General features: G+C 39.4%; 1 pseudogene; it reads left to right on the top strand.

Annotated features, from left to right (window-relative positions):
- Positions 1-45668: 45668 nt before the first annotated feature.
- On the top strand, positions 45669-54779 carry LOC137963284 (pectin acetylesterase 12-like; annotated as a pseudogene).
- Positions 54780-72089: the final 17310 nt, after the last annotated feature.

The following is a 72089-nucleotide window of genomic DNA, read 5'->3' as shown; positions in this document are numbered from 1 at the left end:
ATCAGGGAAGGATCCGTTAAGACTTCTTTTTCAGCTCAAGACTGACAGGTAGAAGTCCCTGATTCCGATTTCATCAAAATCGTTAAGGTTTCCTTTCAAGCTCTAGACTCGCAGATAGAAATCGTTGATTCCCCTATCTTCAAAGAAGACTGGGTTGTGATTTCCTTCTCATGCCTGGCATGACCGGTAGAAATCCCAGGTCGACCTGTGTTTATGAAAACACTAAACTCATCCGTCTGCTGATTAGCTGATGTTGTGGCTTCCTTTTCTCGCGATGGAGATCCGGTAGAAGTCCAGCAGGAGTTTGGCATATCATGCCGTTTGGTGAGTTCTTTTAACTCTTCGGTTAATTCCTTAACCTTGAGTTGTAAGAGTTCTCCACTTAACCCGTAATGGGCACAATTCTCATGTATGTCACCTCGTTCACAGAGAACTAAAAGACTGCCGAATAGTGACTGTATGGTTGAGAGCAATACCGTGAGAGTGGCAATTGCTGCTACTAGGTCCGTCAAGGTGTTGCTGAGGGGAACCATTTTACATGTCTTTAACACAAGAAAATTCTTCGAGTAGTAAGAGTATCAGGTTAATTATAAAGTTCTCTATAAATGCATGATGTAGTAGCAGAGAAATTTTTTTACGAAAATAGTGGATATAAATCACCACGCTTGCTGCCGAATATAAGAAATTGATTAGGCAAAGGTTGTGCCTGAAGAGTCACTCATATTTTTTGTGTTTTCTGAGGAGGAAGACTCAGTTTCGAGATGAAGTTCATATACTTCATCTTCTAGCTGGATGTCATCATAATGGATGATTTCCAATCCACTTTCTTCGGCTAGTAACATGTAGGTTTTGTACTTCCATGCGTTCTCAGTGTTTGGACAATTTTTTCAAAATGTCCTTCTTTCTAGCATATCCAGCATTTGCATTTGCTTGGGGGTTTCCCGTTTGGGCAATATGCATTTGACCCTTTACTGGATGTGGTAGGGCCAGAATTTGTTCTTTTTCTAAAGTATCTCTTGATGGGAGCATACCTAGTTTTAGAAATTTTTTGTATCCTAAATTTTTTTTGTTGAAATTTCTTAGGATATTTTCGTTGCTTATGGGAGGTGGTTTTACAACCATAAGCTCCTACATTTTTTTTCTGGTTTGAACAACATAATGTTTGTTTATTTGCGTTACGACTTTTCTTTTGTAGTTTTTGGGCTTCACAAAGATTTACCAACATGTCTTGTACAAATCTATGTCTTCTTCCTACAGTGTCAAATTTTAGGAAATTATCCATGGTTAAAGTACCAAATTCTCGATTATTTTGCCAATATTTTGTAATGTAGTCTTTTTCAGCTATATGTGCAAAAGGTTCTGACAATTTTGCATAAAAGATAGACAGATAAGGTTTCTGTTCTTCTTTTTACAGTTTATAGAAGTAACTTGCAAATTCGCAATAATACTTAACATAAAATCAAATGTTACCGATTTGTAACTTGTTTAATTTTTTAAGAGTTTCTAAACATTTTTGTTGTTTAGTACTCTCATTATAAGCTTCTAGGGTCAGGTGTATTCCTAGAAAATTTTTTGATATCTTAGCCACCAATCCCTTCAAGATATTGGCTATATATATTGAGGTATTAGCTCATTTTTGGTCTTCAGGAAGGTTGTCCCACCAATGAGCTACATTACCCTATAAAGCATGGGAAAGAAATTAAATGTTGAATCTTTGTCCCAAGATTCATGCATATTTTCAGCATTGCTCATGCTTCTTTCCCATTATTTTAGGACTTTTTCTCCATCCTTGGGGCAATCCAAGTTGAGATAAAATCCAAAAGGTTTTATGCTATCTATGGATGTGTGTCCCATAGTAGCATTTGAAGGATCGACATTTGTGTATTTTGTTGAATACCTTTGTCCTCCCAGGGATATTTTGGAGTGGGAGAAACTTTCTCGTTCTTGCTGGTGAACCGCAGTACGGTTTCAGAAGTTATCTTGAAAGCTATCTTCCATGTGGGTGTCTCGTACCCTTGATGTTTCTGCTTCAAAATGGTTGCTACTACGAAGCATTCTAAATCTTTTACCAAGATCATCTGCCTTTTTGTCTTTAGCAGAGTAGTCTGTTTTCTTGGTATTTTCTTCTACAACTCCATCAGATTCCCAGGTCTCTGGTTCACTGTCGTGTTGCTCTTGTTGTTTACTAGAGGAAGGTTTTTCCTCTTGAACATAATAAATCGGTTGACAACCGAAAGTATTATATTCTGCGTAAACTTCATCATCAGTGGAGGATGATTCTTTGGAAGCGATCCTAAAAGCATGTGGTGCTGGATCTTTTTTTCTAGGTGCTATGCAAAGTGTTGCAAAGTACACCAGGTTTTTAAGTCATCCAGTGATGTCAGGAAGGCCTAATAGTAATGGTGTTTCCATATCCATTAAATAGAAAAACTCTATCACAAAGCTATTTCTTGAAGCTTCCTTTGAAGACTTCTGATCATATACTGTAGTAGAATTTCTCTACTGGTTAATCTCCACCATTCAATCAGATTTGCTCGATAAGCTATATCAGATTCATTCATTGGTCTGAGATTTTCTATGGCTTGCCAATTTTGGTCTTTCATTGAGCGTACCAGACGAAATTGATCTAGTAGTCTTTCTCTACAGTTCATTTTACAAAGCTAAAAGGTTTAGCTTTTGTTTGATTTTCTTGATCTTGCATCTAAGGTTGTAGATGCGATCAGTATATCTTTCCTGAAAATAGTAATACCATACCATTGCTAGGATTGTATTATTTTCTGGTTGAAGAGTATTTCTTTGGAATAAAGCCAGGTCAAGACTTTCTTGTTTTAATTTTAAACGATCTAAAAGTTTCTTTTTATAGATCAGTCTGGTGTCCAAGGTGTAAAAGGTGTTTTGTACCTTGATGGACCTGGAGAACCTAGACATTCTTTTGAACCTAGATGTTCTTTTAAGACTTCTGTTAAAAGTTCTTGCATTTTATTTTTGTTTAGATTATCTAAATTTTGTTTTAGTTCTGTTAATTCGTTGAAGAAAACAGGACTTCCATGGTCAATCTTTTCTAGAATATTTTCTAGGATGTTTTGACACTTTATTATTTCTCTATGTTTATGTTCATCATAGAGGAAATCTATTTTTTGTTGGAGATTCTCAACAGTTTTTTCTAACCTATTAAGGGTCTTACCATAAGACTCTAAGGTTTGATTGGAATTGGTGACGATGTCACTATTTCCTATCAGTGGGCCTAAGGCTTTATATGGGTTATGTGCCATCATCAATGTGAAGAGGAACATACGCATTGGGCCTTGGATTTCCTATTCCTTCGAAATGGGGACTGTTTGAGGTTCTACTTGTTAAGGTAGAGGGCCTATCCTGTTCAATGGAAAAGCTGGATCTCGTGTTTGTGACCACTAGTTTTCCTTCTATCTCCTTTATGGTTTTTCGAGAGAGGGGAAGGTGTCTGGGTGCCAAAGGTTGGACTACCCATTCTATTGGCCATGTTAACTCTCTGGGGTCGAGTTCTTCTATGGTCAAGTTCTCAGAATAACCAATGTTTTTGGCTAATTCTGTGAGTTTCTTTGAATCTTTAACTAGAACCTTTCCTGTGTTGATTCCTCGGGCTACTATGCATACATGTATGCGCATAACTCTTCTTCCTGGTTGAATTCCATTTTTCGACCAGTTGTCTATATAGATTTTTAGGGACAAGGTATCTTGGATGTGCTTGTCTTCTAAATCTATTTGTAGATTGGGGCATGTTGTAAAGGATACTGGGCCTAATCCTAAGTTAGCTCTAATTCCTTCGAGTAGGGCTTTTTCAAAATTATTCTTCACAGAGTTTTCTTCTATAGCTGCTATGAAGGGTAAATTTTGATTGATTCGTATTAAGGGGTCTAATCTTATACGAACTAGTCCATAATGGACATATTTGAATATTTTTAGCTTGGCTAAGTCAAATTCACTTAATAATCTGTAGCAAAAGATACCTGGGTTGGTATCCTGTATTTTTACAGAAAGTTCCTTCGGAAAGACGAAAGAATTCTTTTGGAACTCAATCCAATCTTTGTTGTAGACTTCAGTTATCCTAGGGATACTTATTGTCCACTTTTGTCCATCCTGCATAAGATTAGGATGTTCATCGTATTCACCCTGTGTTTCATGATGTACATGAACACTCTTTTGGAGAGAAGTACATTCTATTCCTATTTGTTCAGACATTTAGGGATTTTAGATGAGTTGAGATCTCTTCTACTTTTTGGAACAAGATTTCAATCAGTCATTCCAATTGATTCAAAGTGTTGAAAGGAGAGATGTGTTGTATAACTATTTCTCTCAATTCCTCATTTTGAGTTAAGGCACAGATGTCTCGTATAAGACGATCTCTATCTGTTCCTTGATGAGCTTTTATAGAAGCTATTTTACAAATAACTTCCTATAATTCCCTTCTACATGGTTTGTTGTTAACCATTTTAGTTTTCACTTCTCAGATAGGTTGTAAGATCCTAGAGTGATTTATCTCTTGATCTACATAGCTTTGCAGATCTTTAAGGAAACGTATTGTTTCTTCATTATTTCCTATTTTAAGTACCTCAAGATGGGCATTAATTCTTCTCTTGAGTTTTTGTACTTGTTCATTGACGTCACTTTCTATTCCTACGCATAGGAAAGCAACGTTTTCTGCGGTGTATTTTTTCCAACATCTTTTCATAAAGAAGTTGTGATGCATATCACCAACTAAATCCATTATATTATTTAATATTGGATTATTCTTATCATGTCATCCATGTGGATAGCCTATTATTGGACAAACTTAGAATTCTTCTATAAAACCTTTACTTAACAAAATTTCTGCAAAACCTGTCTTATGAGTGCAAAATTTGGGGATAACCCCTGCTCTTATCCACCTTTGGAAAGGGACAAATTAATCGCATGTGGGTAGGAGCCACTGAGAAAATTCTTCGGAAGGAAGACGAAGCCCCGTCTGGGACTACTGAAACGGATTTATGTAAGAAATCGGAAGATAAGCGTTGTTGCTTCGTTGAGGCTCTATCCCACTGACGAGCCAAAGATTATGCGAGTGATCAACTGTGGGTTGCGTCTCAATTTTTCTGTTTGATGCTCCTTCGCACACCAGTCCCATTCCCTTGGGAAATTCCAATCTTTATTTCGCTGTTATTCACGCAATAACATTATTATTTTAATATTTTCTTTAATTTACTTTATTTTATTTCAGTTTTAGGTCATAGGGGTATTTTTGGAATTATTTATTAATAGGGATATTTTTGGAATATTTTATTCATAGGGTTATTTTTGTAATATTTTATTAAACCCTAACAGGGTGAACCCTATTTAAGGCGTAACAGTAATGAGAAAAGAAAGCATTAAAGTATTAAGAATTAGGTTAAATCTAGCATAAAGAGGCTTAGAGTTCTCCTCAACGAGCTCTAGGGTTTTCAAGCTTCCCTTAGGCTTGATCTTCGGTTTTGTCTTCCCCATGTCTTCCTACTACCCCTACGGTAATGCTTGGAATACCCGTAACCCGTGGCAGACCCCAGATCCTCCCAAAGAATCCACGTGTCAGATCCGGGACCGTAACAACTGGTATCAGAGCGGGAACACAATGGGTTATTCTATATCCCAAGAAAGATGGATGGCTATGGGTAAGGAATTGGAAGAAATACGAGTACGGTTAGATGCTTCCATTGAAATTTATGCAAGTGAAGAACTCATTGCTTCAGCAGAAATGGTCACACGACCTCAAATATCCGACCATGAAATATGCGCAAAAGAGGTAGTTGAAAATATCTCGGACGGGCACAACGGCCACCCAGAAAATTCGAAGATTTTATCTTCTTTTCCAGCCGAGGTCCCAGAAGAGCCAGACGTCCCTATAGAAGAGGCAGACGCCAAGAAGGACCTTGGAAATCAAAAATCGGAGGGGTATATGACCACAAACCAGTCGGTAAGGGTTGATTTGGGTTCATCCTCAACAAACCCCTCCTCACGGCCAGCAGAAGCAATTCGTCCGACAAGGAGGCATTTCCGAGAGCACTTGGTTGCGGAAAATAACCAAGAGGCGAAGCCCCAAAGGGCTGCCCTTTGCCATCGGACACGGAGGAGGATCCGTCGGCGCCGTCGGACATAACTCCGGTGGGATTGGATTTCCGGCCAACACATTCCACTCGCAATCTACTTCTCGATAGACCAACGCAAACCCAAATTCCAATTTGGGGGGGGAGTAAGCGTCTCGGCAAATTTTTTTTGAAGGAACTTTGTTTTTATGTTGATGCGCACAATACTTGTGTGTATGGTCATTGCCCAATTGAAATTGTGGGGCTGTTTATTCTTTCTGTTGATGAGACCACCAGCAGGGTGGATTTCCCATATCGGTTTGTGCTTACTGGGATGCTCCTGTATGATAAGCAAGGTGAATTAGAGACTGCAGATGTTGCTATTCTAGACGTTGAGGGTGTGGTTGGGTATGTGTCTCAGAAATTGGAATCGAGTTTTCCCTCTTCTTTTCAATTGTGGCCCCTGACTAATTTGCCTGCTGGAATTCGTTGGAGAGATTTGAATGAGGTTGATCTTAGGATCAAAGCAGTTTTCACAATTTTGTTTGTGAATTGCATAGTCTTGCTTCCCTTTGCTTATTATCTGGACCAGGTTGCTTCATTAGGCAGTGGTATTAGAACACGTTCTCTATTTGTTTTGTAATCTGTGGGGAAGAAAGGGAAGATGTATGAGGCATTGCAGCTGTTTGATGAATTGCCCAAGAAAAATGTCATGTACTGGTATGCAATGAATCGGGGACACTGTATTCATGGGGGTCCTGCAAATGGTCTTATTTTAGTTTCAGAAATGGTGGGACTAGGTTCCAGCACCAAACCCGGTGCCAAGCCAGCTTCAAAAAATAAAAGGTTGACGGCTGAAGTTACACTACTACTCCAAAAAAATTGCAAGTTTCAGACAAAGTCAAACAAGATCCGCCTTTTAGATTATCTCGAATCACGAACCAACGGCAAGGTGCTAAATTTATTTCTTTTGATCCTCCAAAGGGTGAATGGAGATTTTTTGTTTGCCATTTCTGTAGATTTGGACTGCATGACGAGCAGGTTGAGGTTGATATTATCATGGATGATACTCTGGTTCAGGAGCCACAGGGAACCACTGGGGTGGAAGAATTGGACGTTGATGATGAACCTCATGGGTCTTTTGCTTCTTCTTCTATGTATTTGTTGCACCAGGTCACGGGGTGGGAGTTGATCCAGGTTCTGTTTTCAGCATGGGAAATCAGTAGCCAATCTCAACCACAGCATGTAGATGCCGATGTGGATGAGGGGAGGGATATGATTGATGATGTCAAGGATGGTCCAAGGGACTTGCATCCTGAGGCCTACCCTCTTGTTCGCAGAGCTGAGTTCATTTATTGGGTGCAGGAGAGTGTTTGCCACCGTGTGCAAGAGGAGTATCGAGGGAGGTTCGAGAAAGGTGCTGTACTGGAGGTTATTTGTGCTAGTTTTGCCGCCGCGTGGTTCTTCCAGAAATCGTTTTGTGCTGCTGCTGCGGTTCTGCAGCCACCAGTGCTGCCACCAGTGGCACTGCTGCAACCAGTGCTGTTTATTCATAAAGTAGTTGCAGCAGTGACATATGGCGCTCGCGCTGATGAGGCCAAGATGTTTCTGCTCTCTCCCTTTCCTGCTGCAATTGCAGTGATGGTATGGGCACCCCAGCAGCAACCACACACTGCAACATATTATGCAGCTCTATATGGTGTACAGAAACAGGTCCATGGTTTGGACATGGGATTGGATAAGAAATTGAGTGCTTCAGGCACACCTGCCCTGCAAAGTGGCCAGCAAGTATACATGGCTATGCCATTTAGCACTGTGAATTGTGCTGTTGGCACAATGCGAAGTCATGATGTGCCGGAAAGTTACCACAGGTATCGGCTACCTAAAGATACCATCCTGGTGCAGCTGACAGGACGTGCTGGAAATTCTGTTGGAATTTCCATGACTCAGTTGCTTGTTGGAATTTCTATTGGAATTTCTGGAGTGTCACGGAGGGAGCTGCATGCCATTGATAATGGGATCAACGCAGTTGTTCCTTTTCTATTTGGGAAAGAGCTTAATTATCACCGAGGGATTATGTGGGCTCCAAGTGGCATGTTGGTGGAGATTATGAAGCATTTACCTCAACATCCATACATAGTGTGTTTGAGGGATACTTACGAGGATGATACTGCAGTGCATCTTGTGCTGGAATTGTGTGCAGGAGGTAACTTGTTTGATCGTATGGTTGCTCGGGGACATTTTACAGAAAGGACTGCTGCTGGGCTTACCAGAACCATTGTGGCAGTAGTGCAGATGTGTCCTACGCATGAGCTCATGCACTAAGATCTCAAGCCTGAGAACTTCTACTACTGGGCACCTGTATCTACTGCTAAGGATGCATTTGTGTTGTATGGTTCTGCTATTAGTGCAGTAACTACTGCTGGGTCTGCTGCTATTCCAATCAGCATTGGAATCGTGTTAGATTTCTTGTGGTATGAACCTTCTAGTGAGAGAATCGACGATATGGCAGTAGTGCAAAGGGCAAGAGATTTTCAACTCGGCGGGTTTCTGGAACCAAACAGATTTGGTCACTACCCCAGCTCGATGGAACTATTGGTAGGAGAGCGGCTCCAACAACTCTTCTGGGTGAAATCAGATTGGAATAAAGATGAAAGAATGGCAGGTGCTTGGGTGCACACTTCTGGAAAATGGAGTGGTAATCCCACTCACAAAGGCATCCAAACCTCTCCAGCCTACGGAATTTTTGCTCTCTCTTCACAGTTTCCTCAGCTCTCTACCAAAGACAAGACCTTGGACTTTCAATTTTCTGTTAAACATGAGCAGCAGCTTGATTCTGTCCCCATGAAGAGGAGCACCCTCCAGCAACTCAGGCAGGATATGACGTTGGCTTCACTACTTATTGATCAAATTACCTACCTTGATGATTGGGCTGTACGGGATAGAGAGCATTCACTGTCTTTGGCTGGGGCTACTGCAGCATTGGTAGCATGTCCTCTCCACCTTCCTGTCACGGATGGGGCGAGGGCAGATGTACAGCTGGTGAAGGATTCAATTAGTTCAGTTGTTCATGTTGTGCTAGCCATGGGTTTCTCAATGTATCATTTATTGTCAAGGGCAGAGGAGCTGAATTTTCTGGTGTCAGTACTTGCTACTGTAGCACTGGAGAGTGTCCTGCTTGACGCATGTGGAGACGTCGGCATACAGATAGTACTTCCGAGCTTGAGGACAAGCTCGTCTTCCAAGGGGGTGTAATGTTATGCACGCAATAACATTATTATTTTAATATTTTCTTTAATTTACTTTATTTTATTTCAGTTTTAGGTCACAGGGGTATTTTTGGAATTATTTATTAATAGGGATATTTTTGGAATATTTTATTCATAGGGTTATTTTTGTAATATTTTATTAAACCCTAACAGGGTGAACCCTATTTAAGGGGTAACAGTAATGAGAAAAGAAAGCATTAAAGTATTAAGAATTAGGTTAAATCTAGCGTAAAGGGGCTTAGAGTTCTCCTCAACGAGCTCTAGGGTTTTCAAGCTTTCCTTAGGCTTGATCTTCGTTTTTGTCTTCCCCATGTCTTCCTACTACCCCTACGGTAATGCTTGGAATACCCGTAACCCGTGGCAAACCCCAGATCCTCCCAAAGAATCCACGTGTCAGATCCGGGACCGTAACATTCGCTTCTTGCTATTTGCCATAAATCTTGTAAGAAAAATTCCGCAGAGATTCTTTCGACGAGTTGGTGCTTAAAGTGGTTGGATGCTTACTGTTATGGACTCCATAGCATCAAGAGTGGTGAACCAGAGAAGAGGATAGATGGAGTAAACTTGTATTTCAATATCTTAGGGGTTTAATTGTAATTTGAAGTTCAATAAGGGTCTAATTGTAATTATGGACCTTTGACGTTTTCCTTGATCTATTTAGGGCGTCAAGTGAATGAAGGGAAACAAGCATTGATCAATTAGCATAGACGAGATCGGGTACTCTCTCTAAGGAGGCCTAAGGGTGGAGCTCCTTCAAAAGCTCACGTTCCTACATCATTGGGCGTTCTAAGACCCTCAAATCTTTCCCTTCTTCATCAGCCAATCTGGATGCCAAAGGAGATCGCCGGGTGACTCGATCCATGGCGAGAGAACCTAACATCGTAGTATCAGACAGGACCACCATTGGCAATTCCTCTTCCCCTGCAAAAATTCAAAATTTTTTGGAAGAGAACCATGCTGATCTACAATCTGAAATCAATGGCCTTGACGGAAATTTCCAGATGTTGATGTCTAGAGTGGAGGAGGGCTTCGGTCAGCTTTCCGCCCAGATGGCTTCTTCCTCACGCACAACAGAACATCTCCACCCTCAGCCCCCGCCCCCACCTCCTCCCCTACGCCAAACACCTCCACCTCGTGGGGGCATCAATCCAGTACCCCTATAGTGCCCAGGTACACAAAGCTTGATTTTCCAACGTATGATGGGTCTTCCAACCCTTTAATGTGGTTACACAGGTGTGATCATTTTTTTTCCAATCAAGGAACTCTGCTCGAGGGCAAGGTTCAATTAGGTGCCTTCCACATGCTCGATGAAGCGCATATGTGGTTTCATCAATTCAAAAACGAGTTTGTGGTCTATGATTGGGAATTTTTCAAGGAAAATTGCATGCTACGGTCTGCTTGGAACTATCGAACAATATCAGAAATTGTTCCAGGAAAAACTTGCCCGTGCAAGTCATTTGGTGTGCCTTGAACTTTATGTCAGTTTGTTCGCTGCTGGCCTTGTGGAACCACTTCGCCTAGAAGTAGAATTGGAATCCCCCACCTCCCTAGCCCACGCCATGAATTTGGCAAGAGCATTGGACACCAAACAACGCCTCTTCCAAGATTCATTAACCAAACGTCCCCCATGGCAACCTCAGCCACAACCCACTGGCCCTTTTTCCACTACCCTATGGCCTCAACCCCACAACCCCTCTACCACACCACCACCTCCTGGATTTATCAAACGTCTTACAAAAGCAGAAATTGATCAGAGAAGGTCTCAGTGACTATGTTTCAATTGAAATGAAAAATTCATAAGGGGACATCAATGCAAAAGACTCTCTTGGGTAGAAATCGAAGACCCAACAGAGGATGACTTTCCGGAGGATGTGGACCAAACTGAGGAGGAGGAACCAGAAATCTCTCTCCACGCAATGACAGACATACACAACACAAATACCATGCAGGTCCACACCACCATGAATCATCTTATTCTACAAGCACTGGTGGACTCAGGTAGCACCCATAATTTTATAAGCAACCAGGCAGCACAACAGTTGGGTTTATCACTTCAGCATAAGTCAGGAATATCAGTCTCAGTGGCTAAGGGTGACAAGGTCACCACTGTCGGCTTCTGTTCAGTAGTGCCCTTTACTATTGAGGGTCACTCCTTTGTGGCGGATTTTTTGGTCATACCACTGGCTGGTTTTGACCTGGTATTGGGCATTAAATGGTTGCAACGATTGGGTCTGATCTTATGGGATTTCCAATCCCTTACCATGAGTTTTACACAGCACAGCCATTAGATCACCCTCTAGGGCACTAGCGCCCAATGCCCATGCACCCTCCAGAAAATTTCTGTGGGTCCTTCAGAGTGGGATAACTTAGCTTCATTGTTGGCCGAATATGCTGATTTATTTCAAGAACTTGCAGACCTACCGCCTATACGAGCTTGTGAGCACAGAATTCTTTTGATGATGGGCACAGAACCAGTGGTCGTGCATCCCTACCACAATCCACATGTGCAAAAAGATGAGATAGAAAGGCAATGTCAACAAATGCTCCAACAGGGTATTATTCAGCCTAGCCATTCCCCCTTCTCGTCCCCGGTATTGCTGGTGAAAAAATCAGATAAATCTTGGCACTTTTGTGTGGATTACTGTGAACTCAATGCTCGCACCATCAAAGATAAATTTCCAATTCCTGTGGTATATGAATTATTGGACGAGCTACACGGATCTCAATTATTTACCAAGCTAGACTTGAAATCTGGGTACCATCAGATTCGGGTTTATTCAGAGGATGTCAAAAAAAACTGCCTTCCGCACCCACCATGGTCACTACGAGTTCCTGGTGATGCCATTTGGGCTATCCAATGCCCCGTCCACCTTTCAAACGCTGATGAACGAGGTATTTCACCCTTTCTTGTGCAAGCATGTCTTAATTTTTTTTTATGATATATTGGTCTATAGCAAAATTTGGGAAGCACATTTGCAGCAATTGAGACATGTTTTCACAATTCTCCGAGCATACCATTTATTTCTCAATAGAGCCAAATGTGACTTCGCCACTTCCGAAGTAGCTTATTTGGGGCAAGTGATCTCTGCCTCTGGGGTGAAACCAGACTTCAGCAAGATACAGGCTGTTATGGAATGGCCCACACCTCATTCTGTCATAGCTTTGAAAGGGTTCCTTGGTCTCGCAGGGTATTATAGAAAATTTATAAAAGAATATGGTCAGCTGGCAGCACCGTTGCACAATTTATTGAAGAAGCATGCCTTTCAGTGGTCTCAGTTGGCGGACTCATCATTTCACCATTTGAAACAAGCATTAGCGCCAGCTCCAGTTCTTCAATTGTCAAACTTTGCCAAATATTTCATAATAGAGTGTGATGCATTCGGGGGAGGCATAGGTGCTGTCTTGCAACAACAGGGACACCCCATTGCTTATTTCTGCCGCCACCTCGCTCCTCACCATCACAAGTTAGTCACTTACGAAAGGGAACTCATCGGTTTGGCAAAAACCATGCAACATTGGAGGCCGTATCTGTGGGGCCGACCTTTTATGATCAGAAACTAACCATTGTAGCCTCAAATACTTATTGGAGTAGCGCCTTACTACATCCCCACAACAACATTGGCTCAGCAAATTAATGGGATTTGATTTTCAGGTGGAATACAAACCGGGTTCTCTCAACTGTGGGGCAGATGCCTTGTCACGCAGAGAACTAGGGGATTCCCACTTGCACGCACTGACCCACCCCAGTTCCCTCTTGTTGGACATGATCCGTCAGGATACTAGCCATCATCCAGATTTCCTTGCCTTACAAGCTCAAATCGAGAACCATTCCAAGGACAATAACTGGACACTACAGGAAGGTCTCATTCTCTATAAAGGAAACATATATCTTCATCCTTCTTCGGCACTCCTTCCAAACATTATTGCCTCCTTTCATGACAGTACCCATGATTATGTTGTCGAGTGCCAGGTCTGTCAGCGGAATAAATCTGAATCCTTACAACCCCCCGGCTTGCTACAGCCCCTTCAACTTCCTTCACAGGTATGGGCAGATCTATCAATGAATTTTATCGATGGCCTTCCTCCTTCTGCAGGGAAATCTGTTATTCTTGTTGTGGTAGACTGGTTCTCGAAATATGCACACTTTATGGCCTCAACCATCCATATACAGCCACACAAGTCACTCAGCTCTTCATGGATCATATTGTCTGGCTCCATGGTCTTCTGGAGACCATCACTAGCGACCGTGATGCGATATTCACCAGTAAATTCTGGGGGGAACTATTTAAGCTCCACGGCTCCAAGTTAGTTTTTTCTTCATCATACCACCCTCAGACAGACGGCCAGACCGAGGTGGTAAACCACACACTGGAGATGTATTTGCGGTGCTTTGTGGGGGACACTCCCCGACAGTGGGTTCATTGGTTAGCATGGGCAGAGTATTGTTATAATTCGTCATACCACACCGCACTGGGTACTACCCCCTTTCGAGTCGTTTATGGAAGAGACCCCCCGCGTCTACTATCTTATGAACTGGGGACTTCTCGGGTAGCAGCACTGGACCAAGCATTAGCCAACGAAGAAGAAATGCTTGCTCAGGTCTACCTTCAGATACAACATTCACAAGCCACAATGAAGCACACTTATGACAAAGGACATCGTCCCCTTTCCTTTGCACCCGAAGAATTTGTTTGGCTTAAACTTCAACCATACCGCCAACTCTCTCTTGCAGCCATCAAACGCCATAAGCTCTCTCCAAAATTTTGTGGGCCATTCCAAGTTCTTCACCGTATTGGCACTGTGGCTTATCATTTGAAGCTTCCTCCAGACGCCAAGTTACATGACGTCTTCCACGTCTCCCTCCTCAAGCCGTTCATAGGAGACTCTCCCCTGCTACATACCTCTCTGCCTCCGCTCAAGGATGGCCAGTCTATGCCCACTCCAGCACAGATCCTTCAAGCCAGGTGAGTTAACAAATCATGGGAGGTTGTTAGGATCCTCACGAGCCATGGATCTTGTCACCCTCCTCTCTTCTCTTCCTTCCATTACCTTGCTTGACATTGAGATAGAATGATGGAATGGTGAAGATAGAATTTCGGAAAAGGAATTGGGGAAAAATGGGAGAGAGCTTGAAGGAGCTCTCGACCTATTTATCTAATTTAATCTAAGCTAGAGTAGACTCAATTGCTACCTTTTCATTACCCTAGCCGTCCCCTTAAATAGGGTTGAGGACGCCCAAAACACTTTAGACCCCTTGGGTCAATGGTTCAAGCCAATAAATGCTAAACCAACCCAAACCAAAGTCAATTACATGGAAATTGAAAATCACATTAATTAATTCCTACGACTACTGGTAACGCATGATGCTATAGAGTCCATAACATCACCCCCCTCCTGGAAAAAGAGTTTGTCCTCAAGCTCGAAGGTCGGATATAGGAGGCAAAATACTGATAACGGCTCCCATGTGGTGTCACTGGGGTCGACATCTGCCCACTGGACGAGAATTTCCCAATCACCTTGAATGTGGCGTGCTTTTAAAACCTAAACTGGAGTAGAAAGAACTCTGCCTTCATGTAGTGGCGGCAGTGGAGTGTGCAATAGGGGCAAGTCACCCTGGAATGGCTTCAATTGGGCGACGTGAAATACATTATGTATCTTTGCTTTCGTTGGTAGCTGCAAGCGGTATGCCACGATGCCAATTTTGTCCAACACCTCAGTGAGCATAGCGTCTCTTTCAGCTAACGCTTGGTCCAAAGTGACGACTTTGGATGCCCCTAAGTTCATATGGTAACAGACGAGGTGGATCTCTACCATAAACTACCTTGAAAGGAGTAGTTCCTAGTGCTGTGTGGTAAGATGTGTTATAGAAAAATTCTGCCCATGAAAGCCATTTCACCCACCGTCTAGGTGCATCCCCCACAAAATAACGAAGATACATTTCAATCGTGCGATTGACGACCTTTGTTTGTTCGTTCGTTTGTGGATGATATGCAGACGAAAATGCCAATTGGGTGCCCTGTAATTTGAATAATTCCTTCCAAAAGATACTGGTAAAAATGGCATCCCTGTCACTAAAAATGGATGTGGGAATTCCGTGTAATCAGACAATATTGTCCATAAATAACTGAGCGATCTGAGCAGCAGTATATGGATGCGCCAAAGCAGTGAAGTGACCATATTTTGAAAACCGATCAACCACGAAGAATATCACTAATTTACCGGATGAAATGGGAAGGCCAGCAATGAAGTCCATTGAAATGTCAGACCAGATTTGAGACCTTAGTTGCAGAGGTTGCAGTAGGCCGGTAGGACTTAAAGAGTCGGCCTTGTTTCGTTGACAAATCTGACAAGCAATTACATAATCATCAATTGTGCTCTTCATCTCCTTCCAATAAAATTCCCGACTAATTCAGAAATATGTTTTCTGTCGACCCTCATGTGTGCTATCATGGATAGAGGACAGGATGGTGTGAAGAAGTGGGGACGTATGATGCATAAAAATCTTGTTTTTGTAGAGTATAAGACGATCTTGAATCGTCCAATGAGGTGCTATTGTCCCCTATTGAATATCCTGATATAATGACATGAGTTCCAGATATTGATGTATTTCCTCAGGAATAGAATCCAGCAAAAGTGAACGTGGGTTACTGATAGCATAAACTTGTGGTGCTGAAATATCCCGACGTGACAAAGCATCAGCCCCCAAATTCGAACTACCTGGCTTATAGTGAACCGTAAAATCGAAGCCCATGAGTTTAGTTAACCAATGTTGCTGTGGGGATGTGGTGAGTCTCTGTTCAAGAAGATACTTGACGCTGCAATGATCTGTACGAATGAGAAATGCTCGTCCCCATAGATAAGGTCGCCAATGTTGGACCGCCTTGGTTAACCCAATTAATTCCCTCTCATATGCCGCTAATTTATGGTGGTGTTGTCCCAACTGACGGCTGAAATAAGCAATGGGGTATCCCAATTGTTGTAACACTACCCCTATACCTCCCCCAGATGCATCACATTCCACCACAAAGTCCTCCTCAAAATCTGGTAATTGTCGTACTGGCGCTGAGGCTAAGGCCTCCTTTAACAGCTGAAAGGCCTGATCCGCTGAACAAGACCAGTGGAAGGCGTTTTTTGAGAAGGTTGCTGAGTGGTGCTGCTATCTAGCTATAAGATTTGATAAATTTTCTGTAATATCCTGCTAGGCCCAAAAATCTCCTTAATACGGTGTTGGAGGTGGGAACCGACCAATCTGTTACTGCTTGTATCTTGCTCTGGTCAACTTTCACGCCCACAGATGATATGATGTGGCCCAGATATGCCACCTCAGAGGTACCCATAGAATATTTGGATTTATTCAAAACCAAATGATGAGAGTGTAGATTGGTAAATACCTGATGAAGGTGTTGGAGATGTTCGACCCAATTTTTGTTGTAGACCAGATTGTCATAAAAAAATACTAACACATAGTTGCGTAGAAGCGATGAAAATACCTCATTCATGAGGGCCTAAAAGGTGGAGGGTGCATTGGAGAGACTGAAGGGCATGACGAGGAACTCAAAATGACCGTGATGCATGCGGAACGCAGTCTTCTCCACATCTGCCGGGTGAACTCTTATTTGATGATAGCCCGATTTCAAATCTAACTTGGTAAAAATTGTAGCACCATGTAACTCATCATGCAACTCGTCCACTACGAGAATGGGGAACTTGTCTTTAATTGTCTGCAAATTGAGTTGCCTATAGTCTACACAAAACCTCCATGATTTATCCTTTTTGCGTAGTAGTAACACCGGTAAGGAGAAAGGAGACCGACTGGGCTGGATCACTACCTGAGCGAGCATATTCATGCACTGTCTTTCTATTTCATCTTTCTGTATATGTGGGTAACGATAAGGCCGCACCACTACTGGATCAGTTCCCAACTTTAAACGAATGCGGTGATCACAGTGACGCACTGGTGGTAGACCCGTAGGGTCATTAAATAAATCCGCAAAAGCTGTAAGTAAAGGAGCGAACTGACCATCACCATTGTTCTGAAGATGTAAAGTGTGAAGTGCGTTAGGGACCTGTGCCACAATACCTTGTAATGTAATCTGGCCCTGTGGTGCTGTAAATGTCATAGTCCGAGCCTGAAAGTCCCATAATATGGGGCCTAATAACTGAAGCCATTTGACCCCGAGCACCAAATCAAATCCAGCCAAGGGAATGACCAGTAAGTCCACCTGAAATGAATGTCCCTCAATGGTGAAAGGGGTGTTTGCACATAACCCCCACACTTGCAATTTTAGCCCCATTGGCCACTGAAACCGAGAGACCCCCTTGTTGTTGAATTTCCAATCCCAATTGTTGCATTGCTGGTTCACTGGTAAAATTATGTGTGCTGCCCGAATCAACTAAAGCAAGTAGCATGAGGTGGTGTAACTTGGCCTTTACCTGCATTGTATTAGAACTACGCAAGCCATGCATGGCATGGAGGAAGATCTCTGGTTCTTGTTGTACCTCTTCAACAATTTCATTTTCAGGAAGCTCTTCTGAAACTTCTTCCAAAAGTTCAATACTGAATAAATGTTTACAGGTATGTCCTGGAAGGAATTGTTCATCACAATTAAAACATAGGCCCTTGGCCTTTCTAGCCTCCATTTCCTGTTTAGTCAAAAATTTACATGGAAGAGTGTGGGGAGGCACACTTGTAGACTGGTCAGCTCGGTTAGGAGCAGAGGACCCAAAACGTGGACCAGATGCAGTACCCTGTATTCTGTTGTTCCAAAATGGTTTTTGGTGTAAGGATTCTTTTTGAACTCTTTGTTTGTGTTCCAAAGCTCTTGCATAATTCATTGCTGAGTCCAAATCTTTCGGACCAAGTAATTCCACTTCCACTCTAACAGCCTCAGTCAATCCAGCATTAAAAATCTGAACATGTAGGTGAGGAGGAAAAAATTCACTGGCTCAGGCCAACCTTTCTTGGAACATTTTTTTGGTACACTTCTAAGATGCCAGTCTATTTAAAGTTAATCAATTCCCCCACTGGGTTGCTGCTAGCTAGAGGTCCAAACCTCATCTGGCAAGCATGTTTAAAGTGTAGCCAATCCTGAGAGGAATGGACATTTCCATAGTGATGGAACCACATGAGTGCTTCATCGAGCAGGTGGTAGGCGGCCAGTGTAACCTTGTCCATATCTACCGTTGGTTGATGATAGAAAAATTGTTCACATTTCGTGAACCATAGTAAAGGATCTTTAGAGCCATCATATATAGGAAAGTTAAGTTTAAAGTACCTTAGAACCGTGGCTGGTCCTTGTGCGTGAGTAGCCATGGGAACATGTTGTTGGCGCAGTGGTAGGTTTGGTGGTGGCGTGAATTGTTGGTGAGGTACTGGTTGTGGTTGAAAGTTGGTGGCTGCTGGTGGCGTTGGTGATTGAATTGCAGCAAGTTGGCGGATGATTGTTGGGAGAGATGATTCCATCGTGTGTAATGTATTATGGATGTTAGAAATTTCGGTACCTTGAAGAGTGGATCGTTGTTGAAGGTCTGAAAGTACTTGACGTATGTCCTCTGGAGAAGAGGAGTCATCGAGGGTGGACCTGTCTGATACCACGTTGTTAGGATCTTCACGAGCCATGGATCTTGTCACCCTCCTCTCTTCTCTTCCTTCCATTACCTTGCTTGACGTTGAGATAGAATGATGGAATGGTGAAGAAAGAATTTCGGAAAAATAATTGGGGAAAAACGGGAGAGAGCTTGAAGGAGCTCTTGACCTGTTTATCTAATTTAATCTAAGCTAGAGTTGACTCAATTGCTACCTTTTCATTACCCTAGTCGTCCCCTTAAATAGGGTTGAGGACGCCCAAAACACTTTAGAACCCTTGGGTCAATGGCTCAAAGCAATAAATGCTAAACCAACCCAAACCAAAGTCAATTACATGGAAATTGAAAATCACATTAATTAATTCCTACGCCTGCTGGTAACTCATGATGCTATAGAGTCCATAACAGAGGTGGTCGTTCAGTGGACAGACGAGGAATTGGTGGAAGCCTCTTGGGAAACACTCGAGTCCTTCCAGACTTTATTCCCCACTTTCGAGCTTGAGGACAAACTCTTTCTTCAGGAGGGGGTGATGTTATGGACTCCATAGCATCAAGAGAAGCGAACCAGAGAAGAGGATAGATGGAGTAAACGTGTATTTCAGTATCTTAGGGGTTTAATTGTAATTTAAAGTTCAATAAAGGTCTAATAGTAATTATGGAACCTTTGACGTTTTCCCAAATCCATTAAGGGCGTCAAGTGAATGAAGGGAAACAAGCATTGATCAATTAGCATCGACGAGATCGGGTACTCTCTCTAAAGAGGCCTAAGAGTGGAGCTCCTTCAAAAGCTCACGTTCCTACATCATTGGGCATTCTAAGACCCCCAAATCTTTCCCTGTTTCGTCAGCCAATCTGGAAGCCAGAGGAGATCGCCAGGTGACTCGGTCCATGGCGGGAGAACCTAACACTTACGTATTTCTCCATGGCTTCAATTACGATACCTTGTGAGGATGCGAAGAAGTTCAGCCTGATTTGGAGGCCAGGAATGAGGAGATAATTCTTTCTCGCTTTCAGGAGGAGAACACAAGAAGAAGACGTCATTCCCGCAAAGCAGAGACAATTGATGGCACTTCTTCTTCACCCCTTCAACTCGCTTCTTGAAAACCTTGCAGCGAGTCCTTTCGTCGCCAATGAACTTCATCTCGAGTTTGGATCTAACCATGGCAACTGTGGGAAATTGAAAAGAAATTTGAGGAAACTGTGATAAGAGTGAGGAAGAAGCATGAGTGAGTGCCAATAAAATGTTAGCTTTTCTATACTTTACCACTTTCCGGTTTCCACCCCCTCTCGCAAGACGCAACGCAACGCAACTCACGGAAGAGGACACGCGGTTTGCCAACGGTGAGGTGACCTGCTATTCCCGAAAGTCCACCAAAGTGCGTATCAGACCTACCTTTTTCCCACCAAAAATATTTTCAAAAAGTATTATATGTGCCAATTTAGATGTCCCTCACCCCCTCAATAGTGAGAAATAATGGTAATTGTTCATTGAAATTTTTCAAAAGATTCCTATTTTTGCCTTAGTAAGTGAACTCCTTTCTCCACTCAATGTAGGGGTTGTGATCAAGGGCATTGTAGCGACTACTTTTCTTCAAAGTGAGATAGTAGTAAATTGATAACCATCCCCTACAGCTTATAAATGGTGTAATTGTCGCAATAAATCCTTAATGGCTTAGAAATGGTGTCAACAATTTTAAGCCCTGAAATAAAACTCCTCAACCATATAGCCTGTGATGACACTTCAAAACATGCTACAAACTCTACTTCAGTGGTAGAAGTAGAAATCAAAGATTGTTTTGCACTTCTCCAAGAAATGGCTCCTCCAGGTAATAAGAAGACGTATCTCGATGTCAACTTTCTCGAATCAAGGCAGCCAGCAAAATCAGAGTCTGAATATCCAATCACTTTCAGATGAATAGATCATCCATACATATGCTTGTAGTCTTTTAGTCCCTCGAGGTATCGTAAGACTTTCTTTGCAGCTTTCCAATAGTCCAAATCAGGATTACTTTGATATCTGCCCAACATTCCCATTACATATGCTATGTCAGGTCTTGTACAAACCTGAGCATACATTAAACTCCCAACTGCCAAAGCATAGGGAATATTTTTCATTTGTTCCCTCTCTAAATTATTTTGTGGACCTTGTTCCAAACATAATTTGTCACAATTCACAATAGGTGCAACACTAGATGAGCAATTATTTATACAATATCTCTCTAGAATTTTGTTGATATAGACTTCTTGAGACTTTCCTAATGTCCCTTGGGATTTGTCTCTTTCAATCTTTATGCCTATGACATAAACAGAATCGTCTATATCCTTCATATAAGATTTCAACGAGAGAAATCGTTTGACCTCTTGAAGTAATCCTAAATCACTTGAAGCAAGTAAAATATCACCTACATTTAGGACTAAGAGAATTATTTTGCTCTCACTAACCATATGGTATATACATTGATCCATGATATTCTCCGTCAACCCAAATGAAGAAATAACATCATGAAATTTTAAATACCACTGACGGGAGGCTTGTTTAAGTCCATATATAGATTTCTTAAGTCTACAATCCAAGTGATCATTCCCCTCTAAAATGAAACCTTCAGGTTGTTTCATGTAAACCTCTTCTTCTAGGTCTCCATTGAGGAAAGTCATTTTCACATCCATTTGATGTAACTCCATATCAAAATGAGCTACTAATGCCATAATTATCCGCAATGAATCCTTCTTTGAAACAGGGGAGAAAGTTTGTAATAATCAATTCCTTCTTGTTGAGTAAATCCTTTGGTTACTAGTCTTGCCTTATATCTTTCAATATTGCCTAAAGAGTTTTTTTGGTTTTGTAAACCCATTTACAGCGAATGTCCTTCCCCCCTTTAGGCAATTCAATAAGATCCCAGACTTGGTTTTTAGCCATTGAATCTAACTCTTCCTTCATGGCATCATTCCATAATGTGGATTTTTTTCACTCATGGCCAGTGAAAAAGTAATATGATCATCTTCAACACAAATGACAATGTCAGATTCTTGAAAGTACACTTCATAATCTGAAGAGATTGCAGGTTTCCTAACTCGTGAAGATCTTCTTAATGGTACTTCAACATTATCAGGTTGAGAATGTTGAGTAGCCTGATCTATAAGAGTATCCTATTGATGAGATGGTTCTTCAACTATTGGTTGTACTTGAATAATTGAATCCTAATGATTTTTATGAACAACAACCAATCTATCCTCAAAAACTAAGTTTCAAGGTTGGCTACTCCCACTAATCTCATCATTCTCAAGGAACCTTGCATTCTTAGATTCGACAATTCTTGTCGAACGAGATGGACAATAAAATATGTATCCCTTAGAATTTTTCGCATAGCCAATGAAATGCCCACTGACTGTTCTAAAGTCTAACTTTGTCTCATGTAGATTGTAAAGTCGAACTTCAACTGGACAGTCCCAAACATGTACATGCCTTAATCTAGGTTTTCAACCTTTCCATAACTCGAATGACGTTTTATGAACCCCCTTGGTTGGAACCCTATTGAGTACATAGACTGCAGTTTTGAGAGCTTCACTCCACAAAGATAATGGGAGACCAGAGTTACTAATCATATTCCTCACCATGTCCATTACTGTTCGGTTTCTTCTTTCTGCCACACCATTTTGAGATGGTGAGTCAGGCATTGTGTATTGTGGCACAATACCTTGTTCTTCAAGAAACTTTGCAAAAGGACCAGGCAATTGTCCTCTTATAGTGTACCTTCCATAATATTCACCACCTCTATCTGATCTCACGATTTTAATTTGTTTACTTAATTGTTTCTCTACTTCTTCTTTATAGACATTAAAAGCATCTAGTGCTTCACTTCTATCATAAAGCAGATCGAGATACATATATCGTGTATGGTCATCAATAAAGGTAATGAAATACTTCTCACCATTGAAACATGCATCATAAGGACCTGAAATATCAGTGTGTATGATTTCTAAGATATCAGAAGTCCTCTGGGCACCTTTCTTGTACTTGTTGGTTTGCTTTCCTTTAATGCAATCCACACATGTACTAAAATCAGTAAAATCAAGAGCCTCAAGGATTCCATCATCAACTAATCTTTTAATTATATCAATAGAGATATGACCAAATCTCCTATGCCACAACATGGAGGATTTCTCATTTATAACACTTCACATAATTACAACATTAATATCATGCACAGTAGTAAGACTGCAATCAAATGTAGGGTTTAAAAGAAGTTTGAACAATCCTTCTTCCAAAATACCATTTCCAACAAGAAAATGGTCATTATACAAATGAAGGGAATTTCCAAGGAAATTAAAACTGAATCCAAAGGGTAAAAGTTTGGAAACTAAGATAAGGTTTCTAGAAAAAGATGGAACATAAAATACCCATTCAAGCTCTAAGACAAAACCAGTATTTAGGACAAGTCTGAAAGTTCCAACTGCTTCTACATGTGAACCCATTTTGTTTCCTGAACAGATGGAGCATTCACTTGGCGTCAGTTTTCGTTGGTTCAAGAAACCCTGCATGGTGTTGGCAACATGGATTGTAGTACCAGAATCAATCCACCAAATGTTATAAGAAGCATGAGTCATATTAGATTCAAAACACACTAAGGAACACATTTGGGTTATCAGGATGCTTGCTAATGCCTTATAGGAATTCTCAAACTGTTCCTGAATAGTTTGAAGATATTCCTTGGCTTTGGCACATTCAAGAATATATTCACGAATACTCTTCCCAATATGAGACTTAATAAACATCAAACTTAGTCGATTGGATCACTCCCAAAGTTCAAATAATGTTTTCATAATTTGGGTACTAGATTTCGTGGGTTTTGAAAGTTCATCCACTCTAAGTGCCAAGTCAAGATCCATGTCCCCTAATAACAACAGAATTTTCCCCTTCCACTCAATATAATTTTCTCCATTGAGGGGAATAATAGAAGAATCAAAGGTTGGGACATATAAAGTTTGAAGAGCTGCAAAAAGTAGCTCACAAGCTTACTAAACATGTAATAAAGCCAAAATTTGAATATTTACCTATATAAATAATCCAAACAAATAAATCAGCGTGTCTTTAGAATCTTTCCTGTGGGCTTAGCTTATAACACATATGCGATTTATGTCTCTTTATGATGGGATCTAGAAATTTGTTTGTAAATGAATATTCTAGGCCCAAGGGCAACTAGAATTTTTTTTTAAAAATTTTTCTTTCTCATCCTGATTAATCACATAAATATAACATTTACCCTGTGGGTTTAAATTATTATATCTCCATGATTAATCACAATTTTTTATGTCAATATTTTTATGTGACTAAACTTAATGTCACTAGACATTTGCATAATTAAGAATGTTGTGGCAATTACTCAATTATTCAAATGTATACCTAAATATGACATAAAAATAATTGACTAAAACGAATATCAATTAATAATCCTTATATTTAGGTCAACATAAAATATGCATAAAAAACTGAAGTATGCATAATACCTAAATAAATTGTTTTGCACAGTTATTAAAATTGCATACAAATAGATTACTGCAATTTTAATCTATATTTTATGTGTATCCAACGATAACACATATGGACAGCCTAAGGGTTAAAAGAGTTTTCCCTGTGTCCTGTGCACGGGTTCGAATCCCTGCAGCCACAGGATTTTTATTCTATCTATCGAGTTGACTCGGCCAGTTTGTGGGTGGGTCGGCTCAGCGATTTTGAACAGGCGAACCGAAACGATTCAACCCATCCGTGCCACGACTCACCCGTTTGATTCATCCCAAGCGACTCGATAAAGTCCGAGTCGAGTCAACTTGTTCGACTCGTTGCATCTAGACCGATCATGTGCAATCGATATGAGTCGACTCAGCCGAGTCAACTCGTTATTTAAATGAAATTTATTTACCTATGTTTCAATTATTTTTTTATTTATGTACGCTGGAGGTCGCCTTCACGCGCAGAGATGATGCTCAGTGTCCACGGAAGCCCTCTATCGTACGTCGCCCCCCTTAGACTTCGGCCGCCATTGTCCGATGGTGACATCGACAGACGTACAATGTCGAGCAAGACGCCGGTTGGCGCCACATCACCGGCACTCGCAATGTAGGCAGAGAGCTCCTCTCCACGGAAATGACTCCATATCAAAGAGGGGAGCTCTGATACCACATCTAGGAATGCTTTAAATAGAATTTCAAAACCATATATGAAATTCATAAACCAAAATCATACCACTTGACATGGTGTCAACTTCCAGTGAACAGAGCTTTTCCACTATCTTCTCCGGCGCACAGAATGTCTCGTCTATCACAGAGGCTCGTCGTTCGGTGGTCTCCATCAAATGAGACCACCAAATAACAGGAAATCGAAAGGTCGTAATCGGTGACCACCATCAGTGGAAATCCATATGACGAATGGGTCACTTATGTGACAGATCATGAACCGTCTAGGTGATGGTTTGTGAACCATCTTACACATCGAACCGCAGTCGAGAGGACCAGTCACGGAGCACCAAGAGAGAGAGACGCCGTAATGGAAGCTTGTATACACCGACGTGTTGCTCTCATCTGATGCACATTGGGGACGATGGCACCTGAGGAAGAAAACGGCGGTGCGGGGATGGTGAGTAGAGTCCTAAACGGATGAGACGCTTGGATGAGATGCCTGGTTGTGAGCAGCCAAGAGCGGTGCGACCGAACAGAGTGTAGACCGGTGTTGTGTGCGCCGGTGTTCTATGCTCTCGTTGGAGCGTAGCCAAAGCTAGGAGCACGACATCATGCTCTCTAGCTGTCCCGCACCATTGAACGTTCAAGAGCAACAAACGCGCTCACGGCCCATCCAACCCAAGTGTTATCATTGGATACACTTAATTCATATATAAATAACAGGAAAAATAGAATATTTTAGTTTTCATTCTTTTTCATTTTAGTGCATATGGATTAAATAATTGGATATGCATATAAGAATGTTTAATATGTATGAATTATTTTTGTGTCATATTTTGGTTTACATTTGAATAATTAAGTAATAACCACAACATTCTTAATTATGAAAAATGTCTAGTGACATTAAGTTTAGTCACATAAAGTCAATGACATAAACCATGGAAAACTAATAATTTAACCTCACGTGGTAATTTATATATTTAAGTGATTAATTAGAATTGGATATGAACATTTAAAACAAATTTTTAGTCGCCCACTGGCCTTGAAAATTCCTATAGAGATAAATTTACGATGCCATCATAAAGTGATATAAATCGTTTGTGTTATAATCTAAGCCTACTCACATGTTGATTAATTTGTTTGAATTTAATTACATGGGTAAATTTTCAATTTTTGGTTTCATTGCATGTTTTAGTAAACATTGTTGTTTATTTTGCAGTTCTTCAAACTTTATCTATTCCGAATTTTTATTCCTCCCAAATTATTCCTCTCAATGGTAATGATTATGATGATTGGAATGAGAAAATCGTCCTTGCATTGGAGTGCAGAGTCAAGTGGTGGAGTCTAATTAATGCCTTACGTTAAGTTGGTTGCAGATCGACATTCGTGGTAAGGTCGACATAGGGGTTGGAAGGGGGCGGAGCCCCCATCCGATCCACGATATGTTGACTATTGTTTCATTAAGGGCAGTTTAGAAATTTCATTCTTGTAATGTGATTTCCTAGTTTTCTCTTTAAATTGGGGGTTCACTGCTATTAGGGAAATTTCTCTTTGTAAGTTATTGTAATGGCGGAAGACAGGACGTAGTCTCACCTTGAGGCAAACCTGTATAAACCTTGTTGTGTATTTTCGTGCTTGTTTTTGTCCTTCTTCCACATTTCTTATTATTGCTCTCATTAGTTTGGAATTAGGGCGTACAATTCCTAACATGCGGTACCTTGATTTGTCATTTCGAGTGGATGAACATCCATGGCCCATGGAATCAAGTACCCAAGTTGAAAAAATATCATTTGATCTGGGATCGATAAGATCGCTTATCTTTTATGTTTATCAAGTCTCACATTGGGAAAAGTATCCATGGATTCATCCTTGATTTTGCCAAAGCAAAAGAATGTCTTCAAACTATTCAGTATCAGTTTGAGACTTCTGACAAAACATTAGTGTTGGAAGACAGGGCCCAATCCCACACGATCAAGGAAGGCTCACATATCCAAGTGTACTAGAAGACGGGCCCAAACCCATAAGATCATGAAAAACCCATGCATTTAAGATATATTGAAGACGGCTTCAAGACCCACAGATCAAAGAGAAGGCCCATAGGCCCACATACATTGATGGCAGGATGGTAAATAAAGGGTCATCTCATAGAGATGGCATTGATGTAATTAAGTTAAAGTTCTAAGGTTAAATCCCTAAACCCTAAACCCTAAGTTCAGGGGTATTGTTATAATATACTAGTTTTATTAATATATAAATAGAGCATCATGGGGTGGGTTATAATCAAGTCCATAACAAAACATGGTATCAGAGCTTTGATTTTTATTTTTCTGATATTGTTTTTTTAGTTAGTAAAATTCGTGGTTTATATTAATGGTATTGTTTTTCTTTCTTCGGTTTATTTGTCTGCTAGAGTACGATGAGATGTAGTTCTATTTTTTTCCCTCATTAATCAGCCGCTGGTATTGTTTGCTTCCCACCTCGATAAACTGCCTTACCCCTGGTATATAATACGTTGTCTCCACTCTTTAGCAAATCCATGGTGTCTTCCCGAGTAGTGTTTCTGGTGCTACTGGCTGTCGTCTTCGCTTAATTTCACCGCTTGTCTCACTTAACTTGTCCGGCAGTGTCTCCGCCGCCCGCCATGGCTACTCTATTGGAAGCATGCGCCAGAATTATTTCCGTTCTGGAGGAAATAATTCCCTTACGGAATTATTGCCGTTAAGCGGAGGTCTGTTTTGCCGAAGGTCACGTCGCTGTTACCGGAGACGATGACACCATGAATGTTAGAAGAAACACCAGTCCAGCTTACTGTCTTCTATCGAAGCCTTCCCGTCACCGCCGTTGCTGCTCCCAATTTTTTTTGGAGGCCGAAGACGACGACAACTTGCGAAAAAAAACTTCTCTCCCCAAGCCGCTTACTCCGTCCAGAATACTGTTTCCGGCGAGTTTTCTTCGTCACCAAATGCATAAAAGCGTCGGCGTCCGGGAAGAAGATGTACTGCTGCTGCTTTTTTTTTTCGTCGTTCTCTGTTCGGCCGTGGGGAAAGACGACCCACCGCTGCCGGAGAAGATGAAGTCTGTTGAAACCATTGGGCTAAAAGGCTCGAACCTTTTAGGAAAGCAACCCCACGGATCTTATACAAGGACTGGCCCGGTCGATACAAACACAAATTCCAACACTCCCCCGCACGGGAAAACCCGTGGACAAATTCACCGGAAAAACCCGGGACAAACTCCTGGAAAAACCCAGGACAAATTCACCAGAAATACCTGGGACAAAATTCAGTGGGAGCGGGACTCGAACTCGGGACCAACCTGCTCTGATACCATGTTGAAACCATTGGGCTAAAAGGCTCGAACCTTTTAGGAAAGCAACCCCACGGATCTTATACAAGGACTGGCCCGGTCGATACAAACACAAATTCCAACAAAGTCGGGTTGGAAACTTTCTTTCCGAGTTTCCGCTTTGCGTCGGGGAAGAAGAGGGTTGGAAAATTTCCTTCTGAGCTCCCTCCGAGCTCTGTTTCCGCCGAAGAAACCGAGGAGGAAGACGAATATTTCACTGTTCAAATATTTCATGTTTCCTAAATTAGGAAACACGAATTTATCAGCGCTATGGCCCGTTGGCGCAACCTGGACTCGCCCGAGTCAATCCAGCGAGGCCGAGTCAAGCCAGCGCCCGAGTTCCCAGCCGACTACTGTTTCAGCACTAGCCGGACTGAGTCAACCCATACCAACTCGGACCGAGTTGTAACTCGGACTGAGAAAACTCGGTCCAAGTCAACTAACTCGGGCCACTTATTTTTGGCCTTGGTATACATGCCCAAGTTTTATAAATATTTCGGCGCAACTTAGTAAATTTTTCTCTGGTTGGGAATTTTATTGTGAAGAATTGACTGATTATTCATTGGTCAGCAAATTATTTGGTACAGATATGTGTATTAAATTATTTCATGGGCAATTTTATAAGGATTATTTTGGGTCGTGTTAAATGGGCCCGAGCTCATTTCAGTTGTTGTTATTGTGTCTATTTTGAAGAGACGTTATTTTTTAAGAAGAAGAAGCCTAATACCATTATTTATTTATGTCCCTGTCAAAAATATCAAATTTTTATGGTTGGGAGTCAATGACGGAGGAACTTTATCCCTGTCAAAAATATCAAAATTATTTGTTGTTGGGAGTCCATGATGGAGAAACTTCATCCCCGTAAAAAATATCAAATTTATTTGTGGTTAGGAGTCCGAGACAGAGGAACTTCATCCCCGTCAAAAATATCAATTTTTTGTGGTGGGAAGTCCATGACGGAGGAACTTCATCTCCGTCAAAAATATCAAAATTATTTGTAGTTGGGAGTCCATGACGAAGGAACTTCATCCCTGTCAAAAATATCAAAATTTTTGTGGTTGGAAGTCCATGACTGAGGAACTTCATCCTCGTTAAAAATATCAATTTTTTCTCGTTGGAAGTCGTGGACGAAGGAACTTATTATTATATCTATGGTATTTTCCCCTATTAATATCATATATTACTCTACCACTTGAGAGTCATTATCCTGTGGAGGTGGACACTTCAGAGCAATGTCTTAGCGGCTAGGAGTGATTTACTCTCACTGATATTATACCAGTTGGGCCTCATAAACGAGAGCACCAGCGTGAGGGGGAGTGTTGGAAGATGGAGACATATTATATAAAAAAAGATTTTATATATCATTTGCAGCAAGCTAGAAGTTCATATTGTTCTCTCACCCCCAACTTGAGAGGGAGTGTTGGAAGACAGGGCCCAAGCCCACATGACCAAGGAAGACTCACATATCCAAGTGTATTAGAAGATGGGCCCAAGCCCAAAAGATCAAGGAAGACTCATGTATCTATGAGATATTGAAGACGGGCTCAAGGCCCACAAATCAAGGAGAAGGCCCATAGGCCCATATACATAGATGGTAGGATGGTAAATAAAGGGTCATCTTATAGAGATGACATTGATGTAATTAAGTTAAAGTTCTTGGGTTAAAATCCTAAACCCTAAGTTCAGGGGTATTATTGTAATATAGTAATTTTATTAATCTATAAATAGAGCTTCAAGGGGAGGGTTATAATCAATTCCATAACCCTTCTTCCTCCTATTTTCTCCCAATGGGTTTCTTTCCCTTTTTCTCCATGAGTTAAATTCATGGACTCCAAAAAATCAACAATTAGCAAGCACCATGATGACGAAAATGTGTTCCATGAAATTTATAGGCACCAAAGGTGTGCGTGAGCACATCATGCAGATGTGGGACATTATCGCTAGACTGAAATTGTTGGAGATTGAGATGTCCGAGTCATTTCTAGTTTACTTCATCCATTACTTGCTCTCGTCTGAATATGGACCGTGCAAGATCTCTTACCACACACATAGGGATAAATGATCAATTAATGAACTTCTAACCATGTGTGTACAAAAGGAAGGGAGGCTGAATCAAGAAGGTGGATTGGAAGACTTGTCCCAATTTCAAGCATTGGCTTGAAAAGAAAGGTAATCTCATCTTTTTAGTATGTTTTGAATCTAATATGGTTAATATTTCTTATAACACTTGGTGGATTGATTCTAGTACTACAATCCATGTTGCTAACACCATGCATGGCTTCTTAAACCAACAAAAAGTTAAAGATCCAACTATTCAAGAAACAAGATGGGTTCATATGTGGGGGCATTTGAGACTTATAGACTTGCCTTTAATTTTGGTTTTGTTTTAGACTTTGAAAAGACCTTTTATGTTCCATCCTTTTCAAGAAACCTTATTTGAGTTTCTAGACTTTTATCTTGTGGTTTCAGTTTCAATTTCCTTACTAATTTCCTTTATTTGTATAAAGACAATATTCTTGTGGGAAAAAGTATTTTGGATGATGGTTATTTAAACTTCTTTTAAATTCTACCCTTAATGTTGGCATTAAACTTGGTGTTATAAATGAGAAACCCTTTATGTTGTGGCATAGGAGATTAGGTAATATTTTCATTATTAGAATTAAGAGATTAGTAAATGGAGTCATTGAGGCTCTTGACTTTAGTGATTTTGGTACTTGTATGAATTGTATTAAAAAAAAGCCCATCAAAACTCCGAAGTTAAGCACGCATGGGTGAGAGTAGGACTAGGACGGGTGACCTCCTGGGAAGTCCTCGTGTTGTACCCCTTTTTGCCTGTTGTTCCTCTGCCACCAGCTAATTTCTCCCTAGTAATGTTACGGTTAGGGGTGACAAAACATATTTGCAAATATAGTTTGTTTTATTTTTTAACGGTTCAAAATATCTGGGAAGAAGAGAAGAAGGGGAAAAAGTACGATTTTGTTTTATTTTCCTTTATTAATGCAGTTTGGTTCAGTTTCGACACGGAAACGACATAGCACTCCTTTTTAATATTGTATATCTCGATTTTTGCTTAAGATTTTAATTTTTAATAATTTTTTTTGGAGGGAATGTGGTATAGACCAACAGAACATGGGTGGAGAGGGAATCCAGGGAAGGGATTGGTAGGATGGAGTGGGTAACACAAACGGGTGCGATCAATAAAATTGGGCACTTTGATAAATGTAGTAGAAAGAAAAAATTTTGAGTAACATAGGCAAGCTAAAACATTTTGCAATTTCAGTTAATGTAATAAAAATCAGTTTAGCTATTCTCTTTCTCGATTGAACTAACCCATCAGCTCAAAAATAGCTTTCAGACATGAAGAAGATTGAATTTTGAGCATAAATGATGCTAATGCTGACAGATTTCAGATCACCTTTGTGCTCACTCCAGGAAAACAATGCATAAAGTGATTGACTTCAATTCTAATAGATTTTGCAAGATGACCAAATGAGCTGCTCTAAAGATAAAATATAATTATTGAAATCTACTTATGAGGGGGGGGGGGGGGGGGGGGGGGGTCGTCAACTTGTCGTTGGAGATGAACTTCAGCCACATTATTCAGTGCATCTCCTGACGTCAGTCAGTGGAATACCAGAGTTCAAGTCATCTAGATGACTAAGATGAATCCAAAATCATCCGGTTTAAGTTATGGAATCTGGTTTCCACCCGTTTTTGCCAATCATGATCAACCAAACGCCAGGGTTCGAACCCTCGTCGATTTTTTAAAATATAATTATCGAAATCTACTTATGATGAGCGGGGGGGTGTTCAACTATGTTGTTGGAGATGAACTTCAGCCGCATTATTCAGTTCATCTCCTGACGTCAGTCAGTAGAATACCAAAGTTCAAGTCATCTAGATGAATAAGATGAATCCAAAATCATATCTATGGTTTTAGTTATGGAATCTGGTTTCCGCCTGTTTTTGCCAATCATGATCAACCAAAAGCCAGGGTTCGAACCCTTGTCGATTTTTCCCCCTCTCTCCCGCACCCACTCTCACGGTCTCTTCATTTCTTATTTTTTTTCCCTCTCTCTCGTCTCCCTGCAGCCCCCGATCTCTCTACTCCCTCTCTCTTCTCTTCCATCTCTCTCCAGTTTTCGTCTCTCTGCGGCCTCACTATCCCTTATCCATTATATGTGATGGGGCATCCTTTAGCGGTGAAGGTGTAAACCAGGTACTTTGGGATATTTGTTTCTATTTATTTTCTTGTTTCCAGTGAAAACAACCATAATCATCCTTGCTCTAGACCAATTCCTATATATATTTATTTCCTCTTTTCTATTTAGGTTGTTCGGCTTGTCTTTCGTGGGCAACGAATTTGGTTGCCTGCCATGGAAGCTCTGATGTCAAAGGGGACGCTCTATGCTAAGGAGGTTTGGTCTTTCATCTAATGATTTTATCACTTCTTTTGTGTAAGGACTTTAACTCAAAATCTAGGGGTTTTTGGTGATTTTATTTGGTTGGTGCATTCTAGGCTTTTCTTTCTAGTTGTGTTGTTGGAGTTTATCATCCATAATGCATTGTGATGAGTTTAGAGAACTCTTTCCAAGATCAATAAAAGTCAGGTGTCTTGCTGATGCCAGGATGTTCCTCAATGCGTATGGCTTACTTTTTTCTGCTCTTTTTCTTGTATTATTGTCATCATGAGTGGAATCAAGGGGTCATGGATCTTGCTTTGTTCTAAAGGTTTTTATCTCGATCAAATACTAGGCAAGCATGATATTATGCCAAGGCTATTGATTTTGTGCTTGCTTCTTGCTAACTGCAAATACTTCAGGATCATCATAAATGAGCACAATAAATGAGAATTGATATGCATAAACTCTTTCTTGCCATACTTTTGTACATCGCATAAGGATCCAACTTTTGTAAATTCATCCTTCTTTTTTATTCTCTCTTTTACTCTCACATAAAAACATATAAACTGGAGATTGATATATGTGGTTCCAACTTTGTTGCAGTGTTTCTTCCCTGAAAATTTTGTGGCTAATATTAAGAACCCCACTTTTTCTTCTAAATGCTGCATATGATGTTTGGTAGGTAAACTTTTGTAGATTCTGAACGATCCTTTACTGAATATATCTGCTTATGTTTTGAATTGTTTCTTATTCATTTTTTTTTTGTTTTTTTTTTCTGGTACAAGCTAGTTTGTGTCGACCATCAACTAATATGCATGGTGAATGGCATACTTGCAAGTTAAATTATGAAAGGTGCACACCAGGACAAATCAGATTCTTCCAAGAGTACTTCTCTTTCACTGTTATTCACCTTTGTACTTTAGTGTCATTTATGTCAATAATTGGCCTCGAAATGCCTTTGAAGCTTTGGTGTTATCTTCTTAAACATATTTTAGGAATAAAATGCTTTCAGCTATTAAAGGGTTCTCAATGTCCAAGCGAAATGGGTTGTTCATAAATTCATGTTTCAGCCATTGCAAATCAGAGAGGCAGGACACATGGTTTGCCAACAATTCTCCTGTCATCAGGAACAAGGTATTAGGATTGTCTCTCCCTCCCTCTATCAAACTTAGAGCTGATATGTCAAGTGGCAGCCATAGCCAGATTGTTTAGTTTATGGGTGTGGTTTCAATTTACTCTTATCTATTTTAATTTTCATTCCCCAAGTCTGGGGAAGAAAAGAATGGAAGAGTGCTTTGGTTCAAAACTCTGTCACTATTTTGCTCATAGATTCTCATTGAAAAACAAACATCTGAAATTTGTTGACAGCAGAGAATCGTTGTAGCTGTCGGTGATTGGTACTTTGACCGAGCTGAAGTGAAGATGATAGACTGTGCATACCCTTGTGACCAAAGTTGTCACAACCTCGTCTTTCATTGAAGAAGTCAGCATTGGATCTCTTCACTATTATTTGCACTCGATTCAGGTGCATATTCATATCAAGAAGATTTGAAGCAAAAAGGTGTAGAATATGAGACCCAGTTAACATCTGGCTATTAATGTAGTGTCTAGCATGTTGTAATTTGCATGTCAATTCTTGTGCCCTCTATAGGAATCTGCTTCCCCCATGCAAGTAATATTAAAGAGGGAAGTTATTGTTTCTGGTTTTCCAGTGAAAAGGGTAAATAGTAAGACATGTATTAATGTCCTGATTAGTATGGGAAATAGATTAATAATAATCTTCTTGAATATATGTATGCAAGCTCTTTTGTTCTTTTGTCGGATTTAGAGTGATTCATGACTGAGTATAAGAATATGGCTATTTGTCACTGCAGAAAAACATAAATGACAGAAAAATTGCTTTATTTTTATCAAAATTTTCTTTCTATTGGTAGGTAAATTCCCTTGAATCGGTAATTAGTCCAGTCGATTACTACTGAAGTACTAAGAAATTTATTTACATATCTAGCAATCAAATCAGATCATGAGAGATAACCAGAGCAAAGAGGGCGATGGAAGGCAGTTCCCTACAGTCATGCACCCACATATAAAAGATCAACATTATTTCATGGAAGCCAAGTAGTCAACCAGTACACTTTCATTAAAAACAGAAACATAGAGACCTATTATTTGATCTTGAAGACAAAGACCACATGTGCATTGTACACTGAAAAATCTGTTCATGTTGTAGTTAAAAAAAATCTTGAGTACTGGCAGAAAGGAGTGATGTCCCAATTTTAATCCTCATGCAACAAGAACTACAATGTCTAATTGATAATTTTTAATAAATGGGAAAACATCCAGAAAAATCAATAAATATCAAAATAAAAGATCTACGAGGTGTGGCATCCAATTGAATTTCACATATGAAAGAGTTAACAATACATTAGCAACTGTACAGGCCATGCTTACAGAACTTAGAATTCTTCTATAAAACCTTTACTTAGCAAAATTTCTGTAAAACCTGTCCTATGAGTGCAAAATTTGGGGATAACCCCTGCTCTTATCCACCTTTGGAAAGGGACAAATTAATCGCATGTGGGTAGGAGCCACTGAGAAAATTCTTTGGAAGGAAGACCAAGCCCCGTCTGAGACTGCTGAAACGGATTCATGTAAGAAATCGGAAGACAAGCGCTGTTGCTTCGTTGAGGCTCCATCTCACTGACGAGCCACAGATTATGCGAGTGATCAACTGTGGGTTGCGTCTCAATTTTTCTATCTGATGCTCCTTCGCACACCAGTCCCATTCACTTGGGAAATTCCAATCTCTGTTTCGCTTCTTCCCGTTTGCTAGAAATTTTGTAAGACAAATTCCGAAGAGATTCTTTCGACGAGTTGGCGCTTAAAGTAGTTGGATGCTTACGTATTTCTTCATTGCTTCGATTACGGTACCTTGTGAGGATGCGAAGAAGTTCAGCCTTATTTGGAGGCCAGGAATGAGGAGAGAATTCTTTCTCGCTTTCGGGAGGAGAACACAAGAAGAAGACGTCAATCCCGCAAAGCAGAGACAATTGATGGCACTTCTTCTTCACCCCTTCGACTCGCTTATTGAAAACCTTGCAGCGAGTCCTTTCGCCGCCGATGAACTTCATCTCGAGTTTAGATCTGACCATGGCAACTGTGCGAAATCGAAAAGAAATTTGAGGAACCTGTGATAAGAGCGAGGAAGAAGCATGAGTGAGTGCCAGTAAACTGTAGGCTTTTCTATACTTTTCCCCCTTCCGGTTTCCACCCCCTCTCACAAGACGCAACGCAACTCACAGAAGAGGACATGCAGTTTGCCAACGGTGATGACCTGCTAGTCGGGTCGACCGCCCAAGTGACTTTTCTTTTTCCCGCCAAAAATATTTTTAAAATGTATTATATGTGCCAGTTTAGATGCCCCCTCAATAGTGAGAAACAATAGTAAAAAATTCTCATTTTAGCCTTAGTAAGTGAACTCCTTTCTCCACTCAAAGTAGGGTTTGTGAACAAGGGCACTACATTTGGGTTTCCTTTTTTTTTAGCGACTACTTTGCTTCAAAGTAAGATAGTAGTAAATTGATAGCCATCCCCTACAGCTTAAATGATCACCTGCATACAAGCCTTGCCCATGGGGCTCACCCATGCACCTCACCTACATCCACACCCATGCTCGGGGCAAGGGTTGAGTCGGGATTAATTAAGTAACCCATTTAATGTAATACATAACTATTTTGATCATAGATAATACCAATTAATTAATTACATTATGCATTTACTAATCAATTAATTACTAATTAAGTAAGAAATAATTAAATACCCGATGATTTGTGCTAATTAATCGGCCAAGTGACCTATTTAATGTAATAACTAATCAATTATTTAATAGAAAAAGTAGTAATAACTTACTTATCTTATTAATTAAACACATTTTAGTGATATAATTAACTAATTAATTGATTCCATTAATTTATTTAGTAGGATTAATAGAGTCGATGCGAAGAACCAGAATGACATACTAATCATGGTAGTTAATACTAGTTAATTAATTGGTAATTAATGCATATATTAATTAAATAATTACTTGATTATTTGTGTTAATTAACAAACCAATTTACTTATTTAATGTAATAACTAATCAATTATTTAATCGAATAGGTTGTAATTAGTTAATCAACTAATCAAGTGAACATATTCTTATTATATAACTAACTAATTAACTTGGTTTGTAGGATTAATGGAGTCTATAAGAACCACAATGACATACTATTTGATGATTGCTAATAATAGTTAATTAAAATAATATATTTAGTAATTAAATAATTATTGATTAGGTAAGAAAATAATTAAAACCCCATTATTTGTGGTAGTAAATTGGCCAATTGACCTATTTAATGTAATAATTAATCAATTATTTAATTGAATAGGTAGTAATTACTTAATTATTTAATTGATTGAACTCATTTTAAATATAAAATTGAACACATTCAAATGGAGTTGGTATGAAGAACCTGAATAATTTACTATTTGGCTGCAATTAATACTAGATGATTAATTTGTATTTAATACATTTACTGATTGAATAGTTACTGATTTGGTAAGAAAATAATCAATTACATGATGATTTGTTGTAGCCAATTGACATATTTAATTATATAACTAATCAACTATTTAATCAAACATGCAAGAATTACTTAATTAACTAATTAATATAACCTATTCTACTTATATAATTAAATAATTATTTGACTATTAATTGATTTAATTATTTGTTTTTTAGTTTTGTACTTATTTTTTATTTTAATGACCAATTACTTTATCTCCCATTATTATTATTTTCTACGTTCATTTTTTATTATTATTTAGTTTTTTATTTTTTTATTTTCCCTTTTGTATTTTAAATTTTATTATTTTTGTAGTTTTCCTTTAATCTTTTCTTCTTTAGTTTTTTACATTTGCCCATGTCAATAAAGCTTGTCCAAATGGCACCACATCAGCATGTCCATTAAGGAAAGAGGAAAGAGAACGGGGAAATGAGAAATTTTAGGTTTTAAAGGATGGGCTGACATGGTGCTATATGGACAAGCTTTACTAACGTGGGAAGTTGATCGATCCTATGAGGATTCCAAAGGTCGAAATCAAATAATTTGGGAAATAAGTTTAAAAAGTCATTATTCAGATAAATCAAAATTTCAAATCCAATATTCGGGTAAAATTCCTTGAAATATATAAAATATAATAATAATTTTCCACAAAATCCTTCTTATTACAAAAGTTGCTAATTCGGTGTAATTAGATTGGACAACAACAAAATCCTTCTATAATTTTTGCGAGAAAATTTTAATTTTGTGCAAAGGTACCCCACCTACAAAGTAATATTTAATTAATCTATCTAATAATTACAAAAAAAAATTAAAGCTACAACAATTCAAAGTAATATTTAATGAATTTCTTCATTTGAATGTTGAAGATTAAAATATAATTTTAGTTATTAAGATTTATGTTTCAATTGCATAATTCTAAACTTTTTTCAAGCGATCCTTTTACTTTTCTCCATAGCACAACAAGGTGCTTCTATAGATGACAGAATTCAAAATATTGGCACTAGTACTACATCATGACTGAAAAACTATCTATGAAATCTCCAGTCAACGAAATATCAAGGAAGGAAAGTAGAGCTCCATGTTTAGCAAGTATTACGTAAAAGGAAACTCTAGCGAGACCAGGATTCCAAATCAGACTAGAACAGGTAGCCTTTTCGGTTTATATATATAAGTGAGGTAGGACTTGCTCTCTTCTGCCTTGTGGCATTGCCGGATCATACCATCTTCCTTCAGTCCACGTCTTCCATTCTTGTTGTCGGATCTTGCTTTGTTTTTGCATCTTGGGAATCAACCTACTACTCTAATATTGTTTTAATGGAGGTCAGCTTACCTGAAGACATCTCACTTGAAATTCTTTCACGTCTACCCAAGAAATAACGGCTCAAGTGTGAAGCTATTTTAAGGAAATGGCAGAATCTGATCAAGAAAGTTAGCTTCTTTCACTGCCAAATCTATTGACTTCGGTTTTGTCTATCTCAAATACTACGACTATGGCTTCATACATGAATGTATGTTCAGCCGCTTGGATGACAAAGGAGTACTTACACTCCAAGACTCCCTTGTCTTCCCTTCGCATCACAACATCAAGAATATGGGTTCATGTAATGGCGTCATCTTCTAGTTCAAGAAAATCCACACCAATCTCAAGCTCAGTGACTATCTCTACAATCCCATTACCAAGCATCTCATGACTCTTCTTCCACTCCCTCCTTTCAGAATGGCCCATGACCCCTTTGATAGTTGTTTCCCTTTTTTGGGTTTAACCTATTATTAGGTAGTTTCCCTTAGATGTAAGGATAGTGAGCAATTACAACTTCTTCCTGTTTTGATGGGAAAAAAGGGTTTAAGGATTGTACGTTAAATGGGATTTGGTCTAGAAATAAGCCTGAGTTTTCTCCATCAACGTCACTTTGGATAAACTCGACGTTTCTCTACAAATTCCTAGAATTTTATCTACCATGACTGGAGGTATGCATCTTGCGATTCCACTTTTATTTTTTAAAATTTTATATTGCTTTAAAATTCTGGTTGAATCAGACCAGAATCTCTCATCTTGATTACAATTCCATTATTTTTTTGTAAAATATTATCTATGTTTTTATTTTGCAGTAAAAAAAAAATTATGTGTCGTTTTCGAGGTTAGAAGGACGTAGACTTACGATGAGGCATTGTGAGCCCCACGCATCTTCGATCGCCATTGGTGGCATGTGCGACTGTCAATACGTTGTGTGCCTGGTGGATCTCAAAAACGCTGGTGCTCCCCAGCTAGATAGTGTCCAATAGAGGCAGCGATGTTTTCGAACAATGTCCCCGGTCAGACAGGATGACTGCATTGGTGCGCCAGAGTAGGTTGCGCTCAGTGCGCTAGAAGTGCCGGGACTTAGTGGGAACCGATGTGCCTATGGGAAGAAAATGCCCAAAGCCAGCCGTCAACCGTTGTTGGGTTTGCAGAGGGGAGTCGAACGACTGGGCTTGCTGTGTGCATTGACGTTAAACCATCGACGTGTTGTGAGCATTTTCTTTCCCACTCCCTGGTTGTCCCATTCTCACTTCCAACAGCTTGGAGACCGGCAATGTGCACAACTGATTCTCGGTCGACAGACGTTGCTTCGGTGGGTGGCATTGAGCACCAGATAGTGCATCGTGTTGGAATACTTTAAATAGAATTTTGAAACAATATATGAAATTCATAAACCAAAATCGTACCTCCTGACATAGTGTCAACTTTCGGCGAAAAGAGCATCTCCGGCTAATAGAATGTCTCCTCTATCATAGAGGCTCATCGATGACAACATTCAGGCATACCTCTGCTAGACCAGACCCCCTTTTATAGGCACCTCTCCATAAAAGGAGACCACCATATGATGGGAAACCAAAAGGTCATAACCGACAACCACCATCAGTGGAAAATCGTCCGACGGATGGGTCACTTAAGTGACGGATGGTGAACCGTCTTACAGTCTCCCACTTGACCCATACGTCTACTAAATATGTATCATTGATACATCTTCATGAATATTTTCCATAGATATAATATCCTTATACTAAAAAAAAAAAAGATTAAATTACAAGAATCGTGGTGGTAAGTCCTTCAGAGAAAGTATTACCTTCCACGTATTACAATGCAACTGTCTCCTTTGAATAAGAACCTTATGTGGCACATTTCTTTATGAATGAACTTGCATAATGCTCATTTAGGATCATCTTATATTGTCATTCTCTAAACTTTATATATACAACCAAATAAGAGAAGACACAAAAATGAAGTTAAAGAAGTTTTTCATTGACAAAATTGCGATACAAACATAAAGGGAATCTCAATTACATATATTACTTAATAGAACTGAGTCCCATATGTTCAACATGTCCCTTATAAACAGCAGGTGGTAGACCTTTTGTGAACGGATTAGGGATCATTAATCCGGTACTGATGTGTTCCACAACCACTTTGTTTGTTTTGACAAGTTCTCGAATAGCTAAAAACTTTATGTCAATATGTTTACTATGACTTCCGCTCTTATTGTTCTTGGCCAAAAACACTGTTGCAAAATTGTAGCAATAAATCCTTAATGGCTTAGAAATGGTGTTAACAATTTTAAGCCCTGAAATAAAACTCCTCAACCATATAGCCTATGATGACGCTTCAAAACATGTTACAAACTCTGCTTCAGCGGTAGAAGTAGCAATCAAAGATTGTTTTGCACTTCTCCAAGAAATGGCCCCTCTAGGTAATAAGACGACGTAACTCGATGTTGACTTTCTCGAATCAAGGCAGCCAGCAAAATCAGAGTTAGAATATCCAATCACTTCCAGATGATTAGATCGTCTGTACATAAGCTTGTAGTGTTTTAATCCCCTGAAGGTATCGTGTGACTTTCTTTGCTGCTTTCCAATAGTCCAAATCAATATTACTTTGATATATGCCCAACATTCCCATTGCATATGCTATGTCAGGTCGTGTACAAACCTGAGAATACATTAAACTCCCAACTATAGAAGCATAGGGAATATTTTTCATTTGTTCCCTCTCTAAATTATTTTGTGGACCTTGTTCCTAACTTAATTTGTCACCTTTCACAATAGGTGCAACACCAGATGAGCAATTATTCATACGTTATCTCTCTAGAATTTTGTTGATATAGGCTTCTTGAGACAATCCTAATGTCCCTTGGGATATGTCTCTATCAATCTTTATGCCTATGACATAAGTAGCTTTGCCCATATCCTTCATATAAAATTTCAATGAGAGAAATCGATTGACCTCTTCAAGTAATCCTAAATCACTTGAAGTAAGTAAAATAACCTACTTATAGGACAAAGAAAATTATTTTGCTCCCACTGACCTTATGGTATATACATTGATCTATGATATTCTTCGTAAATCAAAATGAAGAAATAACATCACGAAATTATAAATACCACTGATGGGAGGCTTGTTTTAGTCCATATATATATTTCTTAAGTCTACAAACCAAGTGATCCTTCCCCTCTAAAATGAAACCTTCAGGTTGTTTCATGTAAACCTCTTCTTCTAGGTCTCCATGTAGGAAAGTCGTTTTCACATCCATTTGATGTAACTCCATATCAAAATGAGCTACTAATGCCACAATTATCCGAAATGAACCCTTCTTTGAAACAGGAGAGAAGGTTTCGAGATAATCAATTCCTTCTTGTTGAGTAAATCCTTTGGCTACTAATCTTGCCTTATATCTTCAATATTGCCTAAAGAGTTTTTTTTGGTTTTGAAAACCCATTTACAGCTAATGACCTTCCCCCTTTTTGGCAACTCAACAAGATCTCAAACTTGGTTTTTGGCATCATTCCATAATGTGGATTTTTTTCCACTCATGGCCTGTGAAAACATAATAGGATCATCTTTAGCACAAATGTCTATGTCAGATTCTTGAAAATACACTTCATAATCTGAAGATATTGCAGGTTTCCTAACTCGTGAAGAACTTCTTAATGGCACTTCAACATTTTTAGGTTGAGAATGCTGAGTACCCTGATCTCTAGGAGTATCCTCATGATGAGATGGTTCATCAACTATTGGTTGTACTTGAATAATCGAATCCTTATGATTTTTATGAACAACAACCAATCTCTCTGAAGTTGTAGAAGCAGGTGGAGTACTTGTATGCTCCTCAAAAACTAAGTTTCGAGGTTGGCTACTCCACTAATCTCATCATTCTCAAGGAACCTTGCATTCTTAGATTCGACAATTCTTGTCGAACGAGATGGACAATAAAATATGTATCCCTTAGACTTTTCCGCATAGCCAATGAAATGTCCAATGACTAATCTAAAGTCTAACTTCAACTGGACAGTCCCAAACATGTACTTGCCTTAAACTAGGTTTCCAACCTTCTCATAACTCGAATGGCTTTTTATGAATCGCCTTGGTTGGAACCCTATTGAGTACATAGATTGCAATTTTGAGAGCTTCACTCCACAAAGACAATGGGAGACCAGAGTTACTAATCATATTCCTCACCATGTCCATTAATGTTCGATTTCTTCTTTTAGCCACACCATTTTGAGATGATGAGCCAGGCATTGTGTATTGTGGCACAATACCTTGTTCCTCAAGAAACCCTACAAAAGAACCAGGCAATTGTCCTCTTATAGTGTACTTTTCATAATATTCACCACCTCTATCTGATCTCATGTTTTTGATTTGCTTACTTAATTGTTTCTCTACTTCTGCTTTATAGACCTTAAAAGCATCTAGTGCTTCATTTCTATCATAAAGCAGATAGAGATACATATATTGTGTGTGGTCATCAATAAAGGTAATGAAATATTGCTCACCATTGAAACATGCATCATAAGGACCTGAAATATCAGTGTGTATGATTTCTAAGACATCAGAAGTCCTCCTGGCACCTTTCATGTACTTGTTGGTTTGCTTTCCTTTAATGCAATCCACACATGTACTAAAATCAGTAAATTCAAAAGCCTCAAGGATTCCATCATCAACTAATCTTTTAATTCTATCAATGGAGATATGACCTAATCTCCTATGCAACAACATGGAGGATTTCTTCTTTATAACACTTCTCTTAATTACAACATTAATATCATGCACAGTAGTAAGACTGCAATCAAATGTAGGTTTAAAAGAAGTTTGAACAATTCTTCTTCCAAAATGCCATTTCCAATAAGAAAATAATCTTTATACAATTGAAGGGAATTTCCATGGAAATTAAAACTGAATCCAAAGGGTAAAAGTTTGGAAACTAAGATAACGTTTCTAGAAAAATATAAAACATTAAATGCCCTTTCAAGGTCTAAGACAAAACCAGTATGTAGGACAAGTTTGAAAGTTCCAACTGCCTCTACATGTGAACCCATCTTGTTTCCTGAATAGATGGAGCATTCACTTGGCGTCGGTTTTCGTTGATTCAAAAAACCCGGTATGGTGTTGGCAACATGGATTGTAGTACCAGAATCAATCCATCAAATGTTATAAGAAGCATGAGTCATATTAGATTCAAAACACACTTAGGAACACATTTGGGTTATCGGGGTGCTTGCTAATGCCTTATCGGAATTCTCAAACTGTTCCAGGATAGCTTGAACATATTCCTTGGCTTTGGCACATTCAGGAATAGATTCACGAATACTCTTCCCAATATGAGACTTAATAAACATCAAACTTAATCGATTGGATTGCTTCCAATGTTCAAATGATGTTTTCTTAATTTGGGTACTAGATTCCGTGGGTTTTGGAGGTTCATCCACTCGAAGTGCCAAGTCAAGATCTATGCACCCTAATAACAGCAGAATTTTCTCCTTCCACTCAATATAATTTTTTCCATTGAGGGGAACAATAGAAGAATCAAAGGTTGGGATAGATAAAGTTTGAAGAGCTGCAAAAAGTAGCTAACAAGCTTACTAAACATTTAATAAAGCCAAAATTTGAATATTTACCTATATAAATAATCCAAACAAATAAATTAGCGTGTCATTATAATCTTTCCTGTGGGCTTAGATTATAACACATATGCAATTTATGTCTCTTTATGATGGGATCTAGAAATTTGTTTGTAAAGGAATATTCTAGGCCAGTGGGCAACTAGAATTTTTTTTTAAATATTAATCACATAAATATAACATTTACCCTGTGGGGTTAAATTATTTTATCTCGGTGATTAATGACATTTTTTTATGTCATTAACTTTATGTGACTAAACTTAATGTCACTTGACATTTGCATAATTAAGAATATTGTTGCAATTACTCAATTACTCAAATGTATACCTAAATATGACATAAAAAATAATTGACTAAAATGAATGTCAAATAATAATTTGTCTGATTCAACCCAAACGACTCGATAAAGTCCAAGTCAAGTCAACTCATCCGACTCATTGCATCTAGACCGATCATGCGCAACCGGTATGAGTCGACTTAGCCGAGTCAACTCGTTATTTAAATGAAATTGTTTTACCTATGTTTCAATTTGTTTATTTACGTGCGTTGGAGGTTGTCTTCACGCATAGAGATGACACTCAGCGTCCACGGCAGCCCTCTGCCGGACATCGCCTCCCATCAGACTTCGGCCGCCATCGTTCGACGGCGACGCTGATAGAAGTACAACTCCGAGCGAGATGCCGGTTGGCTCCACAACACCGGCCCTCACAAAGTACGCAGAGAGCTCCTCTCCACGGAAATGACTCCATATCAGAGAGGGAGCTCTGATACCACATGTAGGAATGCTTTAAATAGAATTTTGAAACCATATATGAAATTCATAAACCAAAATCATCCCTCCTGACATGGTGTCAACTTCTAACGAACAGAGCTTCTCCGCTATCTTCTCTGGTGAACAGAATATCTCGTCTATCACGGAGGCTCGTCGATGGCAACGTTCATGCATATCTCTACAAGACCATATCCCCTTTTATAGGCTCCTCTCCATCAAAGGAGACCACCAAACGACGGGAAATCGAAAGGTCATAACTGGTGACCACCGTCAGTGGAAAATAGTATGACGGATGGGTCACTTAAGTGGCAGATCATGAACTGTCTAGGTGATGGTTTGTGAATCGTCTCACACATCGAACCACAGTAGAGAGGAGTAGTCACAGAGCACTGAGAGAGAGAGAGAGAGAGAGAGAGAGAGAGAGAGAGAGAGAGAGAGAGAGAGAGAGAGACGTCGTAATGTAAGCCAGTATACACCGACGTGTAGCACTCGTCGGACGCACATCGGCGATGATGGCACCTGAGGAAGGAAATGGCGGTGCGGGGATGGTGAGTAGAGTTCTAAATGGATGAGATGATTGGACGAGAGGCCTGGTAGTGAGCAGCCGAGAGTGGCGCGACCGAACAGAGTGGAGACTGGTGTAGTGTACGCTGGCGTTCCGTGCTCTCGTTGGAGTGCAGCCAAAGTGTTATGGTCCTGGGTTAAGTACCTATGTCTTCCGCTCCTAACAGGCCGGTCTTTTGGGTAGTATTGGCTAGGTGCTTAACATTTGGTATCAGAGCAGGCGCTACGTCCTGACTTCGAGTCCCAGCGGCCGCGTGCGCAGGTGGACCGCAAGCCCCTGGCGTGACCCCTGACCCGGTCGCGTTGCTGTGTTAATGCTGCCGTGGTCGTCGGCTCGGGCGGGTGGGGTGTGATGTTATGGTCCTGGGTTAAGTACCTATGTCTTCCGCTCCTAACAGGCCGGTCTTTTGGGTAGTATTGGCTAGGTGCTTAACATTTGGTATCAGAGCAGGCGCTACGTCCTGACTTCGAGTCCCAGCGGCCGCGTGCGCAGGTGGACCGCAAGCCCCTGGCGTGACCCCTGACCCGGTCGCGTTGCTGTGTTAATGCCGCCGTGGTCGTCGGCTCGGGCGGGCGGGGTGTGATGTTATGGTCCTGGGTTAAGTACCTATGTCTTCCGCTCCTAACAGGCCGGTCTTTTGGGTAGTATTGGCTAGGTGCTTAACACAAAGCCAGGAGCAGACATCATGCTCTCTGGCTGTCCCGCACCACTGTATGCGCAAGAGCACCAAATGTACTCACGGCCCATCCAACCCCAGTGTTATCATTGGATACACTTAATTCATATATAAATAACAGGAAAAATGGAATATTTTAGTTTTCATTCTTTTTCATTTTAGTGCATATGGATTAAATAATTGGATATGCATATATGAATGTTTAAATGTATTAATTTTTATATGTGAAAATTTTATATAAGTTTTATGCATACTTAATCTTCTATGCATATTATGATTGACCTAAATATAAGAAATTAATAATTGGCATAAATTTTAGTCAATTATTTTGATGTCATATTTTGTTTTACATTTGAATAATCAAGTAATAACGACAACATTCTTAATTATGAAAAATGTCTAGTGACATTAAGTTTAGTCACATAAAGTTAATGACATAAAATTTTGTGATTAACCATGGAAAGTTAATAATTTAACCTCACGTGGTAATTTTTATATTTAAGTGATTAATTAGAATTGGATAGGAAAATTTAAAACAAATTTTTAGTCGCCCACAGGCCTAGAAAATTTCTTTGGAGATAAATTTATGAAGCCATGATAAAGCGATATATAAATCGTTTGTGTTATAATCTAAGCCTACTCACATGTTGATTAATTTGTTTGAACTTATTTACATGGGTAAATATTCGGTTTTTGGATCCATAGCATGTTTTAGTAAACATTGTTGTTTATTTTGCAGTTCTTCAAAATTTATCTGTTCCAAATTTTTATTCCTCCAATATTATTCCTCTGAATGGTAATAATTATGATGATTGGAAGGAGAAAATCGTCCTTGCATGGAGTGCGATGTCAAGTGGTGGAGCCTAATTAATGCCTTAAGCTAAGTTGGATGCAGATCGACCTTCGCGGTAAGGTCGACATGGGGGTTGAAAGGGGGGCGGAGACCCCATCCAATCCACGATATATTGACAGTTGTTTCATTAAGAGCAGTTTAGGAATTTCATTCTTGTAATGCGGTTTCCCTAGTTTTCTCATTAAATTGGGGTTTTTCGCTAAAAGGGCGATATCTCTTTGTAAGTTATTTCATCTTCATAGTGGATTATTGCAATGGCGGAAGACAGGACGTAGTCTCACCTTGAGGCGAACCTGTATAAACCTTGTTGTAAATTTTCATGCTTTTTTTGTCCTTCTTCCACATTTCTTATTATTGCTCTCATTAGTTTGGAATTAGGGCGTACAATTCCTAACATACAGTACCTTGATTTGGCATTTCGAGTGGATGAACCTCCATGGCCCATGGAATCAAGTACCCAAGTTGAAAAAATATCATTTGATCTCTGGGAGTGATTAGATCGCTTAAGTTTTATGTTTATCAAGTCTCACATTGGGAAAAGTATCCATGGATCCATCCTTGATTTTGCCAAAGCAAAAGAATATCTTAAAACTATTCAAGATCAGTTTGAGACTTCTGATAAAACATTAGTGTTGGAAGATAGGGCCCAAGCCCGCACGACCAAGGAAGATTCACATATCCAAGTATACTAGAAGATGTACCCAAGCCCATAAGATCATGGAAAACCCATGCATCTAAGATATATTGAATATGGGTTCAAGGACCACAGATCAAAGAGAACGCCCATAGGCCCACATACATTGATGACAAGATGGTAAATAAAGGGTCATCTCATCGAGATGACATTGATGTAATTAAGTTAAAGTTCCAGGGTTAAATCCCTAAACCCTAAACCCTAAACTCTAAGTTCAGGGGTATTATTATAATATAGTATTTTTATTAATATATAAATAGAGCTTTAGGGGGAGGGTTATAATCAATTCCATAACCCTTCTTCCTCCTATTTTCTTCCAATGGGTTTTTTTCCCTTTTTTCTCCATGAGCTAAATTCATGGAGTCCTGAAAATCAACATAGTATCATAGCTTTGATTTTTAAGACTCGAGTATGGTTTTTTCAAGATTCAGAAACAGAGTAGTTTTCTTTTCTCATAATGTTATTTTAGTTAGTGAAATTCGTGATTTATTTTAATGGTATTGTTTTTCTTTGTTCGGTTTATTTGTCTGCTAGAGTATGATGAGATAGAGTTCTATTTTTTTCTCTCATTAATCTGTCGCTGGTATTGTTTGCGTCCCGCCTCGATAAACTGCCTTACCCTTGGTATATAATCTGTTGTCTTCACTCTTGAGCAAATCCATGGCGTCTTCCCGAGTAGTGTTTCTGCTGCTACTGGCTGTCGTCTTCGCTTAACGTCACCGCTCGTCTCGCTTAACTTCTCTGGTAGTGTCTGCGCCGCCAGCCACGGCCACTCTTTTGGAAACTTGCGCAGAATTATTTCCGTTCTGGAGGAAATAATTCCGTTGCAGAATTATTGTCGTTAAGCCGAGCTCTGTTTTGCCGAAGGTCACGTCGCCGTTACCGGAGACGATGACAACATGAACGGGAGAAGAAGCACCAGTCCAGCTTACCGTCCTCTGTCGAAGGCTTCCCGTCACTGCCGCTGCTGCTGCTGCCAATTTTTTTTGGAGGCCGAAGACGACGACAGCTTGCGAAAAAAAACTTCTCTCCCCGAGCCTCTTACTCCGTCCAGAATACTATTTCCGACGAGTTGTCTTCGTCACCAAATCCATCACAGCGTCGGCGTCCGGGAAGAAGATGAAGTCGGGTTGGAAACTTTCCTTCCGAGTTTCCGCTCTGCGTCTGGGAAGAAAAGGGTTGGAAACATTCCTACTGAGCTCTCTCCGAACTCTGTTTCCGCCGAAGAAACCGAGGAAGACGAATATTTCACTGCTCAAATATTTCATGTTTCCCAAGTTAGGAAACACGAATTTATCAGCGCTATGGCCTGCTGCCACAACCTGGACTCGCCCGAGTCAATCCAGCGCCCGAGTTCCCAGCCGACCACTGTTTCAGCACCAGCCAGACCGAGTCAACCCATAGCAACTCAGACTGAGTCAACTCGGTCTGTGTCAAGTAACCCGGGCCACTTATTTTTTGCCTTGGCATACATGCCCAAGTTTTATAAATATTTCGGCGCGACTCGATAAATTTTTCTCTGGTTGGAGTTTTATTGTGAAGAATTGACAGATTATTCCTTGGTCAGCATATTATTTGGTACAGATATGTGCATTAAATTATTTCATGGGTCAATTTTACAAGGATTCTTTTGGGTCGTGTTAAATGGGCACGAACCCATTTCAACTGCTGCTATTGTGTCTCTTTTGATGAGACATTATTTTTTAAGAAGTGGTAGCCTAATACCAATATTTATTTATGTCCCCATAAAAAATAGCAAATTTTTGTGGCTAGGAGTCAATGACAGAGGAACTTCATCCCTGTCAAAAATATCAAAATTATTTGTAGTTGGGAGTCCGTGACGGAGAAAATTCATCCCCGTAGAAAATATCAAATTTATTTGTGGTTGGGTGTCTGTGACGGAGGAACTTCATCCCCGTCAAAAATATCAAATTTTTGTGGTTGGGAGTCCATGATAGAGGAACTTCATTCCCGTAAAAAATATCGAAATTATTTGTGGTTTGGAGTCCTTGACGGAGGAACTTCATCCTTGTCAAAAATATCAAAAATTTTTGTGGTTGGAAGGCCATGACTAAGGAACTTCATCCCTGTCAAAATATCATATTTTTGTCATTCAAAGTCCTTCATGGAGGAACTTATTATTATATTTATGGTACTTCCCCCTATTAATATCATATATTACTCTACCATTTGAGAGTCGTTGTCCTGTGGAAGGACACGGTGGTGGAGGTGGACACTTTAGAGTAATGTCTTAGCGGCTAGGAGTGATTTACTCTTACTGATATTATACCAGATAGACCTCATCAACGAGAGCACCAGCGTGAGGGGGGTGTTGGAAGATGGAGGTATATTATAAAAAAAACGATTTTATATATCATTTGCAGCAAGCTAGAAGTTCATGTTGTTCTTTCACCCCCAGCTTGAGGGGGAGTGTTGGAAGACAGGGCCCAAGCCAACATGACCAAAGAAGACACACATATCCAAGTGTATTAGAAGATGGGCCCAAGCCCATAAGATCAAGGAAGACTCATGCATCTAAGAGATATTGAAAACAAGCTCAAGGCCCACAGATCAAGGAGAAGGCCCATAGGCCCACATAAATTGATGGTAGGATGGTAAATAAAGGGTCATCTCATAGAGATGGCGTTGATGTAATTAAGTTTAAATTCTTGGGTTAAAACCCTAAACCCTAAACCCTAATTTCAAGGGCATTATTGTAATATAGTAGTTTTATTAATCTATAAATAGAGCTTCAAGGGAAGGGTTATAATCAATTCCATAACCCTTCTTCCTCCTATTTTCTCCCAATGGGTTTCTTTCCCTTTTTCTCCATGAGCTAAATTCATGGAATCCTAAAAATCAACAATTAGCAAGCACCCTGATGACGAAAATGTGTTCCATGAAATTTATAGGCACCAAAGGTGTGTGTGAGCACATCGTGCAGATGTGGGACATTACCGCTAGACTGAAATTGTTGGAGATTGAGATGTCCGAGTCATTTCTGGTTTACTTCATCCCCTACTTGCTCTCGTCTGTATTCGGACCGTTCAAGATCTCTTACAACACACATAGGGAGAAATGATCAATTAATGAACTTCTCACCATGTCTGCACAAGAGGAAGGGTGGTTGAATCAAGAGGGGATTGAAAGTTCAAATTTGACGACTTGTGGCAAGAAACCATTTAAGAACGAGAAGAGAAAAGCCCCTCTTAATTAAGTTAATAAGGGAGATATCAAATGTTTCTTTTGCAAGAAGAAAGGACATAAAAGGAAGACTTGTCCCAAATTCAAGCATTGGCTTGGAAAGAAAGGTAATCTCATCTCTTTAGTGTATTTTGAATATAATATGGTTAATATTTCTTATAACACTTGGTGGATTGATTCTGGTACTACAATTCATGTTGCTAACACCATGCATAGCTTCTTAAACCAACGATAACCGACGAAAAGTTAATGTTCCAACTATTTAGGAAAAAAGATGGGTTCATATGTGGGGGCAGTTGAGACCTATAGACTTGTCCTTAATTCTGATTTTGTTTTAGACTTTGAAAATACCTTTTATGTTCCATCCTTTTCAAGAAACCTTATTTAAGTTTCTAGACTTTTATCTTGTGGTTTCAGTTTATATTTCCTTACTAATTTCCTTCATTTGTAGAAAGACAATATTCTTGTTGGAAAAAGTATTTTGGATTATGGTTATTCAAACTTCTTTTAAATTCTACCCTTAATTGTAGTCTTGTAATTGTGCATGGTACAAATGTTGGCATTAAACATGGTGTTATAAATGAGAAACCCTCTATGTTGTGGCAAAAGAGATTAGGTAATATTTCCATTGCTAGAATTAAGAGATTAGTAAATGAAGGAGTCATTGAGGCTCTTTACTTTAGTGATTTTTGTACTTGTGTGGATTGTATTAAAAGAAAGCCCATCAAAACTCCGAAGTTAAGCACGCTTGGGCGAGAGTAGTACTAGGATGGGTGACCTCCTGGGAAGTCCTCATGTTGTACCCCTTTTTGCCCGTTGTTCCTCTGCCACCAGCTAATTTCTCCCTAGTAATGTTGCGGTTAGGGGCGGCAAAAGATATTTGCATATATAGTTTTTTTTTCTTTTTAATAGTTCAAAATATTCGGGAAGAAGAGAAGAGGGGAAAAAAGTACGATTTTGTTTTATTTTCCTTTAATAATGCAGTTTGGTTCAGTTTCGACACGGTCAGTAAATGTTTTATTCTTTAATGGAATGACATAACGCTCCTTTTTAATATTTTACATCTCGATTTTTTATTAAGATTTTAATTTTTTATTTATTTTTTTGGAGGGAATGTGGAATAGACCAACAGAACACGGGTGGAGAGGGAATCCAAGGAAGTGATTGGTAGGATGGAGAGGTGCGATCAATAAAATTGGGCACTTTGATAAATGTGGTAGAAAGAAAAAATTCTGACTATGACAGGCAAGTTATAACATTCTGCAATTTCAGTTAATGTAATAAAAATCAGTTTAGCTATTCTCTTTCTCGATTGAACTAACCCATCAGCTTAGAAAATTGCATTCAGACACGAAGAAGATTGAATTTTGAGCATAAAAGATGCTAATGCTGACAAATTTCAAATCACCTTTATGCTCACTCTAGGATAACAACACACAAAGTGATTGACTTCAATTCTAATAGTTTTTGCAAGATGACCAAATGAGCTCCTCTAAAGATAAAATATAATTATCAAAATCTACATATGAGGGGGGGGGGGGGGGGGGGGGGGGTGTCGTGTAGTCGTTGGAGATGAACGTCAGCCGCATTATTCAGTTCATCTCCTTACGTCAGTGGAATACCATAGTTCAAGTCATCTAGATGAACTAAGATGAATCCAAAAATCATTTCTACGGTTTAAGTTATGGAAACTGGTTTCCGCCCGTTTTTACCAATCATGATCAATCAAACGCCGGGGGTTTGAACCCTCGTCGATTTTTTCCCCTCTCTCTCCCACACCCACTCTCTGGGTCTCTTCATTTTTTATTTTTTCGCCCTCTCTCCCGCACCCTCTCTCTCATCTCCCTGCGACCCTTGATCTCACTACTCCCTCTCTCTTCTCCACCATCTCTCTAGTCTCCGTCTCTCTGCGGCCTCACTATCCCTTATCCATTATATGTGATGGGGCATCCTTTAGCGGGATATTTGTTTCTATTTATTTTCTTGTTTCTAGTGAAAATAACCATAATCATTCTTGCACTAGACCAATTCCTACATATATTTATTTCCTCTTTTCTATTTAGGCTGTTGGGCTTGTCTTTCGTGGGCAGCGAATTTGGTTGGCTGCCATGGAAGCTCTGATGTCAAAGGGGATGCGCTATGCTAAGGAGGTTTGGTCTTTCATCTAATGATTTTATCACTTCTTTTCTGTAAGGACTTTAACTCAAAATCTTGGGGTTTTTGGTGATTTTATCTGGTTGGTGCATTCTAGGCTCTTCTTTCTGGTTGTTCTGCTGGAGGTTTATCATCCATAATGCATTGTGATGAATTCAAAGAACTCTTTCCAAGATCAATAAAATTCAAGTGTCTTGCTAATGCCGGGATGTTCCTTGATGTGTATGGCTTACTTTTTTCTGCTCTTTTTCTTGTATTATTGTCATCATGAGTGGAATGTCACCATGAGTGGAATCAAGGGGTCATGGATCTTGCTTTGTTCTAAAGGTTTTTATCTCGATCAAATACTAGGCAAGCATGAAATAATGCCAAGGCTATTGATTCTGTGCTTGCTTCTTGCTAACTGCAAATACTTCAGGATCATCATAAATGAGCACAATAAATGAGAATATATATGCATAGACTCTTTCTTGCCATCCTTTTGTACATCGCATAAGGATCCAACTTCAATAAATGCATCCTTCTTTTTTATTCTCTATTTTACTCTCACATAAAAATATATAAACTGAAGATTGATGTATGTGGTTCCAACTTTGTTGCAGTGTTTCTTCCCTAAAAATTTTGTGGCTAATATTAAGACCCCACTTTTTCTTTTGAATGTTGCATATGATGTTTGGCAGGTAAACTTTTGTAAATTCTGAATGATCCTTTAATGAATATATCTGCTTATGTTCTGAATTGTTTCTTATTCATTTTTTTTTTTGTTTTTTTTTTTGGTAGAAGCTAGTTTGTGTCCACCATCAGCTGATCCGCATGGTGAATGGCATACTTGCAAGTTAAATTATGAAAGGTGCACACTAGGACAAATCAGATTCTTCCAGAGTACTTCTCTTTCACTATTATTCACCTTTGTACTTTAGTGTCATTTATGTCAATAATTGGCCTCGAAATGCCTTTGAAGCTTTGGTGTTATCTTCTTCAACAGATTTTAGGAATAAAATGCTTTCAGCTATTAAAGGGTTCTCAATGTCCAAGCAAAATGGGTTGTTCATAAATTCATGTTTCGCCCATTGCCAATCAAAGAGGCAGGACACATGCTTTGCCAACAATTCACCTGTCATTAGGAACAAAGTATTAGGATTGTCTCTCCCTCCCTCTGTCAAACTTAGAGCTGATATGTCAAGTGGCAGCCATAGCCAGACTATTCAGTTTATGGGTGTGGTTTCAATTTACTCTTATCTATTTTAATTTTCATTCACTAGTCTGGGAAGAAAAGAATGGAAGAGTGTTTTGGTTCAAAACTCTGTCACTATTTTGCTCATAGATTCTCATTGAAAAACAAACATCTGAAATTTGTTTATAGCAGAGAATCGATGTAGCTGTCGGAGAATGGTACTTTGATCAAGCTGAAGTGAAGATGATAGACTGTGCATACCCTTGTGACCAGAGTTGTCACAACCTCGTCTTTCAATGAAGAACTTAGCATTGGATCTCTTCACTATTACTTGCACTCGATTCAGGTGCATATTCATATCAAGAAGATTTGAAGCAAAAAGGTGTAGAATATGAGACCCAGTTAGCATCTGGCTGTTACTGTAGTGTCTAGCATGTTGTAATTTGCATGTCAATTCTTGTGCCCTCTATAGGAATCTACTTCCCCCATGCAAGTAATATTAAAGAGGGAAGTTATTGTTTCTGGTTTTCTAGTGAAAAGGGTAAATAATAAGACATGTATTAATGACCTGATTAGTATGGGAAATAGATTAATAAGAATCTTCTTGAATATATGTATGCAAGCTCTTTTGTTCTTTTGTCGGATTTAGAGTGATTCTTGACCGAGTATAAGAATATGGCTATTTGTCACTGCAAAAAAACATAAATGATAGAAAAATTGCTTTATTTTTATCAAAAATTTCTTTCTAATGGTAGATAAATTCCCTTTAATCGGTAATTAGTCCAATCGCTTACTATTGAAGTACTAAGAAATTTATTTACATATCTGGCAATCAAATCAGATCATGAGAGATAACAAGAGCAAAGAGGGCGATGGAAGGCAGTTCCCTACAGTCATGCACCCACATATAAAAGATCAATATTATTTCATGGAAGCCAAGTAGTCAACCAGTACACTTTCATTAAAAACAAAAACATTGTTATGGACTCCATAGCATCACGAGTTATCCATAGGCATAAGAATTAAATTATGTCAATTTACTTTTCATGTAATTTCAATTGGTTTGGTTTGGTTTAATTTGGGTTGGTTCAGTGTAATGTGGCGTGAACCCCTTGAACTAATGGGTCATCTTTGTATTTTCGTCCTCAACCCTATTTAGGGGGACGTGAAGGAAAAGAGAGGCAAGTATTGAGAAAATTATATTTTACAGGTCTGATTCTCCCTCAGAGGTCAAGGTCGGATTCTCCCTTTGAGGTCCAAGGTTGAGCTTCCTCCAAAGCTCCTTCATTCTAAATTGAGTTCCACCATTACTTGTTCAAGAAACAAGGTTTCTCTTCCAACGTCAAGATCAACCATGGAGGGAAGAGAGGAAAGAAGGGTGACACGATCCATGGCACGGGAAGAACCTAACATCTTGGTATCAGACAGGTCCACCCTTGGGGATTCCTCTTCCCCTGATGATTTGAGACAGTTAGTGGAAGATAATAGGCAAAGGACAGATAACCAGGCTCATGCCCTGGAAGAGGTGCGTCAAACAACCTCTGATTTGCGTGAGGCAATAAAATCAATGGATGCTGTCATCCAAGCTCTCCTCCGGCGACAAGAGGACCATGATACATGAGCCCAACCTCTAGCTGCCTACTCTCCACCGGCCGAACACCATCCATTCCACCCACCACCTTCCCCACAACCACCAATGCGTCAACACCTTTCCCATCTAGGGCCTGCCGTTCAAGGACCAAACACTGTGCCCAGGTATTTAAAACTTGACTTTTCTACGTATGATGGGTCTAAGGACCCTTTGATTTGGTTAGCCAAGTGTGATCAGTTCTTTTACCATCAAAAAACACCTGCGGATGAGAAAGTGTATTTGGCCGCCTACCACATGCTCGATGAAGCGCTTCTATGGTACCACCAATTCCGAAATGACCAAGTGGTTCAGGATTGGGCAACTTTTAGACAATCTTGCATGATGAGATTTGGTCCTCCTGCTAGTAGCAATCCATTGGGTGAATTAATCAATTACAAACAAATTGGAACACTAGAGGTGTACCAAAAGACCTTCCAGGAAAGGTTAGCCCGAGCAAACCAGTTTGTTAGCCACACACAATATGTTCATATTTTTACTGCTGGTTTGACAGAAGCTCTGCGTTTAGAAGTTGAATTACATGCTCCTACAGATTTAGACCACGCTATGAATTTAGCCAGAGCAATTGAGCACAAGCAGCGTGTTCTAAAGGAGTCACTGGTCAGAAAACCAGCTTGGCCAGGAAGGCACAATGCCTCTGCACCAAACCATTCCTATGGACCTCCAAGATTTACAGACAGTGCAGCCCCACGCCCAGACATCTCTAATTCAGCTCCACCTGCTCCTTACTTCAAAAAACTTACTAAACAGGAAATGGAGCAGAGAAAGGCCAAGGGCCTCTGTTTTAACTGTGATGAACAGTATGTTTTTGGTCACCACTGCAAACGATTATTTAGTATATGTCTGTGGGAGGATGGAGATGAAATACCACAAGAGGAAGAAATTGTGGAAACTGACCAAGAAGATCCAGAGATTTCCCTTCATGCTATGACTGGTCTACACAGTGCAAACACAATGCAGGTTAAAGCCCAATTACATCATTTACAGTTACTGGCTTTAGATGACTCGGGTAGTACACATTATTTCATTAGTCAGCAGGTGGCAGAACAACTTGGGTTAGTAGTACAGCAACAGAATGGTCTTTCTGTATTAGTAGCCAATGGGGCTAAAATTACTAGTGTAGGCATATCACCAGCTACACACTTTGATATTAAGGGATATATATTTGTTGCAGATTTTCTGGTGATTCCACTATCAGGATTCGATTTGGTGCTAGGAATTAAATGGCTACAATTGTTGGGACCAATACTATGGGATTTCCAAGCTCTGACCATGTCTTTTATAGAGGACCAACATCAAATTATATTGCATGGCACACAAGCACCACTCACCTGCGCACTACAGGTTGCCCAGGTCCAGTCCACAAATACATGCCAGTTATCTCACTTACTTACAGAATTTGAGGATATCTTTCAAGACCCTACTGCCTTACCGCCACTTAGGCACTATGATCACCGTATCCGTTTGAAAACGGGGACCGAGCCGGTAGTGGTACGTCCGTATCGTTACCCTCACTTACAGAAGGATGAGATTGAAAAGCAGTGCCAGCAGATGTTAGCACAGGGTATTATTCAGCCAAGCAGGTCTCCTTTTTCTTCACCGTTATTACTAGTCCGCAAGCATGATAAGTCATGGAGGTTCTGTGTGGATTACCGACAACTCAATGCCCATACAATTAAAGATAAATTTCCTATTCTAGTGGTGGACGAACTGTTAGATGAGCTACATGGAGCTACTATATTTACTAAACTCGATTTGAAATCTGGCTATCATCAAATCCGAGTTCATCCATCAGATGTGGAGAAAACAACGTTCCACACGCATAACGGCCATTTTGAATTCCTCGTAATGCCATTTGGTCTATCAAATGCGCCTTCCACCTTCCAGGCCCTCATGAATGAGGTATTTTCCCCTCTCTTGTGAAAATATGTATTGGTCTTTTTTGACGATATTTTGGTCCATAGCAACAGCTGGGAAGAACATCTTCAGCACCTTCACCAGGTATTTTCTCTTATACGTTCACATCATTTGGTTTTAAATCGGTCAAAATGTTCTATGGGCACATCAGAAGTGGCATATTTGGGTCACGTTATTGCAGCATCAGGGGTGAAGGTAGACCAGAGTAAGATACAAGCGGTCACATATTGGCCTATTCCTACATCTATTACAGCCTTAAGAGGATTTTTGGGCCTAGCTGGATATTATAGAAAATTTATTCGTAGCTATGGCCAGCTTGCAGCTCCGCTCAACAATCTCCTCAAGAAAAATGTTTTTACCTGGTCAGATACAGCAGCTCATTTCTTTCAGCAATTGAAAGACACCTTATCATCAGCCCCAGTTTTGCAGCTCGCCGACTTTGAGGAGTCCTTTGTAGTGGAATGTGATGCTTCAGGGGGCAGTATTGGTGCAGTGTTGCACCAACAGGGCCACCCGATTGCTTATTTTAGCCGTCAACTGGGCCAACACCACCACAAGTTGGCAGCTTATGCGAGGGAATTGATTGGATTGGCGAAAGCTATACAGCAGTGGCGCCCTTATCTTTGGGGACGTTGTTTTTTGATTCACACTGATCATTGCAGCCTCAAGTATCTTCTTGAGCAGCGTCTCACTACTTCACCACAACAGCATTGGTTAAGTAAGCTTATGGGGTTTGACTTTTCTGTCTAGTATAAACCGGGAAGTTTGAATGTAGGGGCTGAAGCCTTATCTCGCCGGGACATTCCAGAGCCGCAATTAAACGCCATCAGTCAGCCCAAAGCTCTCTTGTTGGATTCTATACAGAAAGAGGCACAACAGTACTCAGATATTATCTCCTTATGCAAGGATATCCAGCAGGGCACAGAGGCACATTCATCACAGAGTTGTGCACTCATCTAGAGAAGGCAAAAAATTCTATGAAACAATATTATGACAAGAAGCACCGGGAAGTCTTCTTTTCTCCTGGCGATTATGTTTGGTTGCGTCTCCAACACTACAGGCAGCTGTCGTTGATAGCCTCCAAACGTCACAAGCTCTCTCCAAAATATTATGGTCCCTTTCAGGTGATGGACCGCATTGGGATAGTGGCCTACAGATTGCAGCTTCCACCAGAGGCCAGAATTCACAACGTCTTTCATGTCTCACAATTAAAGGCCTTCCACGGTGATTCGCCCTTGCTGCACACCCCGCTGCCACCACTCCATGAGGGACGTGTACTTTCTACCCCGGCATAGGTATTACAAACTCGTCGTATTTAGGGTGATTGGGAGATCTTAGTGCAATGGGCTGATGATGACCCCAGTGACATGACATGGGAGCCATTAGCGGCATTTCGCACCCTCTACCCATACTTTGACCTTGAGGACAAGCTCTTTCTCCAAGGGGAGGGTGATGTTATGGACTCCATAGCATCACGAGTTATCCATAGGCATAGGAATTAAATTATGTCAATTTACTTTTCATGTAATTTCAATTCGGTTTGGTTTGGTTTAATTTGGGTTGGTTCAGTGTAATGTGGCGTGAACCCCTTGACCTAATGGGTCATCTTTGTATTTTCGTCCTCAACCCTATTTAGGGGGACGTGAAGGAAAAGAGAGGCAAGTATTGAGAAAATTATATTTTACAAGTCTGATTCTCCCTCAGAGGTCAAGGTCGGATTCTCCCTTTGAGGTCCAAGGTTGAGCTTCCTCCAAAGCTCCTTCATTCTAAATTGAGTTCCACCATTACTTGTTCAAGAAACAAGGTTTCTCTTCCAACGTCAAAATCAACCATGGAGGGAAGAGAGGAAAGAAGGGTGACTCGATCCATGGCAAGGGAAGAACCTAACAAACATAGAGACCTATTATTTGATCTTGAAGACAAAGACCACATGTGCATTGTACACTGAAAAATCTGTTCATATTGTAGTTAAAAAAAACCTTTATTACTGGCAGAAAGGAGTGATGGGAAAACATCCAGAAAAATGGGAAAACATCCAGAAAAATCAATAAATATCAAAATAAAAGATCTACGAGATGTGGCATCCAATTGAATTTCACATATGAAAGAGTTAACAATACATTAGCCAACTGTACAGCATGAACCAATAAGCTATACTTACAGAACTTAGAATTCTTCTATAAAACCTTTACTTAACAAAAATTTCTGTAAAACCTGTCCTATGAGTGCAAAATTTGGGGATAACCCCTGCTCTTATCCACCTTTGGAAAGGGACAAATTAATCGCATGTGGGTAGGAGCCACTGAGAAAATTCTTCGGAAGGAAGACCAAGCCCCGTCTGAGACTGCTGAAACGGATTCATGTAAGAAATTGGAAGATAAGCGCTGTTGTTTCGTTGAGGCTCCATCTCACTGACGAGCCACAGATTATGCGAGTGATCAACTGTGGGTAGCGTTTCAATTTTTCTGTCTGATGCTCCTTCGCACACCAGTCCCATTCCCTTGGGAAATTCCAATCTCTGTTTCGCTTCTTCCCGTTTGCCAGAAATCTTGTACGACAAATTCCGCAGAGATTCTTTCGATGAGTTGGCGCTTAAAGTGGTTGGATGCTTACGTATTTCTTCATTGCTTCAATTACGGTACCTTGTGAGGATGCGAAGAAGTTCAGCCTTATTTGGAGGCCAGGAATGAGGAGAGAATTCTTTCTCGCTTTCGGGAGGAGAACACAAGAAGAAGACGTCAATCCCGCAAAGCAGAGACAATTGATGGCACTTCTTCTTCACCCCTTCGACTCGCTTCTTGAAAACCTTGCAGTGAGTCCTTTTGTCGCCGATGAACTTCATCTCGAGTTTAGATCTGACCATGGCAACTGTGCGAAATTGAAAAGAAAATTGAGAAAACTGTGATAAGAGCGAGGAAGAAGCAAAATGTTGGCTTTTCTATATCCCCCCCCCCCCCCCCCTCGCAAGACGCAACTGAAGAGGACACCCGTCGACCGCCCAAGTGCTTAACCGACTTACCTTTTTCCCTCCAAAAATATTTTTAAAATGTGTTATATGTGCCAGTTTAGATGTCCCTCGCCCCTCAATAGTGAGAAACAATGATAATTGTTCATTGAAAAATTTCACAACAATGAACTCTTATACAAACTACAATGGTATAAGTTCATTGAAATTTTTCAAAAGATTCTCATTTTGCCTTAGTAAGTGAACTCTTTTCTCCACTCAATGTACGGGTTGTGATCAAGGACACTACATTTGGGTTTCATTTTTTTGTAGCGACTACTTTGCTTCAAAGTGAGATAGTAGTAAATTGCCTACATCTACAAGAATCGCCTGATCCCGATGTTTATTGATTTTCAGCAAGCCTATTCATAAACTACTTGGAAATCTCTCTTGGTTCTACCCATTGTCACTCTCCATATCAGCTCTTTGTCGGTCATCTTCTTCTATGACATAGCACTGACATATATGATTCTTTCATTAGCAAAGTCATCACATTTTCTCCTTGTTGGTCATATATGATTCTTTCATATATTTGTTCTATTTCTTATTTATAAGATTAAATTATTAGAATCAAGTGGATAAAGTATTGACACGTTTCTGGTTATTCAATTTGTTGTTCTTTATGAAATCCTTTGGTGATGTCATAAGTTACATTAGCACAAATGAGGAGAACCATGCTTTTAGTTCATGTTATGAAGTTATAATTGGATATCTTATTTTTATACTATGTTTAATTTGCTATTTGTTTTTTTTAGTCATTAAATATATTGGGCATAGGAATTGATTCTTAAAATATTAAGAGAGAAAATAATTAATTGATTGTATAATGAGTACATTGGTTCTCTATTTATAATAGAGAAAACTCATAGAATCGAAATAAAATTAAACTACCCATGTTCCACTTACAACTTGAATAGAACTCCTAATACGAAACAAAGTAAATCACTATTACAGAAAACTGATAGAATCGAAAGATTTCTTATGTAAGATTCTTTCCCATGATACTCGAATAAGACTTTGTCATACTAATTCTTCCACCTTGAGACTTCTTTACCATGAAAATCATATTAGACTCTTCTATATTTTCTTCTTCAACACTCCCCTCAAATTGGAGTTGCTAACTTTCACATGAAAAGAAATTTTCATCTCATATCCTCCTCCTTACTTAGATGTTCTTTATTTCTAACTACAAAAATTTACCACCCCTAGTGGGATTTTTTCAATGCACTCCTCAACACCTCTTCTTTTGAACTTCTCCTTCTACTTCTCTCCATTAAGTGACCCTTTCCTTTTAAAGAGGTCCAAATCTTACATAGCAAATATGAGACAAGAAAGCATCACTCTAGCCAAACGATAAAACTCCATATTCCTTTCAAAATGGTCTATAATTGAAAAAAGACTCCTTTCAATTTCCAAGGCAGACAAGCCCAATTTTAGTGCATGAAAAAATGAAAGAGTATTAACTATTTTAATGGTAGATCAAAAATATATACTACTTCGGTCAATAAAAACACTTAACTCACTTTGACTGTTGGGTGCACTCTTGTTCTATGCAAGTAGTGGAAGTATAGGAAATGCTCTGAAGTGGTAAAAAATATATATAAAATTAAAAAAATACAAGAAGTTTCATTACCTACACCAAAATTCTAGAATTTCTAGAGGACTAACAAAAGCAACAATTGTTTTACACCAAGAAGGGGACAAAACAGATAGACTGATAACAAAAATTAACTAGAATAGTAACTAAGCAATGGAGCACAAATAAGACTAGAACATGTAGCCTCATGGAAGGAAAGTAGAGCTACATGTTTAGCAAGTTTACGTAAAAGGAAACTCTAGCGAAACCTGGATTCCAAATAAGACTAGAACATGTAGCCTCTTCAGTTTATATATAAGTGAGGTAGGACTTGCTCTCTTCTGTCTTGTGGCATTGCTGGATCATATCATCATCCTTCAGTCTACGTCTTCAATTCTTGTTGTGGGAACTTGCTCTGTTCTTGCATCTTGGGGATTGACCTAATACTCTAATATTGTTTTAATGGAGGTCAGCTTGCTTGAAGACATCTCACTTGAAATTCTTTCACGTCTACCCAAGAAATCACAGCTCAAGTGTGAAGCTATTTTAGGGAAATGGCAGAATTTGATCAAGAAAGTTAGCTTCTTTCATTTAAAGAGTTTTTTTGGCCTCGTTGTGTGCGCTGACGTTAAATCATTGACGTCTTGTGAGCATTTTCTTACCAACTCCCTGTTGGTCCCATTCTCACTTCCAGTCGCCTTGAGACCGGTGATGCACAAAACTGATTCTCGATCGAGAGACGTTGCTTCAATGGATGGCAATAAGCACCAAACAGTGCATTGTGTAGGAATACTTTAAATAGAATTTCGAAACCTTATAAGAAATTCATAAACCAAAGTCGTACCTCCTAACATGGTGTCAACTTCCAACGAACAGAGCTTCTCCTGCGAACATAATGTCTCGTCTATGATAGAGGCTCATTGATGGAAACGTTCAAGCATACCTCTGCTAGACCAGACCCCCTTTTATAGGCTCCTCTCCTTCAAAGGAGACCACCAAATGGTGGGAATCCAAAAGGTCATAACCGGCGACCACCATCAGTGGAAAACCGTTAGACAGATGGGTCACTTAAGTGACGGATCGTGAACCAATTTACAGTCTCCCACTTGACCCATACGTCTACTTAATATGTATCATTGATACATTTTCATGAATATTTTCCATAGATATAATATTCTTATACTCAAACAAAGAAAATTAAATTACATGAATCGTGGCGGTAAGTCCTTTAGAGCAAGTATTACTTTCCACGTATTACAATGCAACTGTCTCCTTTGAATGAGAACCTTATGTGACACATTTCTTTATGAATGAACTTGCATAATGCTCATTCGGGATCATCTTATATTGTCATTCTCTAAACTTAATGTATACAACCAAATAAGAGAAGATACAAATGAACTTAATGGAGTTTTTCATTGACAAAATTGTGATACAAATAGAAAGGGAATCTCAATTACATAAATTACTTAATAGAATTGAGTCCCATATGTTCAACATGTCTCTTATAAACAGCAGGTAGTAGACCTTTTGTGAATGGATCAATGATCATTAATCTGGTACTGATGTGTTCCACAACTATCTTGTTTGCTTTGACATGTTCTTGAATAACTCAAAACCTTATGTCAATATGTTTACTACGACTTCCGCTCTTATTTTTCTTGGCCAAAAACACTGCTACAGAATTGTCACAATAAATCCTTAATGGCTTAGAAATGGTGTCAACAATTTTAAGCCCTGAAATAAAACTCCTCAACCATATAGCCTGTGATGATGCTTCAAAACATGCTACAAACTCTGCTTCAGTGGTAGAAGTAGAAATCAAAGATTGTTTTGCACTTCTCCAAGAAATGGCCTCTCTAGGTAATAAGAAGACATATCGCGATGTCGACTTTCTCGAATCAAAGCAGCCAGCAAAATCAGAGTTTGAATATCCAATCACTTCCAAATGATTAGATCATTGTACCTAAGCTTGTAGTCTTTTAGTCCCTGAAGGTATCACATGACTTTCTTTGCTGCTTTCCAATAGTCCAAATCGGGATTACTTTTATATCTGCCCAACTTTCCCATTGCATATCCTATGTCAGGTTTTGTGCAAACCTGAGCATACATTAAACTCCAACCTGCCGAAGCATAGGGAATATTTTTATTTGTTCCCTCTCTAAATTATTTCATGGACCTTGTTCCAAACTTAATTTGTCACCTTTCACAATAGGTGCAACACCATATGAACAATTATTCATACGATATCTCTCTAGAATTTTGTTGATCTAGGCATCTTGAGACTTTCCTAATGTCCCTTGGGATTTGTCTCTATCAATCTTTATGCCTATGACATAAACAGCTTCGCCCATATCCTTCATATAAAATTTCAACGAGAGAAATCGTTTGACCTCATGAAGTAATCCTAAATCACTTGAAGCAAGTAAAATATCATCTACATATAGGACTAATAAAATTATTTTTCTCTCACTAACCTTATGGTATATACATTGATCCATGATATTCTTCGTCAACCCAAATGAAGAAATAACATCATGAAATTTTAAATACCACTGACAAGAAGCTTGTTTTAGTCCATATATAGATTTCTTATGTCTACAAAGCAAGTGATCATTCCCCTCTAAAAAGAAACCTTCAGGTTATTTCATATAAACCTCTTCTTCTAGGTCTCCATTGAGGAAAACCGTTTTCACATCCATTCGATGTAACTCCATATCAAAATGAGCTACTAATACCATAATTATCCGAAATGAATCCTTCTTTGAAACAAGAGAGAAAGTTTCGTAATAATCAATTCCTTCTTGTTGAGTAAATCCTTTGGCTACTAGTCTTGCCTTATATCTATCAATATTGCCTAAAGAGTTATTTTTTTGTTTTAAAAAATCCATTTATAGCCAATGGCCTTCCCACATTTAGGCAATTCAATAAGATCCCTGACTTGGTTTTTAGCCATTGAATCCTACTCTTCCTTCATGGCATCATCCCATACTGTGGATATTTGTCTACTCATGGCCAGTGAAAACGTAATAGGATCATCTTCAGCACAAATGTCCATGTCAGATTCTTGAAAGTACATTTCATAATTTGAAGATATTGCAGGTTTCCTAACTCATGAAGATCTTCTTAATGGTACTTCAACATTTTCAGGTTGAGAATGTTGAGTAACCTGGTCTATAAGAATATCCTCATGATGAGATGGTTCTTCAACTATTGGTTGTACTTGAATAATCGAATCCTGATGATTTTTATGAACAACAACCAATCTATCTGAAGTTGTAGAAGCAGGTAGAGTACTTGTATTCTCCTCAAAAACTAAGTTTCGAGGTTGGCTACTCCCACTAATCTCATCATTCTCAAAGAACCTTGCATTCTTAGATTAGAAAATTCTCGTCGAATGAGATGGACAATAAAATATGTATCCCTTAGACTTTTTCGCTTAGCCAATGAAATGTCCACTGACTGTTCTAAAGTTTAACTTTGTCTCATGTGGATTGTAAAGTTGAACTTCAACTGGACAGTCCCAAATATGTACATGCCTTAAACTTGGGTTCCAACCTTTCCATAACTCGAATGGCATTTTATGAACCGCCTTGGTTGGAACCCTATTGAGTACATAGACTGCAGTTTTGAGAGCTTCACTCCACAAAGATGATAGGAGACCAGAGTTACTAATCATATTCCTCACCATGTCCATTAATGTTTGGTTTATTCGTTCAGCCACACCATTTTGAGATGGTGAGCCAGGCAATCCACATCATAAGGACCTGCAATATCAGTGTGTATGATTTCTAAGACATCAGAAGTCCTCCTGGCGCCTTTTTTGTACTTGTTGGTTTGATTTCTTTTAATGCAATCCACACATGTACTAAAATCAGTAAAATCAAGAGCCTCAAGGATTCCATCATCAACTAATCTTTTAATTCTATCAATGGAGATATGACCTAAAATCCTATGCCACAACATGGAGGATTTCTTATTTATAACACTTCTCTTAATTCCAACATTAATATGATGCACAGTAGTAAGACTGCAATCAAATGTAGGGTTAAAAAGAAGTTTGAACAATCCTTCTTCCAAAATGCCATTTCCAACAAGAAAATGGTCTTTATACAAATGAAGGGAATTTCCAACAAAACTAAAATGAATCAAAATGGTAAAAATTTCGAAACTAAGATAAGGTTTCTAGAAAAAGATGGAACATGAAATGCCCTTTCAAGGTCTAAGACAAAACCAGTATTTAGGACAAGTCTGAAAGTTGCAACTGCCTCTACATGTGAACCCATCTTGTTTCCTAAATAGATGGAGCATTCACTTGGCATCGGTTTTCATCGGTTCAAGAAACCCTGCATGTTGTTGGCAACATGGATTGTAGTACAAGAATCAATCCACCAAGTGATATAAGAAGCATGAGTCATATCAGATTCAAAACACACTAAGGAACACATTTGGGTTATTAGAATGCTTGCTAATGCCTTATCGGAATTCTCAACCCGTTCTTGAATAGCTTGAAGATATTCCTTGGCTTTGGCACATTCTGGAATAGATTCACGAATACTCTTCCCAATATGAGACTTAATAAACATCAAACTTAATCAATTGGATCGCTCCCAAATTTCAAATAATGTTTTCATAATTTGGGTACTAGATTCTGTGGGTTTTGGAGGTTCATCCACTCTAAGTGCTAAGTCAAGATCCATGCACCCTAATAACAATAGAATTTTCTCCTACCACTCAATATAATTTTCTCCATTGAGGGGAACAATAGAAGAATCAATGGCTGGGACAGATAAAATTTGAAGAGTTGCAAAAAGTAGCTAAAAAGCTTACTAAACATGTAATAAAGCCAAAATTTTAATATTTTCCTATATAAATAATCCAAACAAATAAATCAGCGTGTCATTATAATCTTTCCTTTGGGCTTAGATTATAACACATATGCGATTTATGTCTCTTTATGATGGGATCTAGAAATTTGTTTGTAAAGGAATATTCTAGGCCTGAGGGCAACTAGAATTTTTTTTAAAATATTTTTTCCTATCCTTATTAATCACATAAATATAACATTTACCCTGTGGGTTTAAAATTATTATATCTCCATGATTAATCACAATTATTTTATGTCATTATCTTTATGTGACTAAATGTCACTCAACATTTGTATACTTTAGAATGTTGTTACAATTACTCAATTCTTCAAATGTATACCTAAATATGACATAAAAAATAATTAACTAAAACGAATGTCAATTAATAATCCTTATATTTAGGTCAAATTAAAATATGCATAAAAAAACTGAAGTATGCATAATACTAAATAACTTGTTTTGCGCTGGAGGTCGTCTTCACGCGCAGAGATGATGCTCAGCATCCATGGCAGCCCTCTGTCGGACTTCACTGCCTGTTAGACTTCGACTACTGTCATCCGACGGCGACGCCGATAGACGTACTGTGCTGAGCGAGACGCCGGTTGGGTTCACATCACCGGCACTCGCAACGTACGCAGAGAGCTCCTCTCCAAGGAAATGTCTCCATATCAGAGAGGGGAGCTCTGATACCACATGTAGGAATGCTTTAAATAGAATTTCGAAACCATATATGAAATTCATAAACCAAAATTATACCTCTTGACATGGTGTCAACTTCTAGCGAACAGAGCTTTTCTGCTATCTTCTCCGACGAATAGAATGTCTCGTCTATCACAGAGGCTCTTCAATGGCAACGTTCATGCATACCTCTGCCAGATCATACCCCCTTTAATAGGCTCCTCTCCATCAAAGGAGACCACCAAACGACGGGATACCGAAAGGTCGTAACCGGTGACCACCATCAGTGGAAAACCGTATGACAGATGGGTCACTTAAGTGATGGATTGTGAACCGTCTAGGTGACGGTTTGTGAACCATCATCCACATTGAACCACAGTCGAGAGGAGCAGTCATAGAGCACCGAGAGAGACAGAGACATCGTAATGGAAGCCTGTATACACCAACGTTTTGCGCTCGTCAGACACTCATCGACGACGATGGCACCTGAGGAAGGAGACGACGACGCGGGGGTGGTGAGTAGAGTCCCGAACGGATGAGACGCTTGGACGAGACGCCTGGTTGTGAGCAGCTGAGAGCGGTGCGATCGAACAGAGTTGAGACTGGTGTTGTGTGCGTCGGCGTTCTGTGCTCTCGTTGGAGCGCAGCCAAACCCAGGAGCACGACATCATGCTCTCTGGTTGTCCCGCACCACTGTACTCGCAAGAGCACCAAACGTGCTCACGGCCCATCCAACCCCAGTTTTATCATTGGATACACTTAATTCATATATAAATAACAGGAAAAATATAATATTTTAGTTTTCATTCCAATTCATTTTAGTGCATATGGATTAAATAATTGGATATGAATATATGAATGTTTAATATGCATTAATTTTTATATGTGAAAAAATTATTTAGGTTTTATACATACTTAATCTTCTATGCATATTTAGATTGACCTAAATATAAGAAATTAATAATTGGCATAAATTTTAGTTATTATTTTGATGTCATATTTTGGTTTACATTTGAATAATTAAGTAATAACCACAACTTTATTAATTATGAAACATGTCTAGTGACATTAAGTTTAGTCACATAAAGTTAATGACATAAAATTTTGTGATTAACCATGGAAAGCTAATAATTTAACCTCACGTGGTAATTTTTATATTTAAGTGATTAATTAGAATTGGATAGGAACATTTAAAACAAATTTTTAGTCGCCCACAGGCCTAGAAAATTCCTATAGTGATAAATTCACAATGCCATCATAAAGTGATATAAATCATTTTTGTTATAATCTAAGCCTACTCACATGTCGATTAATTTGTTTGAATTTATTTACATGGGTAAATATTCAATTTTTGGTTCCATTGCATGTGTTAGTAAACATTGTTGTTTATTTTGCAGTTCTTCAAACTTTATCTGTTCCAAATTTTTATTCCGCTAATATTATTCCTCTGAATGGTAATAATTATGATGATTGGAAGGAGAAAATCTTCCTTGCATTGGAGTGCGGTGTCAAGTGGTGGAGCCTAGTTAATGCCTTACGCTCAGTTGGTTGCGGATCGACCTTCGCGGTAAGGTCGACATGGGGGTCGAAAGGGGAGCGGAGCCCCCATGTGATCCACGATATATTGATTGTTGTATCATTAAGGGCAATTTAGGAATTTCATTCTTGTAATGTGGTTTCCCTAGTTTTCTCTTTAAATTGGGGGTTCGCCACTATTAGGGTGATTTCTCTTTGTAAGTTATTTCATCTTCATAGTGGATTATTGCAATGGCGGAAGACAGGACGTAGTCTCACCTTGAGGCAAACCTGTATAAACCTTGTTGACTGTTTTCGTACTTGTTTTGTCCTTCATCCACATTTCTTATTATTGCTCTCATTAGTTTGGAATTAGGGCGTACAATTTCTAACCTTGATTTGGTATTTTGAGTGGATGAACCTCCATGGCCCATGGAATCAAGTACCCAAGTTGAAAAAATATCATTTGATCTCTGGGAACGATTAGATCGCTTAAGTTTTATGTTTATCAATTCTCACATTGGGAAAAGTATCCATGGATTCATCCTTGATTTTGCCAAAGCAAAAGAATATCTTTAAACTATTCAGGATCAGTTTGAGACTTCTGACAAAACATTAGTGTTGGAAGACAGGGACCAAGCTCACACAACCAAAGAAGACTCACATATCCAAGTACTAGAAGATGGGCCCAAACCCATAAGATCATGGAAAACCCATGAATATAAGATATATTGAAGATGGGTTCAAGGCCCACAGATCAAGGAGAAGGCCCATAGGCAAACATACATTGATGGCAGAATGGTAAATAAAAAGTCATCTCATAGAGATGGCATTGATGTAATTAAGTTAAAGATCTAGAGTTAAATCCCTAAACCCTAAACCCTAAGTTCAGCCCTATTATTATAATATAGTAGTTTTATTAATATATAGATAGAGCTTCAGGGGGTGGGTTATAATCAATTCCATAACCCTTCTTCCTCCTATCTTCTCCCAATGAGTTTTTTCTCCATTTTTCTCCATGAGTTAAATTCATGGAGTACTGAAAAAATCAACATAGTATCAGAGCTTTGATTTTTAATTTTTTCATATTGTTTTTTTAGTTAGTGAAATTCGTGGTTTATTTTAATGGTATTGTTTTTCTTTCTTTGGTTTATTTGTCTGCTAGAGTACGATGAGATGGGGTTCTATTTTTTTCTCTCATTAATCTGCCGCTGGTATTGTTTGCTTCCCACCTCGATAAACTGCCTTACCCTTGGTATATAATCTGTTGTCTTCACTCTTGAGCAAATCCATGGCATCTTTCCCGAGTAGTGTTTCTGCTGCTACTGGCTGTCGTCTTCGCTTAAGTTCACCATTCGTCTCGCTTACCTTCTCCGACAGTGTCTCCACTGCCCGCCACGGCCAATCTATTGGAAGCATGCGCCATAATTATTTTCATTCTGGAGGAAATAATTCCGTTGGGGAATTATTGCCGTTAAGGCAAGGTCTGTTTTGCCGAAGGTCACGTCGTCGTTACAGGAGACGATGACACCATTAACGTGAGAAGAAGCACCAGTCCAGCTTATCGTCCTCTGTCGAAGCCTTCCCGTCACCGCCGCTGCTACTGCTGCCGATTTTTTTTGGAGGTCGAAGACGACGACAACTTGTAAAAAAAAACTTCTCTCAACAAACCGCTTACTCCGTCTAGAATACTATTTTCGGCAGTTGTCTTCGTCACCAAATACAACACAGCGTCGGCGTCCAGGAAGAAGATGTACTGCTGCTACGTTTGTTTTTCGTCGTTCTCTGTTCGGCCGCGGGGAAAGACGACCCACCGCTGCCGGAAAAGATGAAGTCTGGTTGGAAACTTTCTTTCCCAATTTCCGCTCTAAGTCGGGGAAGAAGAGGGGTGGAAAATTTCCTTCTGAGCTCCCTCCAGCTCTGTTTCCTCCGAAGAAACCGAGGAGGAAGACGAATATTGCATTGTTCAAATATTTCAAGCTTCCTAAGTTAGGAAACACGAATTTATCAGCGCTATGGCCCGTTGGTGCAACCTGGACTCGCCTGAGTCAATCCAGCAAGACCGAGTCAAGCCAGTGCCCGAGTTCCCAGTCGACCACTGTTTCAGCACCAGCCAGACCAAGCAACCCATAGCAACTCGAACTGAGTCAACTCGGTCCGGGTCAACTTACCAGGCCCACTTATTTTTTGCCTCGGTATACATGCCCAAGTTTTATAAATATTTCAGCGCGACTTCGTAAATTTTTCTCTAGTTGGAGTTTTATTGTGAAGAATTGACAGATTATTCCTTAGTCAGCATATTATTTGGTACAGATATGTCCATTAAATTATTTCATGGGTCAATTTTACAACGATTCTTTTGGGTGGTGTTAAATGGGCCCGAGCCCGTTTCAGCTGCTGTTAT

The sequence above is a fragment of the Aristolochia californica genome, unplaced genomic scaffold (assembly GCF_029961685.1).
Source record: "Aristolochia californica isolate CCGP_79_NKW_82.1479 unplaced genomic scaffold, dmAriCali1.0.hap1 SCAF_4, whole genome shotgun sequence".
NCBI lineage: Eukaryota > Viridiplantae > Streptophyta > Magnoliopsida > Piperales > Aristolochiaceae > Aristolochia > Aristolochia californica.
Note: the sequence above shows the minus strand (reverse complement) of the source record. Positions and strands in the feature narration are given on the sequence as shown.